The sequence below is a fragment of the Mobula birostris genome, chromosome 6 (genome assembly GCF_030028105.1).
Source record: "Mobula birostris isolate sMobBir1 chromosome 6, sMobBir1.hap1, whole genome shotgun sequence".
Lineage (NCBI taxonomy): Eukaryota > Metazoa > Chordata > Chondrichthyes > Myliobatiformes > Myliobatidae > Mobula > Mobula birostris.
The window spans coordinates 133,377,761-133,449,849 of NC_092375.1; the positions used below are offsets into that span (position 1 = coordinate 133,377,761).

Here is a 72,089-nt window from a genome sequence, read left to right on the forward strand (position 1 = left end):
GTAATTTCCTCTCAGACTACTGCCATGACGTTCTCCCACCTATAGCACCTGTACCCCAGAATATTAATTGACCAATCCTGGCCATTTGCCACTTTTCTGTAATAACTATAATGTTCCAGTCCCAATACAGTTATCTAAGTCTTAAGTTCATCCACCTTACCTGACAGGCCTCTTCCATTAAAGTAAATGTAAGGGTCTTTCCTCGCACTCCGCCAGGCTGCTGCATGTCCTATCTACTGACCCGATTGTCATTGAATTCTATCTCAACCTCCAGCTCCCTGTTAATTTCGCTTCAATCCGCTCTTGTTGCACCAGCAAATCTGCTTGCCAGGATATTGGTTCCTATTCAATTCAGGTGCAACCCACCCTCTTGTACATGTTACCCCTGTCCCAGAAGAGACCCCAATGGCCTACAAATCTGAATCCCTGCCCCTTGCCTCAAATCTTCAGGCACACATTCACCTGCCATATTCTTAGCCTCACTGGCTTGTGGCACAGAGAGCAATCCAGAGGTTATCCTCGAGCTTCTGCCTTTTAACCCATTTCATGACTCCCTATGTTCACTCCACAGGACCTCATCCCTTTTTCGACCCATGTCATTTGTGACAACATGTGACTTATGGTCTTAACCGTTGGGAAGTTTTCTTTCACTGCAATACTCAGTGTAGGTGTTCTTTGTAACACTGAAGGTGTTCAACACACGTCATAAATCTCAGTGTCTCAACCAAAAACCGCAATAACTTATTCGGGCAAGACCCACCCTCTCAACTGCCTACACTGTTTTGTGCTCTGAATTTCGGCATTGCCGCAAAATCTTTAGTAGTAACCTACATATCTACAACTTGTTATTTAGGGTAAAGCGATGTTGAAACAGTATGAATACAAGAGTCAGTCTTCTCGGTGGATTGTCACCTCGTCGTGGTGGAGAAGCTTGTGTGGTCCTGTGACCCCGAGAGCAATGCCGTCTGGAGCTAGGCTCCTGGTAGGGTCACCCATGGCGGTAAGGTCGAGAGTGAGGTCCCTGACAAAGAACAATCCAGCCAAGACCTCAACAGTGGAACTGGCAGATGAGGTTACTTCGAACTCAACAGCTGTGAAGGCAGATGAAGGCTGCAACAAATTCATCGGCTCCAATCGTCGTGGTTTCCATGCCATTGGAATCAGTTGGTTGATTTGTGAAGTATCGTGTGCTTCTTGGAATGCAACATCAAGTACACGTTAAACAAATACACGCACAGGCTTCTTCACTCTGTGGGCCACTTCTTCAGAACGAAGGCCATCATCCTCGACCTTGAGGGATAGCCACGACGACGACAACAGTCAGTACACCAAAACCCTCAAATTTCCTGTTGTGCAGTTATAAGCCTTGCCCACCCTCCAACCCAGCATCATCACTTGCATCTGTCTTGCCTGCTTTCCAACCTCTCTGCAACTTAAAACATTCATAGCACACAGAACAGTACAGCACAGGAACAGGCAATTTGGACCACAATGTTGTGCCGCACCAGCTAAAACACAAATTAAAAACACACAAACGCTAATCCCTCCTACCTACACAATGTCCATATCCCTCCATCTCCCTTACATACATGTGCCTATCCAGTCGTCCCTTAAAAGCCTCTGAAGTATTTTCCTCTACCACCATACCAGGCATCGACCACTAAGTAAAAACTTACTCCTCACATCCCCCTTGTACCTACCCCCCTCACCTTCAATGCATGCCCTCTGGTATTAGACATTTCAATCCTGGGAAACACTCTGTCCACTCTCATCTATGCCTCTCATAATCTTATAGATCTCTCCTCAGCCTTATTAACCTGTGCAGCCACTTTCAAGGAAACCTCCTACTATCTAATTTTGCCAGAGCAAAGCATTGATCTGAAACATTAACTATTTTTCTCCTTTGCTTATTTTGCTTGGCCTGCAGAGTATTTCCAGCTGTTTTTTTTAAAAAATCAGATTTCTACCACTTGTAGTCTTTTGTCTGCACATCACATTCCCTTTGAGAAAGATACAATAAAGAAACAGGCCCTTTTACACTAATTATAATCACTTTATCCTTCCCACTTTACCATCAACTCAAGCCCCCCTCCCCCAAATTCTACCATTCACCTACACATTAAGGGCAATTTACAGCAGTCAATTAATCGACCAACATGCATTTCCTTGGGAGGTGGGAGGGAACCCAAGCAGTCACAGAAAGAATAGGCGAACACTAGATTGCATTCAAGATCAGGACTGAACTCATGACTGGAAGTGTGAGGCATCAGCATTACTAGTTATACGTAAACACAAGAGATTCTGCAGATATTGGAAATCCGGTGCACCTCATACAATATGCTGGAGGAACTCAGCAAGGACAGGCAGTATCTATGTAGAGGAATAATTGGCTGATGTTTCAGGGTAAGACCCTTCATCAGGATCTTATGAACCCGAGTTCCTCCAGCATTTTTTGTGTGTAACATACTAATTGCACCATTGTGCTGTCCAAATTACTCCTAAATGATGGGGCCCTGTATTCAAAGATTTATCTTATTGTTAAGGTATGCAGGTACACTGATTTTCGTATTCTCCAGTAGCCATGAAATACAGAAAAAACAAGGGAGTTGTTGAAAAAAGATATCAACACCCAACCCACATGCAAAGAAACAAAACTTGCAATCCCCAAATTCCTCACACAAAAAAAACCCTATCAGATCACCCACACTGAAAATTGGAGTATCAAATCCCGAACCCCCTCCCTTGCACAAAAACTAACAGAACAAAATCAACTTCACTATCACCTGAACAAGATCTTTTCAGAAGAAGATTACACCTGCGCTCAGAAACAGCTGTTCACGAAACTGCCAAATCATGCTCATACTCTGAATTAACATTTGATTTTTAACTTCAATGAGCCTTGTTGAGAAAGCCTGGATACACAATGTCCAAATGCAGCAACATGATGACTGGGAGGCCCCAGACAAGGCTAGTGCTCTCCCCACTGCTCTCATACCAGTGTAGGTAGTCTATATACTTTGGCTGCTGCAAATTATGCTTTCACTCACCAACACAAGTAGTTTGGTAGGTTAACTGGCCACAATAAAAATGTCCCTAGTGTGTGTTTGTGTTTAGAATCTGGAAGGAGGTACATAGGGAGTATAGCACAGGAACAGGGCCTTGCACCAAACAATACACTGAATTAAACCAATTCTGTTCAGCCAGCTGATGATCCCTATCCTTCCCTATTCATGCGTCTAACAAACCACCATCATATCTGTTTCCAACACTCCCCTAACAGCTCACTTCAGGCACCTACCACTGTGTGAAAAAAAAAGTAAGTAAAATCTTTTCCCTCTCACCTTAAATGCATACCCTCAAGTACTTGACGTTGCTACTTTGGGAAAAAGATTCTGACCCGATATATGTCTCTCATAACTTTATAAACTTCTATCAGGTCTCCAAACTCTCATAGCTCATACTAATTGAAGCAACACCCTGGCAACCTCTCTGCACCCATTTCAGAACCTCCATGTCTTTCCTCTAATCAAGCAACCAAAATTGTATGCATACTCCAAGCGCAGCCTAACAAAATTTTATATGCCTGTAACAGTCTTTGATGTCCTGATTAATGAAGAAAACATGCCACATACACCATATAGACTTGAGCAGCCACTTTCAGTGAACTATGGACTCAGGCTCCAAGATCCCCTTGTACTTCAACCCCTCACTGCTACGGGCCCAAGTTCCCACTTGCTTCAAAAAGCCAACAATTATACCAGTGCCTAAGAAGAAAAATGTGAGCTACCTTAACGACTATCGCCCAGTAGCACTCACATCTACAGTGATGAAATGCTTTGAGAGGTTGGTAATGATTAGACTGAACTCCTGCCTCAGCAAGGACCTGGACCCATTGCAATTTGCCTATCGCCACAATAGGTCAACGGCAGATGCAATCTCAATGGCTCTCCACATGGCTTTAGACCACCTGGACAACACAAACACCTACGTCAGGATGCTATTCATCAACTATAGCTCAGCATTTAATACCATCATTCCCACAATCCTGATTGAGAAGCTGCAGAACCTGGGCCTCCATACCTCCCTCTGCAATTGGATCCTTGACTTTCTAACCGGAAGACCACAATCCGTGTGGATCAGTGATAACATATCCTCCTCAATAACGATCAACACTGGTGCACCTCAGAGGTGTGTGCTCTACTCTCTATATACACCACTGTGGATACACCATTCTACCAACAATACAACCATTGTTGGTAGAATCTCAGGTGGCTACAAGAGGGCATACAGGAGTGAGATATGCCAACTAGTGGAGTGGTGCCACAGCAACAACCTGGCACTCAATGTCAGTAAGATGAAAGAGCTGATTGTGGACTTCAGGAAGGGTAAGATGAGAGAACACATACCAAAAATCATAAAGGGACCAGAAGTGGAGAGAGTGAACAGTTTCAAGTTCCTGGGTGTCAAGATCTCTGATGATCTAACCTGGTCCCAACATATCGATGTAGTTATAACGAAGGCAAGACAGCAGTATACTTCATTAGGAGTTTGAAGAGATTTGGCATGTCAACAAATACACTCAAAAACTTCTATAAGTGTACCATGGAGAGCATTCTGACTGGCTGCATCACTATCTGGTATAGGGAGGGGGCTACTGCACAGGACTCTCAGAAGCTACAGAGGGTGGTAAATCTAGTCAGCTCCATCTTGGGTACTAGCCTACAAAGTACCCAGGTCATCTTCAGGGAGCGGTGTCTCAGAAAGGCAGCTTCCATTATTAAGGACCTCCAGCACCCAGGGCATGCCCTTTTCTCACTGTTACCATCAGGTAGGAGGTACAGAAGCCTGAAGGCACACACTCAGTGATTCAGGAACAGCTCCTTCCCCTCTGCCATCCGATTCCTAAATGGACTTTGAACTCTTGAACACTACCTCACTTCTTTTTTTAACTATACAGTATTTGTTTTTCTGCACATTTTTTAAACTATTCAATATATATATACTGTAAATTGATTTACTTATTATCTTTATTTTTTTCTATATTATGTATTGCATTGAACCGCTGCTGTTAAATTAACAAATTTCACATCACATGCCAGTGATAACAGACCTGATTCTGATTAGGGGTTCTGTCATTCACCATATACATTAGACCTTCTAAAGTGTAACAGCCCATACTTGTTTGGATTGTACTATCTCTGTATATGATGTACAGATGTTTGTATATTCTCCTGTATCCTTTGACAGCCCTCTACACTGTCTTCAACTTCACCAACTTTTGTTATCTGCAAACTTACTAACCCCACATTTATATTTTCATCTGTCATCTATGTTTGTTTGTTGTTGTTCGTCCATCGTCATCGTCGATGAGGACCTCGACACCATTATAATGGTGTCAAGACTAGCGCGTGATTTGGATTTAAGTGAGGGAGAGTTGCGCAGCGTCAGCCTCACTCTCTCTTCCCAATTCCCATCTGGATCCAGTGGCAAGACAGAGTCTAGACGGCTAGAGATGGGACTAGGTGCAGTGGATGACCAGGACGTCTTCTGTGTCTTGTTCTGCTCTACATGTTCCACGACGCTTGCAGAGACCGCCTTCTTGACTGTTGGACCCTCCATAGGTCTCCTCCGCTCAATCCGCCGAAGTCTGTCTTCACATGCTGGGATAGACAACTCCCTATCACACCGAGGGTTTGAGACCCGTCGGGTACCATCACCTGGTTTAGCCGGCTTGTCGAAGCCGTTGCCCAGGGTGTGGCCGCTGTCACATGCAAACAGCTACAGGGAGCCACAGGTGAGAGCTGAGTGCCAGGTGGGGACCAAAGGTGGACTAACCGCCCTGAAAAGGACGCGACATGTTCCCCCACCAGAGGTGCTACCCCTCCCTGACACCCCATACACCTCCTGTCATCTATATGTCATAAACAATAGAGCTCCCACAACACTGATCACAGTGAAACACCAGTGACCTCCAACCTGAATAACATTTCCACCATTACCCACTGTCTCTTATGAGCAAGCCAACTCTGAATCCAAACAGCCCAGTCACCCTGGGTCCCATGCATCTTAACTGTTGGATCAGCCTACCATGAGCAGCACTGTCAAACTCCTTAGTAAAAGCCACATGGACACAACTATGTACATTCATCACCTTCTCTTAAAACTCAATCATGTTAGTAAAACATGACCTGCCTGGATAAAGACACACTAAGTCCATATTGAGGCCATGGCTTTCCAAATACTCATATCTCTAAGAATCCTCTTTAATTGCTTCCTTATAATGATGAGAGTTTCATTGGCTCATTATATTCTCGATCATCTACTTCACCCTTCTTGAACATGTTGAAAACTACATGGAGAAATAAAGAAATGTAGGATAATGCAGGATTAATGTAAATGGGTGGTTGATGATCAGCAAGGCCCGAGTGGGCTAAGCTGCCTTTCGCCCTGCTGCACAACTCTACAAGTTTCTAACATTGGGTCATACAGATTTTCCCTACGTGCCACAATAGTTTAATTCAATTCAAAAATTCAACACTCAATGGTTTTGTTCTTTATTTTAATATTTTGGAATACAGTCCAGCAGTTAAAATTTTCTTTGCAGTTTTTTTCCACACTCAATAAGCAACGCGAGTGGACTTTGTGCTATTAATATGTAATTGATCGGTCTACAGCGTGCAAGGCAATAGTAAAGTTACAAACATGACCACAAAGAGCACAAGTGATTTTCTATTAAACTGAAAGGCTTCACTCCCCACTCTGTGCTGCATCCCTTTTCACAAAACCATTTGGGAACGTAGCATTTCCAACTTCTTCACTCTTTGGTTTGCAAGTGTTGGTATAAAAAGGGCTTCATTCAACCCATTATATAAATCAAGTGGAGACAAAATAAAAAAGAAAGTGTCTTTAATCCAGTCTCTGTAACAAAATGGAATAGAGGGAGAAGGCACAAGTTTGGCTCCAAAATTAAGTAGGTATTCTGCTGGAAATCTAAAGAATTTGTTTCTATTTATATTTTGAAATCATTCTAAATAGGCTAAATTGTATTAGTGAAGCCAGAAAACCAGCCACCAGTAGATTGGTCCATCTTCAAAACTCAATTCACTGTTGGTACCAGTAATTACCAGTGCAAAATACCAGTAACAGAATTAAGATTTCTGCTGACAGGATGAAACAATTTTGACAATTTTAAAAAATCTTCCCCTGGTGAATAAAAACTGTAAACTTAGATTGATTACACTTCCTCTAAACTTTCAGGAGAGGTTAGTAAGTACAGAATATAAAAGACACCGCGGTATTGAAACACTTTGTTTGGAATCTTTTGGAATAGATCTGTCTGCACTTTACTGCATTAGTTGTTTTCAAATCTGGTGTAAGAATTTGGTTCATTGAAGAGACCTGAAGGAAACAAAACACAGATGTTAAAATTCACAATTTTACACTTGCATATTTCACGCACCAAGCTTAATTTTTCTTACAAGCAAAAGCATTTGATAAATCAGCTTGAGTAAGAAGGCACTTACAAAAATTGCTCGAAAAAATATATTTTCTCTCCATTAATTGAAATGGATATTTAATTGCAAGTCCATGTTTAAAACAGTAAAGCCTCATGAGGGAATTAGCAGTGCAAAGACAGGCATTTTCTTTTCTGTATGACTACCAATCTATCTAGTCTTCTAAATGAAAGCACGATGTGCCTTAGACCAGGGGTCCCCAACCTCTTCTGCAACGCAGACTAGTTTAATATGAAAATATTCTTGTGGACCGGCCAACCGGGGGGTGGGGGTGTTCAAGTAGGGTTAAACTGACCTGAACATGTCTTTTACAGTTAGGGTTGCCAACTTACTCACTTCCAAAGAAGGGACAAAAGTAGCAGACAAATCCCGGGACACTTTACCCCTGGAAAGACTACCATGACCATGAAGCCTTGCGCGGGCACCTGTGTGCACATGCGTGATGTGCGTATGCGCGTACGTGCCGATTTTCCCCCCACAAATCGGTTTTGCCTTTATCTTCCCAACTACACTGTACATACATTATTTCTACTTTATATAGGCTGTGTATTTATCATATCATTCCTGCTTTTACTATATGTTAGTGTTATTTTCGGTTTTATGTGTTATTTGGTATGATTTGGTAGGTTTTTCTGGGTCTGGGAACGCTCAAAAATTTTTCCCATATAAATTAATGGTAATTGCTTCTTCACTTTACGCCATTTCGGCACAAAAGGTTTCATAGGAACGCTCTACCTTAGCGGGGCAAATACAGGACAAGGGCGGTCCCGTATGGGACAAACCAATTTATCCCAATATACGGGATGTCCCGGCTAATATGGGAAACCCTATGTTCAAGTTCAACAGTGCGTGACAGGGAATGAGGAAAGGTGCAGCTGACTAATATCGTTTCCTCGTGGCCCGGTAGCACATGCTCTGCGGCCCGGTGGTTGGGGACCGCTGCCTTAGACACCAGGCTGTGTACTTTCTTTTTCCCCCCAACAGCACACGGGCTCCTACTTGTACCTGAACCTCCTGCCCTTAGCACCTTGAAGTAATTTGCATTATCCAGGCCTATGTGCTTTTTTCTCTTTGAAGTACTATTATTTTGTCCAATAGATAATTGTGTGAACTATTCACACCAGCATGCAGGTATATAGAGCAAAACACATGCAACAAGGGTCCTTCCAAATCAAAACATTTAGAAGCTTTGAGAATCAACAGAAAACTGAGATGAACTCTGAAAAGAATGGTCAAGCATTAAAATAAACTATACGTAGAAAATCCATTGCACTATCAGAAATGGAAATGATATCGTTAGATAACACAATGGAGAAGGCTCGATTTTGATAAATGAAGATGGGTGGAGGCCTATGTGAAACATTAACTCTTCCAGATGGTAAAAATAGCTGCAATTTAACTGATCTGCCTTAAAATATGCAACAAGCATGACACTGTGACAAAAATTAATGGGGAATAACCTAATTCAGGCACAGTCGAATACTCTCAAAAGGCAAATTAAATTTTCAAAAAGCAGTTCCTCACCATATTTCTTCCTGATCTCATCATGCCGAATTTTCATTTCGCTTTTCCTGCAAGATAAAAATAAAGTTTGAAATAAGGTCAAGTGGAACTTCTCAAATAATGTACGGCAGTGACATCCCACAACCATATAGGATAGGTTTTATCATTGATTATCACAGTACCAGTCTCACTGACCACACAAAGACCACTGCTAGTGTGGACTACCCAAAATGGTAAAATTCAATATTCATATCATTGGGTTGAAATGTTTCCAAGCAGCAGATAAGAGCTTTTTCTTGTGTTTAGCATCAATGTAGCAACAGAGAAGGCCAAGGACAGATGGGTTGGTTGGCAGTGGAAAGAAGAGATAAAATTACAAGCAACAAGCAGGAGGAGATGGCCACTGCTGACAGAGGGCTGGTACACACTGGGTGCTCTCCACCACATACTGTAACTGTCCACCTGATTCGCCTCCCTTTGTTCTTCCCTCCCATCCCCTCCTCCAGCTTGGTTCCATCTGTAGCACAAGTAATATTTGAGTAATATTGTAAATGTGTTGTTTGATTAAGCATTCTTTGTTTACATAATTCATTATGGGTTAAATGCAAGTAGTATGTGCATACCATATGTCATTACGCCACTACATCATATGTATGCACCTCACTGAAGTAAAACAAAGTAGGCATGTTATCCCCAACTCTCATGTTTTTCTTTCAATTAGTTTCTGGAGCTACAAAATATAACAGTGGTGACGAGCAAGTTTTAAAATGAACCCAAGACGACTACCTCTTTATTGATGTGCAGTATGTTTTTACTTCACAAAGGCAGAAAGACGGCCCAGTTTAAAAAGGAAGGGAAGAAAACAGATGATATTCATGGGTTCACAAACAGTGAATACCAGGTGATTATAATAATAAATTTTTAAAAAGGTTGAAATGGCTGGCTACATCGTCAAGACAGACGTGTTCGATTACACAGCAGCTAATTGGGTGATGTATACTGAGTGAATTGTGCAGTATTTTGAAGCAAATGAAATAGGCAATGAAAAGTGATGCCAGCTTTGCACAGTGTCATCATCATCATCAGGTGCCATGCCCAGTTTGAGCTTTGACTGCCATGGCCCACACACTCCTGTTTCGGGTCAAGTGGATCAATTCATTGGTATTCATTTCCAATTCTCTGGCTGCTGTCTCCATCATCATTTGTCTTCTTCTTGCTTTCTTCCCTTCAATCTATCCCATAATTACTGTGCATTCTAACTCCTCTTTCCTAATCACGTCCAATGAAGTTACGTTGCCTTTTCATGATCTCATACATTATTTCTCTTTGTGTTTGTTCTGTTCATGACATCCTCATTAGATATTAGTTTCGTCCATCATATTCTTTGCACCCTCCTCAAAAACCACATCTCTGCTGCTTCAATTCGTTTCCTCATGTAATTAGGTATTGTCCAACATTCTGAGCCATATAGCATAACTGGATAAACGAAACATTTTAGTACTCTGAGGCGGGTTGTCATGCCTAGTTTAGTACACTATGGTCAGTATACTCTTCATTCTCATAAAGGTGTCTTTTGCCATCCCTATTCTTCTTTTGATGTCCATGTTGCACCTGCCATCTGATGTCACCCAGCTTCCTAAGTAGCAAAAGTTCTGTACTTGTTTTAATTCTTCCCCATTTATTCTCAGCCTGCAGATAGGATTCTCCTTCTTTTTGGATATCATCATACATTCTGCCTTTTTGCAATTGATAGACAGACCCATTTTTGCACTTTCTTCAACAACTATATCAATTAAGTTTTGTAGTTCTTCCTCCGTACTTACAATTAACACAGTGTCATCTGCATATCTGAAATTATTGATGTTTTCACCGCCAACTTTGATTCCCAAGATGTCTCTTACTTTTGTAATATTGTTTCACTGTACACATTAAATAAATCAGGGGAGAAAACACACCCTTGTCTAACGCCTCTCTTGATTTTTGTAAACTGACTCACTTCTCCATCTATTCTTACAGCGGCAGTTTGTTCCCAGTACAGATTTCTGATTAGGCGGGGGTCTTTCGAATCTAGATCTAGAGTTTTCTGTAATATTTCAGATAACTTATTGTGCTTCACTTTATCAAATGCTTTTGTGTAGTCAATAAAACAAATTTTTTTGCACTTGAATAGCTCGTTCTGATAGTATCCTTATCAGCAATATCATATTTCTTGTACCTTTGTCTTTCACAAAACCACATTGTTCTTTACCCATTTCAGCTTGTATCTTACTTTTAGCTCTTGTCATCAAAATTCTTAGAAGTATCTTGGTGATATGACTCATTAACCTTATGGTCCTATGTAATTCACATTCTATTGCACAGTGTAACAGGTGGAAATGCATAGTTTGCTTAGAAGTCTAACTGCTCCAACCAAACCAGCTGAAATGAGCTTTGTTGATATTGTGAATGTAATGCAGGAACATTTAGAACTGAAACTATTGTTGAAAGCAGAGTACTTTAGATTTCATAGGTGGAATCAAAACAAAGGAGAGCCAAATTCAGCTTACATGGTTGAATTGAAGAGATAGTCTGAGCATTGTCAGTTCAGTAACAGGCTTAATGATGCACTGAGAATTAGTTTCAGGAGATCCAAGTGCGAATGCAAGGGTCAACCCAGGGAACAGCACAGCTGGTGAATTGCTGGTTGTGGAGAGCGATACAAGATCGAATTCAAGACGACAACTAATCACAGAAATGTTGGATTGTCCTGTTTACCCTAGGAAAAGGGAATACCCAAAAAAATTTACAAAAGAGGACACTCCTCTTGATGTATTCTCACTAATGCAAATTGAAGGTCTCAAATATGGCAGAGATGATCAAAATAGAAACCAGAAAAGTCTACACACTGTCTTAGTTCTACATGGCCACCCAAAATGGCTGGAATGTGAGGATTGAGAGTTGTTGTACCATCCGAGTTCAGAAATGAAGTGTTCGAACAGCTACATGCTAGGTGTGGTGAAATGAAAATGTCGGCCTGAAGGTTTGTCTGCTGGCTTGGAACAGATCAGCAGATCGAGCAGCTTGCCATGCATTGTCTGGGATGCCAGCAAGTCCAGAAGATGCCAAGAACAGCATCTCTCCATCCCTGGGAATGACCTGCATTGCCCTGGTAGAAGGTCCATGTAGATTTTCTGGACCATTCATGGACACAAACTTCTTGGTAGTAGTGGATGCAGCTATACAGTGGCCAGAAGTGTTCCCAACAGCCTCCACTGTTGATGTGTTGAGAAGTCTCTTCACAAAGATTCATTAAGATTTATGCAAGAAGTATGTGAATGACATACCTCATTACGCCACCATGTCATATGTGCACGCCTCAGTAAAGCAAAACAAAATAGGCACATTATCCCTGGTTCCCATGTTTTATTTTCAATTAGGTTTTGGAGTTACAAACCATAACACCATTGGTCTTATCAATCCCTCCCCACCTTACTCAACCTATCACTTACAGCCTCTCTCCCATCTGATTCCATCTACTCATCACCCCCCTCCATCTGGTTCCACCATCACCTACCAGACTCTATCCCACCCCTTTCACATTACTATTATCTGGGAATCATTCTTTTTCCCCTCCTTGTCCTGATGCAACGTCTCAACCTTACATTAACCACATTCCAAAAATGTACGATTAGGATTAGTGTGCTTATGGGCAGGCCATGTTGACAGCGGAGACACGACACTTGCAGGCCGCCCAGCACAATCCTCGCTAATTTGATTTGATGGAAGGGACACACTTCACTATAGGGTTCGACATTTCGATGTACGTGTGACGAATAAAGCTAATCTTTAGGTAGACTATGATTCTGTAACTCAAACCTTTCCTTTGCTTCCATAAATGCTGCCTGACCCACCATATCCCAGCATATCCTGTTTGATATCCCAGCATCCACTGTCTCTTCCATCTATGTCAAAAAACAGTTTTCCATTTGAGCCAAAGACATTGAAGACTTGCAAAGTCATTTGTTTAAAAAAGAATAAGCAAGAAAAGCCTTTCTGACCAAGGTAGTAACTAATCTCATGCAGACCATAAATGAGAGGGGGTATAGGGCAGGGGAGTTGTGGGGCTGGTAGTGAACCTTAATTTCAATAGAATTATTACACTCCTGTTTTGGTTAGGCAAGACGCACAACAAAACACAGTCCCTGATCATAGACAGCAGCGAAACAGTGTGGCTTCCCAACATCTTCAAGAACAGATGTCTAAGCCAAAATGAACGTTATTCATGAAGACCACCTGGAAGGCAGGGAGTGGCTGGCAAAAACAGGAAAGATGCCCAAAGTGTCTGGTGTAGCAACTGAAAAGGTGTCAGTTAGTTTTCCTCACCTTTCTTCTTGCCGCATTCTCCTCTGTTCTCTTTCTCTTTCCAGTTTCTGGTCTGCAGCATCATTCCTGTTGGATCAAACAGATATGCCTTAAAACTGAAAGCAAACTACTTGATTGAGAGAACAAGTTAAAAGTGCAAGTATTTTTCAATATATTGTACCTATTACATTCTTAATATCTTCTGATGTGCTCCAGTGTATAGAAGAAATCTCCCAGAGGCAAGTGAGATATCATGGATCCAATTAATTCTCCTTTTGTTATAATGAGACCCAAGGTCACTCAAGAATGAGTCAATGTAAGCAATGCACTCTTCTATTCATAGAGATGCTCACTAGTTTTGTGTAGTGTTGTTAAAGAATTCCTTCCAATGCCTCATCTTCCATACTAAGCCATCAACTCCTGATCAATTTCTTTGGAAAACTTAAAGCCAGAAGATTTTTAGTTCCTTACACAACTGGTTTTCCTCTCCTCACCACCTCAACCCCTTCCCCCCTCAACCCCAGCCAATCCTTCCTCTTATCCTAACCCAGCAAGCCCAAAACATGGAGGTCGGTCACCAGTGGTGTGCCTCAGGGATCTGTTCCGAGACCCCTACTCTTTGTGATTTTTATAAATAACCTGGATGAAGAAGTGCAGGGATGGGTTAGTAAGTTTGCTGATGACACAAAGGTAGGAGGTATTGTGGATAGTGTGGAGGGCCGTCAGAGGTTACAGCAGGACATTGATAGGATGCAAAAATGGGCTGAGAAGTGGCAGATGGAGTACAACCCAGATAATTGTGAGGTGGTTCATTCTGGTAGGCCAAATGTGATGACAGAATATAGTATTAATGGTAAGACTTGGCAGTGTGGAGGATCAGAGGAATCTTGGGGTCCGAGTCCATAGGACACTCAAGGCTGCTGTGCAGGTTGACTCTGTGGTTAAGAAAGCATATGGTACATCGGCCTTCATCAATCTTGGGATTGAGCTTAAGAGCTGAGAGGTAATGTTGCAGCTATATAGGACCCTGGTCAGACCCCACTTGGAGTACTGTGCTCAGTTCTGGTCACCTCACTATAGGCAGGATGTGGAAACCATAGAAAGGGTGCAGAGGAGATTTACAAGGATTTTGCCTAGATTGGGGCGCATGCCTTATGAAAAAAGGTTGAGTGAACTCCGCCTTTTTTCCGTGGAGCGACGGAGGATGAGTGGTGACCTGATAGAGGTACATAAGATGATGAGAGGCATTGATCGTGAGGATAGTCAGAGACGTTTTCCCAGGGCCGAATTGGTTAGCACAAAAGGGCACAGTTTTAAGGTGTTTGGAAGTAGGTACAGAGGAGATATCAGGGGTAAGTTGTTGTTTTTTTTTTATACACAGAGAGTGGTGAGTGCGTGGAATGGGCTGCTGGCGACGGTGGTGGTGGTGGTTATGATAGGGTCTTTTAACTTCCTATAATTGGAGCAATCTAACGAAGAATCACAAACTTTGGTACAGAAATAGGCCATTCAGTTCAATATCCATTCTGCTCTACACAAATCCTTCACATCCTCTAATACACATACATACACACACACACACACACACACACTCACTCTTAATTAGGTGCCAAATGCTTCAGTGATTTGCAATCTCAATCAAATTTTTGTGATAACAAATTCCACATTCAGACTATGCTGGAAAAAGCAGTCATTCCAAACTTTAGAGGCTAGTTTATGGTTCAATTTATGCCTCCTACTCTTAATTGTTTCAGTTTATTTAAACACCCTAATTAGATAAACCTCATCCTCTTTCATAAGAGCCCCAGTTTATTCAGCCGTGACCTAAGCTTAACATTTTAAATTTAAATTATTTGACTATTTTCTTTTGTATTAGACCTGAGAGAACAAAATGCAATCTCCCCAACCTTCCTTCCTTCTTGAATGGAAACATTATGGAACATGAATTATAACTCATTGAGAAGCTGACTGGGGGACAAAGGAAAAGACTGTCAGCACTGTCCAACAGTTTTATGTAGAAGTCAAAAGACTTACCTGCTGCTCTTCCGCTTCCTGCAGCAGCAACAGCAACAACAGATACATATGGACAAGATTATAATTCCCCCGACTACTGACATGGCAATGATCAATGCTTCGAAGTTCACTGTAAAAGAGAGAAATTCAGTTTTATTTCTTCAATAGAATTAGCCACGTACACTTAGTGGCCACTTTACTAGGTACACCAGCTCATGGAAGCAAATATTGAATCAGCCAATCATGTAGCAGTAATGCATTAAAGCATGCAGATATGGTCAAGAGGTCCAGACCAAACATCAGAATGAAGAAGAAATGCAATGGAGGAAATGGAGAAGCATGCCTGATAAAATCTTGCCTGATAAATATATCGAAATTCTTGGAAGAAATAACAAGCAGGATAGACAAAGGAGAATCCGTTGATGTTATGTACTTAGATTTTTAGAAGGCCTTTGACAAGTTGCCACACGAGGCTACTTAACAAGCTTTGAATCTAGCATGGATAAAGCAGTGGCTGATTGGCAGGAGGCAAAGAGAGCCTTTTCTGGTTGGCTGACGGTGACTAATGGTGTTTCACAGGGTTCTGTGTTGGGACTTATACTTTTTATATTATATGTCAATGATTTGGATATTGGAATTGTTGGCTTTGTTGCAAAGTTTGCAGACTATATGAAGAATGGGTAGAGGGGCAGGTAGTTTTGAGGAAATAGGGTGGCTACATAAGGATGTAGACAGATTAGGAGAATGGACAATGAAGTGGCAGATGTAATACACTGTTGGGAAGTGTATGGTCATGCACTTTGGTAGAAAAAGAAATGAAAGAGTTGACAATTTTCTAAATGGAGAGAAAATACAAAAACCTGAGGCGCAAGGGGACTTGGGAGTCCTTGTGCAGGTTAATTTGCAGTTTGAGTCTGTGGTGAGAAAGGCAAAAACAATGTTAGCTTTCATTTCAAGACGACTAGAATATAAAAGCAAGGATGTAATGTTGAGATATTATAAAGCACTGGTGAGGCCTCACTTGGAACACTGTGAGCAGGTTTAGGCCCCTAATCTTATAAGGGATGTACTGAAACTGGAGAAAGTTCAAAGGAGGCTCACAGAAACGATTCCAAGATTAAACAGCTTGTCATATGAAGAGTGTTTGATGGTCTTCATGTAGTCTCCCTATTTCCTGAAAACTACTTGCCCCTCCACTGGAATTCAGAAGAATGAGGGGTGACCTCATTGAAACCTATTGAATGGTGAAAGGCCTTGATAGAGTGGATGTGGAGAGAATGTTTCCTGTGGTCAGAGAGTCTAAGACCAGAGGACACAGCCTCAAAATAGAGGGACGTCCTTTTAGAACGGAGATGAGGAGTAATTTCTTTAGCCAGAGAGTGATGAATCTCCGAATTCATTGCCACAGGCAGCTGTAGAGTCCAAGTCTTTATGTATATTTAAGGCAGAGGTCGATAAATTCTTGACCGGCCAGGGCATGAAGGGACACCGGTGGGGGGAGGAGGTAGAAGATTAGGGCTGAGGGGAAAAATGGATCAGCCATGATGAAATGGCAGAGCTGACTTGATGGGCCAAATGGCCTAATTCTGTTCCAATATCTTATGGTCCATGTGATTTTGACTGTGGAAGGACTGTTGGTGCCAGATGGGGGGGTTTGAGTATCTCCGAAACTGCTGACCTCCTGGGATTTTGACACAGTCTCTGGAGTTTACAGAGAATGGTGCAGTAAACAAAAAAAAAAACATCCAGTGAGCAGTAGTTCTGTAGCGGGAAAAAAAAACAGCTTGTTAATGAGAGAGTTCAGAGAAGAAAAGACAGACTGGTTCAAGCTGATAGGAAGGCATTAGGAAAAGCATCTCTGAACGCAGAACACTTCAAACCTTGAAGTGGATGGGCTATTGTAGCAGAAGACCATGAACAGATATTCTGTAGCCACCTTATTAGGTACAGGAGGTACATAATAAAGGGCCACTTTGTGTATACAGGATCAAGGATACACCATCTATTTCTTAAGACTGTTCTGTCACTCAACAAACAGTATCACGGTTGATTTGTAACTTAATACTTTTGGTCAAAATTTACAAATACCATTTGCAGAGAATTGTGTAGACTTTTATTCTAACTTTATTCTTGGGTTGGGCATGTGGCCAAGTAGTTAAGGCATTCATCTAGTTATCTCAAGGTCGCTAGTTCGAGCCTCAGCTGTGGCAGCGTGTTTGTGCCCTTGAGCAAGGCACTTAATCACACATTGCTCTAGTCTGTGCGAGGAGTGGTGTCCCACACAGACTTCCAATCTGCGCCTTGTAAGGCATGAAAATGCCCGATGCAGGCCTCTCACGGTCTGAGTCGACGTTCCCTCCCTTATTCTTGAAAGGCTTCCAATACAGCAGAAACAAGATGGATATAAATAAACTGTTCTATCAAACTAATCAGTTTCTAAATTCAGGGAACAAGTTTGAAGTAAATGATATTCAACCTTTAAACCCTGAAAAGATGACAGCAGCAAACAAACTCACTATGCTTGCCCCACAATGTAGATCCCAATCTACACTGTGTATCAAAAGCTCATGTACACGTCAGCAATGAAAGGAGTGGTGCTTCTGATAGAGACAATGACTCAGAGCAGCTACCTACATGTCAATCAAACAACTTTTGGCACCAGGGTTCCGCTTCAATACATTTGGCAATACTCTGATCAACAATTCTCAGGAATGGAGCAGCAAATGGCAGGGTTGAACGAGTAGTCATAGGACCCGTCATTCCGTGTCATATAAGATTAGCTTCATGCCCCTGATTTTCAGCAGGTTAGAGAAAATGGATTTGCATTATTGCTGGATTCCAAGTCAAGTCCAACTGGGATGGGCAAGATAAGGCCTCTCCTCAACTTCTACCAACCTTGTTGATATCACTGGTCTGTGTTTTCGAATTTTCACAAGCCACATTCTTGCCTTCAGCTAGAAACTCCCCTTAACTAATGTTCCCTCCTACAAAACCGGTTTAATGCTGACACATAATTCAGATATCCCACAATCAAAACCTTATTCCTAATAGACAAATATTCTATGTAGTTCTCTAAAGAACACAAGAACATAAGGAATAGGAGAAGGAGTAGGCCATCTGGCCTGTCGAGCCTGCTCCGCCATTCAGTAAGATCATGGCTGATCTGCCATGGACTCATCTCCACCTACTTGCCTTTTCCCCATAACCCTTAAAACCCCTACTATGCAAAAAAAAAATGCTTCCTTTTTGATGTTTATCAGAATCCTTATTTTAGCTACACTTTCTAGGTGCATGCCTACCAATGCATTTAAAAACTATTTCAATGTATTGTTCTCTTTCATTTCCTGCTGTATCAGGTTGCAAACTGTTTGCAGTCACTTTCATCAGGTGACCAGTTAGCCTCCAGTATTAAATCCCAAAACATTACACATTTACCTTTTGTAGTATCCATCACAAATGAAACACATTAGCTAGAGCAAAAAATGAGTTTGAATTAATTGTGAATAGTCAATCTCCAACACTGCCTTAACATAGAGAGGGTGACCACATTCCAATAGAATCTCAGTTGGTCATGAAAATATAGACAAAGGTCAATTCAGAGACATTTTATACATATACTACGGACAATTGCTGCCAAACAGGATTAGTATACAAAGAAAATTGGTGGTCAGCATAGTTAAGACAGGCAACACACATCAAAGTTGCTGGTGAATGTAGCAGGCCAGGCCGCATCTCTAGGAAGAGGTACAGTCGACGTTTCGGGCCGAGACCCTTCGTCAGGACTAACGTTAGTCCTGACGAAGGGTCTCGGCCCGAAACGTCGACTGTACCTCTTCCTAGAGATGCTGCCTGGCCTGCTGCGTTCACCAGCAACTTTGATGTGTGTTGCTTGAATTTCCAGCATCTGCAGAATTCTTTGTGTTTACGTAGTTAAGACAGGCCTGTTTTTGTACCCTATGACACAGAGCCAGGTAAGCTCTTTGTGACATGAAAGAACCATCTTGTCTCAATCAAATATTAATTAACAATGCACTACAAATTGAGTTACCAGGCAATTTAAAAACCTTGATTTGTTTTCTGCATTAATGTGTACAAAGCTGCAATAATGAGCATGACATTATAGATTACCTCGAGGCTACAATCCAATATTGGAGTACTGCTCCGGAGGCTAAAGTTCAATTTGAAATAAGCAGATGATACAAATAACAGGTGCCACAAAACAGCAAGGCTGCCGTAAATGCTCCTTAATTCATCATCATTTGTCCACATTCTCCCTTGCCAAATCATTAACTCCACTCTTCTGTCTTGGAAAATCTGCACACCAGCTCATAATCCTGCTGGTTTATATTTAAACCTGAATCAAATAACTTGTAGACATGTCATCGCTAAAACAGAGAACTGCCACCTCCCAGGCATTATTCAATTCTATCCTTGCAGCATCCCTTCTGCTGTTTAAACCATGCTCTTATGGCAATGGTTTTAACAATTCCAGTCAACTCCTATGTGCCTCTTCATATGCTTTATGAATTCTGTTGCTCAGTTGCTGAAACACACCAGTCAGCTGTTAGTGTACTTGCTGATCTACAGTACGCTATAAAACCCCGCAGCTTTCAAAGCAAAGTCCCTTTCAAATCATTTTTCTCTTTATCCTTGCCTTCTTCTGCCTTTAGCATCCGGAATTTAATTGCTCCATAATAGGCAGCTGCATCTTCGACTAAGTCCCCAAAGTCCAAGAACTCTCACTGCGTCCCCTTTTTCATAAAGCCCAACTCCCTGACCAAGATTTGATCAACTTCTTGCCTTCCAATGTGGCCTCCCTGTTGTGGGGCATTGTAAAAATGAAAGCTGTTATTTAGGGAAGGAACCCTGTCTCTAATTGCTCCAACTCATGGGTAATAATGCTCCCCTAAGCACAAGATTATCAAGTAAAATAAAGCAATTTAAGGCCACTTACCCCAGCAGACTCCCCATCGTGCATCAGACAATGGACATACATCTTTCGGTGGCAGGATCTTCTTCACTGGGTAGTCAATACATTTCTTGTTGGAATTGCACCATAAACACTGCGGAACAGAAGCAAACTAGTGAAATGGACCACATCTACACATACGCATATTGATCTAATCGTTACTTGCAGGAAACCAGTAAATTTCTTTTGCAAATCCACAAATTCAGAACTGAAAGGGCTGCCAACAGACTGAAAAAAAATGAGCAGTGTGTTAATGTCCACCTCATTCACCTTGGCTATTATGCATTCAATATAAAATACAGAGACTATTTCAAGCTTATAATGGAATTGCTGGAGTTCAGTTTTGTATTTTTCTAGAAAAGTTAGAGTGATAAGATTGTCAGATTGATCTTAGAGTAGGTTAAAAGTCTGGAACAACATCGTGGGTGAAAAGGGCCTGTACTATGTTTTTAAGCTGACTAAACAAATGGAACCAAAAATGTGATAGGTAATTTTATTAAATAGAAATCAGATCTGCGTTATTCAACATTTTTGCTGATTATTTTGCAAGGCTATGCTTAGAGTACTGCAAATAGCTCTGGCCTCCACTAGACAAAAATGATAAAAAGACTGAAGGTACAGCAAAGGCCTAAGAGCTTTACAGATGGAATAAGACATGACTTTTTTTTCTCTAGTAAAGGCTATACAGTGATGAAATAAAGCCCCTTGTAATAATATGTAGCATTATCAAACAGTGAAGGAGCTTCCACTTGCGGGATTGTCTGAAATCGGAGACTGGATTAAACGAGGCACTTTTTATTGTTATTACTGAGATACAGTGCGATATAGGCCTTTCCAGCCCTTCGAGCCACACCAGCCAGCAATCCCCCAATTTAATCCTAACCTAATCATTGGGCAATTTAAAATGACCAATTCACCTACCAACTGGTACATCTTTGGACTGTGGGAGGAAAGCGGAGTACCGGGAGGAAACCTGGGGAGAACGTACAAACTCCTTACAGACAGCAGTGGAACGCAGTGTTCACTAATAAACCCAGGAGAAAACTTCCCTATCCAGAGAATGACAAGAATGTAAAATTTGCTAAAGTAGAGAGTGCTGGGACAATAAGCTTCGTTGCAGATACCAAGGAGGAAAAGATGTGGACATCAAACATCAAACTTCTGGAGCAGTGGTTCCCAAATTTTTTTGGGTTACTACCCCTTGGCTTCCAGACAATCTCCCTTCTCCCTTTCTGACCATTACATAAAAACTATTTAAAAAATTTGATTTACAATGCACAGTGAAAGAAATTAGGAACTGCAAATTCAAATCAGTGACAAACAATAACAAAAATTATTCAAATCTATTTAAAGCTACAAATAAAATTTCAGAATCAGATTTATTATCACCGGCATGGGTCATGAAATTTGTTAACTTAGCAGCAGCAGTTCAATGCAATACATAATATTGAAGAAAAAAAAAGTAAATCAATTACAGTATATGTATATTGAATAGATTAAAAATCGTGCAAAAACAAATAATATACGTTAAAAAAAAATGAGGTAGTGTTCATGGGTTCAAAGTCCATTTATGAACCGGATGGCAGAGGGGAAGAAGCTGTTCCTGAATCGCTGAGCGTGTGCCTTCAGGCTTCTGTACCTCCTACCTGATGGTAACAGTGAGAAAAGGGCATGGCCTGGGTGCTTGGGTCCTTAATAATGGTCGCTGCCTTTCTGAGACACTGCTCCTTGAAGATGTCCTGGGTACTTTGTAGGCTGGTACCCAAGATGCAGCCGACTAAATTTATGACCCTCTGCAGCTTCTTTAGGTCCTGTGCAGTAGCCCCCCTCTCCATTCCCCCCACCACACCAGACAATGATGCAGCCTGTCAGAATGCTCTCCATGGTACACCCATGGAGGTTTTTGAGTGTTTCTGTTGACATACCAAATCTCTTCAAACTCCTGAAGTACAGTCGCTGTCTTGCCTTCCTTATAACTACATCCATATGTTGGGACTAGTTTAGGTCCTCAAAGACCTTGACACGCAGGAACTTGAAACTGCTCACTCTCTCCACTTCTGATCCGACTACGAGGATTGGTATGTGTTCCTTAGTCTTACCTTTCCTGAAATCCACAATCAGCTCTTTCATCTTACTGACATTGAGTGCAAGGCTGTTGCTGTGACACCACTCCACTAGTTAGTATATCTCGCTCCTCTACGTCCTCTTGTCTCCATCTGAGATTCTACGAACAACAGTTGTGTCACCAGCAAATTTATAGATGGCACTTGAGGTATGCCTAGCCACACAGTCATAGGTATAGAGAGAGTAGAACAGTGAGCTAAGCACACACTCAGCTCAGGTGCATCAGTGTTGATAGTCAGTGAGGAGGAGATATTATCAGTTCTTCCTCCATTCTTCCTGTAAATTCCTCATTATAAATGTTCAGAAATGGATTCATTTCTCAATTTGGATCAAAAGAAGATCCTCATATCTTCCTATCGTGTCTTTATATAGCTCACCCAGGTGGGCACAGTATACTTCAGGATCATCATCTGGTATTCTTTCTTTCTCTTCCAACTCAAGAGAGGCTCAAAAATTGGAAAAGGTTAACCTGGACAGAAAGACAACTGATCTAACTTTAACAAGATACACATCATTTCCCTGCAATTGAAGAGTGACTTCATTGACCTTTGCGAATAATTTTGAAAAATAAGCAATGTCATGGCTGATATTCTTGAGTTGATTACTGAATGAAGCATTCGAATCTTCAACAAATTTTAATCAGTTTCAAAAAGTGCATGAAAGCATCTCAGGTGTTTCCTTTTGAGGGCCATCTGACTGCTGTGTGCAACAGCAAGAGTTCAAACTGCTTATCATTAACCAAGCGCAAAGACTCACTACCTTAGAGTAGATTAGAGTAGAGTATGGGAATTATACTAGTTAACAGTGCACTACAGTAGTGAACAGCAATAATGTGCGCAATAGGCCTGGAAGTAATACGATTTCTTCTGTCCAGATTTCTCATGATATGCCAAATCCAGAGTGTCACATTGCTTTTCAACAACTATAATGCACTTTGAGTAAAGAGAACAGAGAGTCAGCAAGAGATGAGGTTATTACCTGATCATTGTAATCAGGTATGAGGCACTGACAATCTTGGTACAAATACCAATATAATAAGCAATTCATTTCTTAAAGTAAGCCTGTAATCTTTCAGCTGTCCCTTTGCTACCGAGAGCCCCCCATTACCCTCTTTATCGCCGCCTTAAAAATTGCTAATGCCCCCAGAGGGGTATTATTGTCCACTTTAGGAACCGCAGCCTCTTCTGCCATTCAATAAGACAGTGGTTAAGCTACAAACCAACTTTATAAACTCAACTTTCCCCCCACATCCATTACAAGCTACGGTTATTAAACAGAGACTATAGAACAGTACAATGCAAGGAACAACAATGGCCCACAATGTCTGTGCCCACCTTGATGCAATTTTGAACTACACAGTTCCCTGTACCTGGTCTACATACAGTACCTCTTCCTGTTCATTGTCTCAGTGCCTCTTAAACACAGCTACAGTAACTGGTTCAACCATTCCCATGGCAGTACAAATCAGGCACCTTATCTAAAATCTCCTCCAAACATTCTACCTCTCCTCGAAGCTTAGCCCTACAGCATTATTAAATATTTAAAACTATTTCATCTCAGATTTAAAATTAACTATTGACCTTGTTGCTTGGTATTTATTGGAAAGCTTGTTATAACACAAGCCCTTTATGCAGAATTGTTTCCTAACTTCACTTCTGAAAAGAGCTGCTTCTTTGTCATGAATTTCACCACCTGTGGAACTAGGGCAATTTGGAAAAACTTAAAATCAATCCTTCACCTTCTAATTTCTTTAGCCAGAGGGCTGTACACTGCCACAGATGGCTGTGGGTATATTTCAAGTGGAGGTTGATAGGTTCCTGATTAGTTAGGGTATCAAGGTTACAGAAAAAGGCAGGAGAATGGGGTTAAAAGGGGTAATAAATCAGCCATGTGGAATGGCAGATCAGACAGGATAGTCTATTTTTGCTCCTGTGTCTAATAGCCATATGGTCTGGTTCCAGCGATCATTAACTTAGCTTGCGTAATCTCAATTTCATGGAACCTATATATCACTCCATGGGTGGTGGGGTGGAGATACATCTCTATCAAAGGAGATGCAAGGAGCTCCTTCCCTCTGCCAGTCTTCAGGTCACCCTTGGATAAGGTGTGGCACCTGATTAGCCCCCACCCCATCCCCTCCGGGTCAGGGTCAGGTGAAGCCATGGTGGTGGATGGTCATATGAGCAGCTGGTGCATGTCACAAGCCCTGGTTATGCAACAACTGACACCAAGCAGACAATCTCTGAGAAGTATTGCTAATGGCTGGAGTCACCTATTTTGTAAAGGCACTGCCCATAAGTTAATGGCAAACCAGTTCTGTAGGAAAGTTGCCAAGAACAATCACGATCAAGACCATGATTGCCCATATCTTACGACACGGCACATAATGAATGAATGAATATATCACTCCAATCAGCTTAAAGGAGATTTATATGGCAAGTGGTGGAAACATATGATATCAGTGTTTAAGAAATATTTATGGAGAGACAAAAACAAGTTGAGCATGGAGGGATACAGATCAACTGCAAGCTGATGTGCAGTTTTAACTGGCATATTATTTGGAATATACATCCTAGATTATTCATGTTCTATCTACATTGTATTCTTCAAGCCAATCAAGCCTGGCAGGAGGAGAAGATGGCGGCACGACGCAATGTGCGCGGCCTCTCCAGTGAATGATATCTGTTATCTGTCAAGTAGGGTGCCGTGCACAATTCTGATTTGATGGAGGCAGACGTGAGAGCACAGAGGAACATCTGGTGAAACTTCTGAAATGCCTGTTTCGCTGCCGCCGATACTGTATGATCCGAAATCTCCCGAGGAGAAAGCCCCGAATCCTCGGCTTTGCCTGTTGCTTGGCGGCTGGGACCAAGGTCGAAGCGCTCGGCAGAGATGGCACTCGGTGTCGGAGGCTCGAAGTTTTCGGACGACTTAAGAGTCGTACTGTGGTCAGGTGCTTCCAGGATGCTGCATCGGCAAGTTTGCGGCGCTGGAAGTTCATGGCAGGGAGAGTTTTCTCCCTTCTACCGTCTGCGTGAGATGATGGGCTATCTGGACTTTGAAACTTTTTTTTACAGTGCCCATGGTCTGCTCGTTATCAAATTACGGTATTGCTTTGCACTGTTGTAACTATATGTTATAATTACGTGGTTTTTGTCACTGTTAGTCTTGGTCTGTCTTGTGTTTCTGTGATATCATACTGGAGGAACATTGTATCATTTTTTAATGCATGCATTTCTAAATGACAATAAAATGAGGACTGAGTGTCCTCATAATCTAATGTAATTATTGTATCATTCCTAAAATCAGGTGCCCAGAATTAGTATCCAGGTGTGGCCTAACCATGGCATTTGTTTAGCTAAAACTTGTAGGACCTTGGTAGTCACATTCTAACAATACGAGTACGGTAGTTACTTTTATACCTTCTCCACCCACCAGTGTTCAGCTATTTTCCTAATCCCATTAACAAACTGCCTTATTATCTGAATTTTGTGGTGAACTTTATCAAATGCCTTCATTTCTCAAATGCAGCCACCATTTCAAAGAAAATATCAATCAACTTCAGCAGGTACAACTCAGTCCTTATAAATTTATAAAGGTTTGCTCCCATCAACTGAAAAATTTTAATAGAAAATAAAATGAAATACTAGAGTTTATATTATTCTTAACGGATATGCCAAAATTGATGATTTGAACTCCAAACACTGCATTTCGAAGATCTTATTCTTCGTGTGTTGTAATGCCAGGATGGTGAAACTATCTTCAGGGTAACTTAAGAATTGAATCATTTTTCATAGACTTAATTACAAAAAGAATCTTGTCAAACATTTAAGCATAGCAAGATTATTTTAATGCAACTGAATAAATGAGTTGAGTTAATACTTTGGCAGGGACTATTAGAACGTGAAGAATTCTTATAGATTGATTAACCCAAAAACTGTTGCAAAGATCAGTGAAATATGAGTACAAGGTCCTACGTAGATAAAATGAGCAAAATAGCCCCATCTTGGAGTTCACACTATAATGGATACTTTATCCAAATAGTCAATATTGCAAACATCATTCCACTAAACTTCACTCATCCAATTTAAACATGCTATTTTTTCACAATACCATTCACCAGATAGTGTGCTAGGAGAACCCGAACACAGTGTTACTCACCGAAACATTCCTCAGACATTCTGCACAATTTACGTTAGAACTGGCATTGCAATCTGAAAGAAGAATACATATTTTATAAATAACTTCAGAATGTGGTAAATAGGGAAAACATACTTACTATTTTGTCACAGCCCCACCCCCTTCTCTCCTACCAATGCACCATCTATAGTTCAATGATGTGCAGATATTAACTTTTCTCGGAATATTAAGAAAGAGTTCCTTTCAGATCCCCTTTTTATCTCTATCCTCTCATCTTGAATCTTTGCCCTCTTATTTTTGATGCCTTTATCAATGGAAAAGTAGCTGGTTTATGACCCTATCTCTGCCTCTTATGATTTTGTATACTTTAGTCAGTTCATCACCTTGGCCGTCTTCACTCCAGGGAGGACAAACCCCGTCTATCCACTCTCCCTCATAACTGAGTGGTGTCACAGGTAGACAAACTAGTGAAGGAAGCATACTGTTTGCTTGCCTTTATTAAAAGGGGCATTGAGAATGGGATGTGGGATGTAACAACAGCTGTAACATAACACTGGGTTCAACTGTAACATTCAAGAGAAGTTTGGACAGGTGGCTAAATGAATGAGAGAGGTATGGGTGCAGGTTGATGGGCCTAAATAGAAAAGTCTCAAAGGATCGGTTTCTGTACTGTAGTGCTCTATGACTAAATTTGCAATAATGTCTTTTCCCCTCACATATGGATTCTATGTTAAGCTAGGCAAACAAAAAGATCCATTCATTAGCAATCATTCCATTATTGATACCTTGTGATACACAAGATGGCATTTCATCCATAACTAATAAACAATTTGATATTATTTTCTACTTCAAACCAGAATGTAGAGATTGCATAAATTGTACATACGAACCTAGACATACAACCTATTGAATCCATTTAACAGTCATAAATACTGAAACTACCAATTTCCTTCAAGTATAGGCTTTAACCAATAAACAGTATATTTAATATTAGTAAAATAAATGGCAATTTCAATTAGAGGCCGACAAATTAGAGGTAAATTCCCCAAATCTTAAAATATACAGGTGGAAAAAGGGATTGTCCCATTTTTCAAAAAATTAAGGAGCATCGCTCTGTGACAATGACAAAACTAAGAATCTCTTTGACATAAGTCCTGATATAATCCGGATGTCAGTAGCCGGAAAACAGCAACGAACCTGACAGGAAATCAGTCACTGACACTTTAACCTTTTGTAAGTACCAGTTCAGTAAGTTGTACTCTAACTCAAAATCAGAATCAGGTTTAAAATCACCAGCCTATGTTGTGAAATTTGTTGTTTTTGCAGCAGCTGTACAGAGTAATACATAATAATAAAACTGAGAGTGTGTGTGTAGCTTGTTCTGGGTGGTGGGAATCCTTAATTGATGGATGCTCTTTGAAGATGTCTTGGATGCTGCTGAGGCTAGTGCCCATGATAGAGCTAAGTTCACAACTTTCTGCAGCTTCTTTCGACCCTGTGCAGTAGACTTCACCCCCCACACACACACACACACACCAAATGGGGACATAACGAACCTCCTCAAACTCCTAATAAAATATAGCTGCTGTTCTGCCTTCTTTATAACTGCGATAGGTTGGAACCAGGGTAGATCCTCAGTGATATTGACATCCAGGAACTTGAAATTGCTTACTCTTTCCACTTCTGATCCTTCTGTGAGGACTGTTGTGTGTTGCCTTGTCTTACCCTTTCTCAAGTTCACAATCAGTGCTTTGGTTTTACTGATGCTGACACCACTGAACTAGCTGATGTATCTTGTTCCTGTGCACCTTCTCGTCATCATCTGAAATACTGCCAACAATAGTTTGTATCATCAGCGAATTCAGATGGCATTTGAGGTGTGCCTAGCCACGCAGTCATGGGTCTAGACAGAATAGAGCAGTGGGCTAAGCACACATCATTGTGGTGCAACACTGTTGATTATCAGACAGGTGGATCCACACAGACTGTGGTCTTCTGCTGAGGAAGTCAAGGATCCAGTTGCAGAGGGAGGTACAAAGGCCCAGGTTTTGGAGTTTTTCCAATCAGAATGGCAGGAAGGATAATGTTAACTGTTGTGTTGTAGTCAATAAACTGCACCCTGACGCAAGTCCTAAAATTGTCCAGGTGATCTAAGGCTGCATGATGAGCCAATGGGATCCCATTCGCTGTTGACCTATTGTGCCAATAGACAAATTGCAGTGGGTCCAGGTCCTTGCTGAGTCAGGAGTTGATTCTAGCCATAACCAAATTCTCAAAGCATTTCATCAGAGTAGATGTGAGTGCTACTGGACAATTGTCATCAAGCAGCTCTCCCTGCTCTTCTTGGGCACTGGCATGATTGTTGCCCTTTTGAAGCAGGTGGGAACTTCCAATGTGGCAGTGAGAGATTGAAAATGTCTTTGATCACAACACACCTGTCGGTTGCTTGACCCAGGGTTTCAGAGCCCTATCAGGTACTCCATCAAGAGCCTATTACCTTGTGAGAGCTCACTCTCTTGAAAGACAATCTGACGCCAGCCTCCGAGACATAAATCACTGGGTGCTACAGGGATCCTCATAGCTGTAGTTCTATTCTCCCTTTCAAAGCCTGCATAAAAGGCGTTGAGCTCATCTGGGGGTGAAGCATCACTCCCATTCATTATGTTAGGTTTCACTTTGTAGGAAGTAATGGCCTGCAAACCCTGCCAACGCTGACGTGCATCCAATTCTGCCTCCAACCTCATTCAGAATTGTTCCTTTGCTCTTCAGGTAGCCCTCCATAAGTTGTACCTGCTCTTCTTGTATAGTCCTGGGTCATCAGACATGAATGCCACAGATCTACCCCTTAGGAGACTACAAAACTCCTGGTTCATCCACAGCTTTTGATTCAAGTATGTATAGTATTTTCTCCTCGGCACGCATTCATCCACAAAGTTTTAATGAGGTCAGCGACAACTGTGGTGTACTCATTCAGACTCAAAGGTGAATCCCTGAATATAGTCCAGTCCACCGATTCAAAGCACTCCTGCATCTCCCTTGTCCGTACCTTCTTGGTCACACTACTGGTGCTGCAGTCTTCAGTCTCTGCCTATACTCAGGGAGTTGAAGTACAGCCAGGTGACCAGTCACTCCAAGTGTGGGTCTGGGATGGCATGACAAGTTCTCTTGATGGTAGTATAATAGTGCTCTGGAGTATTGGCTCCTCTGACTCTACAGATGACATTCTGGTAATTAGTTGGAGACTTTTTCAAGCTCGTTAAAATCCCCCACAGTGATGGGGGCAGACATCAGGGAGCTGTTTAATACATTGCCCAGATTGTATAGAACCTGTATGACACTGGCCTAAGGTAGGTTGTACACTGCTACCAAGCTAATGGCTGAACATTCCCGCTGCAGCACAGGTACACCGCAAGGCTGTGTGCCTGGTCCCCTGCTCTACTCGTTTTACGCTTATGACTGTGCGGCTGAGCCCAGCTCCAAAGCCATATTCAAGTTTGCTGACAACGCAAGATGTTTCAGGTTGGATGAGCGTTTTTGGGACAGCATCGCCACGTTTGTACACCACAAGGAGTTGATCATAAAGCATATTTCACCTCCTCTGCCATTGAAAGACTCAGTAGTCCTATCTTGGCAGTGAATTGTGAAGCCAGCGAGCTACATCACTGCATCCAGGATGGCAGGGGACATCCAAATCTCCGTAAAACAAAAAAAACACAATAGCTTTTAATGTCCCTCTGGTACAGCAATTTTGCTCTGAGATCTTCAATTTTACTCACCAGACACCGTACATTTGCCAGCAGGATAATCAGCATTGGGAAACAAAAGCTACACTTCCTTAAACGAACTCTCAAACAACCACGGCATCCTCTCTTCTTTTGTCTTAAAGGGGAACCAGGTCCATGACCGGAGTCCATTTGAGATTTGTCGACTTTGAGTAGCAATAGTTTTTCGTCACCTTAAAACAATGTTCCTTCCTGTACAGTCCATAGATGTTACTGTAATTTTCAGCTGTAGCTGTCTAAAATGTAAACATTTAATGATTTCCATTCAAAGAAGTCGTCTTCTTAATGGCACCCTGGAAGTGGAAGTTACTAGGTTGCAAATTTAAAGTCCCATTCAAGATATTCAAGTGCAAAATCAAGGTCAAGGTGATACTGCACTGAAACTGGTTTCTTTCAGCTGATATTTTATCAGCATACCTTACCCACTCCCTGGATATGCACAAACAATTTAATGGGCAGGTCATTCCTTGTCAGTATTCCAGCCAATAAATACTTAGCTAACAATAAAATAGATTACCTGGGCAGTATCACAGTGCACAAATTGGCAGAAGATACTAAAATACAGTGGTGGCTTTAAAGCATGTTGACAAAACCCAAATTCAACAATTTTACTTCACTCACAACCAAGAAACAACAGTTGTTTCAAAAAATACCAATTCTGTTCTAATAATCCAGAATCACAAATGTCCTGAAACATTTTGAGTGCGATACAAAATCATTCAGCGTCTTCTCCAACCAAAACCTGGATGGACCATGAGATCTGAAATTTGCTGAGAGCCACATCAGAAGCATTCAAGTCTGGTGACCAAGAAAGTTACAAAAGGTCCATGTATAATTGCTGGAAAGCGATTTCACAGACGAAGTGAAAATTCTGGACTAAACTTGAATCAACGAGAATGCTCAACAGATGTGGCAGAGCGTTCCTATGAAATGGTTCGTAAGCCGGAATGTCATAAAGCGAAGAAGCAATTACCATTAATGTATATGGGAAAATTTTGTGAGCATTTGCAGACCCAAAAATAACCTACCAAATCATGCCAAATAACACATAAAACCTAAAATAACAGTAACATATAATAAAAGCAGGAATATGATAAATACACAGCCTATATAAAGTAGAAATACTTTTCTACAATCATTGCCTGAACTGTCCTCCGTAGTGAAAATCTCACGCAAGCGCTCTCAGCAAAAACACGGCGCAAGCGCTCTCCAGTAACCTTTAAGCTATGAAGCTACCAAATAACACGTAAAAATACACAGCCTATATAAAGTAGAAATAATGTATGTACAGTGTAGTATCACTTAGGGGAATTGGGAGGACAGCGCCGAGCACACTGATGATGGTGTGTTAGGCTGAGTCGTTGCAGGTTGGGGTGGTGCAGTGGCCCCCACCCTCCGAGCAGCGACTGAAACCGATCTGCGAAGGATGCAAGGGTACAGCGGTAGCCGGGAGGCACACAGCGCATCTTTAAGAAAAAAGCCGAAGTAAACATGCTAATTAATTAGGTGCTGCCCGGCACCTAATTAATTAGCATGTTTATTTGGGCTTTTTTCTTAAAGATGTGCCGTGTGCCTCCCAGCTACCGCTACATTCTCCGCAAATTGGTATCTCTCCGCGGCCTGGGAGTTGGGGTGTCATCTCGTCATCTGTTTCCATTAGGGCAGGGAGGTCATCTTCTTCTATGTCTGCCCGCCTCGATGTCGAAGGTCGAGGTTCGTCATCTGCTGTGGCTGATGTGGAAGGCCTCCTTGACTGCGGAGCCTCGCAGATTTTTAGATCATACAGTTCTTTGTAAGGACTCAAACCATCTTGCAAATATGCCCTAAACTGAAGTACCCTTTCAAAATTAAAGTCGTACTTTATCATTACTCATTCGGTTTCGATTGTTATCCTTTCCTCTTCCAAATGCATCAGCTCCTTCATCTATCAGTTCTTAGTCATGGGATGCCAAAACCTCTTCAACATCATCTTCGTCAACTTCCACAAGCCAAACTCACTTTGTCCTTACTTCGTTCACCACGATCGAAACGCTTAATTATGTCTAGTTTTAAGCTAAGTGTAACACCCTTACTAGCTCTTTCAGGCTTCTCCAATATCTTGCAAATGGCTGCTCACAGGCACGTGTTTAAGCAATGCCAACGAGAATGCCGCTCCGAATCCAGAGGAGAGCTGCTGCTTGGGGCGCGCACTGCCTTTTATCGCGCGCTGATCTTTTTTCGCGCGCTGATTTTTTCGCAACAGTGAAAACACCTTCTGTTAGCGAAAATAGGGAACTAATGTAGGTCTTTCGTAACAGTGAGGTTTCGTAAAGCCAATGTTCGAAAAGCGGGGGACACCTGTACAATTTCCCAACTGCTACCCACAGATGATAACTCAGAAAAGTATCAACTGTTCAGAAAACTAAGCACATACAATCAACTTGTTCAAAAGTTCAGAGTACACTTATTATGAAAGTAGGCATACAATATAACCTTGAGATTTGTCTTCTTACAGGCAGCCACTAAACAAAGAAACCCAAAAGAACTCACTTCAAAAAATTCCATCAAACACACAATGAGCAGAGAGAAAAAAAGCAAATCACGCAAACATTAAACACAAGCAATAGTGTTCTGAACTGAAGTCCACAAAGAAAGTCTATCCACAGACCCTTAGTTCAGTGCAGAGCCAAGTTTACCTCGCGGAGCAGTGAGCTGAATCAGCCTGTCTCTCATCTCAGGCCGTCACCCTGATCTTTTCAGTCTGGCCCGGCGCTTAAACCAGTGTTCAACATTGGATTCTGTTGCTTTGATATACTCTGGGGCCTGAACCCCACCAGTGTTCAACATCGGGTTCTGTTGCTTTGATATGCTCTGGGGTCTGACCCTCGCCGCCTTGGCTCGGCCTGTTCCCAATCTTTCCGATTCAACCCAGCACTTAAACCATCGTCCAAACATCGGGTTCAGTCACTTCGATTCAGCCTGGCACTTGAATCGAGTGAACCTCTGGTATTTTTCCTCACTTTCGGGAATGGGTCCACTGCCTCCCCTCAGTTCTGCCACATCAAATTGCATCCACGCCCAAAGGGAAGCTGTATGCTATCGTTTGTGGTGATCACTGACCAAAAAGAGAGTGATTAACAGAGTACTTCATTGTTTTATCTGTTTCATTGGCCACCAGCCGGAAGTCACTAAGATTCACCAGCGCCATCTTAAAGTGGAAGAATCACCACAGTACACGACATAAGCAATGAAAGGAAATGAGGCAGAAATGAGATGGTACATAAATTCACCTGAGTGGGTTAAACTTCGACTTGATGAACACACTTCCTCCAACTGTTTGACAAATGATCACAGGCGATTCCTCCAATTAACCTCTGAACAATGAGCACACTATGAAAATCATATGGAGCCTTCAGCACTGGAATCCATCTTCTCAAAAATCAAAGCATCATGAATAGTTTCACATGCTACTGCACCAGACTCACAGCTACAATCACTTATGGCATATACTTCTAGAAAACCAATCTCACATATAACCACGTACCGATTAGTCCTTTCCTGACAGTTTTTTTGCCAGTTACCTGTAGGTATCAGTGGATGGAGATTACAGACTGGTTAACAGTCTATGCAAATAGAAATGTCACACAAAACACAATGCATTCAGTAATATTACACAAACATAAATACATTTGTTTGCATAAAGTGCAAATATTTATATTTATAATACATTAGAGATTTTAATCCAAAATGTAAACTGAGAAATATAAAAGATTGAGAAATGTAAGAGTATAGTGCTCAATTTAAGCATGTGTATAATTGTAACACTTGTAAAATTCAAAAGACAACAGAAGCTCTCATGACGATTTGAATTAAGAGTAGTAACTAGTAATCACTCTATGTTTAAACAGTATTTACTGGTTCACGGTTCTCCCAAATGAGGAATCAATCTCTTCACATTCACCCCATCAAGATTGTTCTGGATCTTATGTTTCAATCAAGCTATCTTCCGCTTTTACAAATTTTGACAAATACAAGCACACTGCCTAACATCTCCTCAAACAACAACCTTTGCTTTCCAGATATTAGTTTAGAATACCTTCTCTGAACTGTTTGCAGCTTATCAACAAACGAGAAAATCTGCTGATGCTGGAAATCCGAGCAACCTACACAAAATACTGGAGGAACTCAGCAGTCCAGGCAGCATCTATGGAGAAGAATGCAATTGATGTTTTGGGTTGAGACCCTTCATCAGGACTGGGGAGAAAAGGACGAGGACTCAGAGTAAGAAAGTGTGTGGGGGTGGGGAGGGAAGGAAGACCCACAAGGTGATAGGTGAAACCAGAAAGAGGTGGGGAGGGGGAGGAGTGAAGTAAAGAGCTAGGAAGTTGATTGGAGAGAGACAGATACAGGGACGGAGAAGGAGGAATCTGATAGGAGAGGAGAGAAGACCATGGAAGAAAGAAAAGGGAGAGGAGCATCTGTGGCAGATGATAGGCAGCTAAGGAAATATGGTGAGAGGGGGAGATGAGAATGGGGAATGTGGGGCGGGGGGGGTCGCTACTCGTAGTTCGAGAAATCGATGTTCATGTCATCAGGCTAAAGGCTACGCAGACAAGAATATAAGGTGTTGCTCCTCCAACCTACCAACATATCAACAGTGCATCAGCATAGCTTTTCCTATATTTAAACACTATACTCCAGATGTGGTCTCACCAAAACCCAATAAAACTGAAACACAACATTCCCACTTGTACATTAAATTTATTTAGCAATTAACAATAACACTGTGTTACCCTTCTTATTTACTTGTATGACCTACATACTAATAATTTGTGAATCATGACGACATTCAAATCTCTCTCATCTGCAAGCTCTCTCCATTTAATCAGTCAATCCAGATTCTCACTGTTAATGAGCGTTAATTTTGCAGCCAAGCTTTACCAACTCCAGCATCCAATCAGAAGTCAAAGTGACATCTTAGATTGTATCTATCTTAGTCCTTGAAGGGTACGTTATTGAATTGATTCTCTTTATTTAACCAGGTGCGCCAAGTTGACTTGTAACCAAGCCTAGTAAACACCCAATGATAATTATCTCAGATGCATTGAGGAAGATTTGATGCTTCTTATGTGTGGAATGGGCTTTTGGGTTTCTAACATTTTTCTGTCGTTCATTCTTTGGGGTTTTACTGCTATTTTGCGGATGCCTGTGAAGAGTAAGAATTTCAGGGTGTGTACTACCTACATTCTCTGATATCAAATGGAACCACTGAAAATCCAGGATCTTATCAGTTAGCAAAATAAAATGCAGTTGAACGAGATTCACTTTGACAAACCTTTCGGGTGTGATATGGAGTGATGCGAGATTACTACCTGATATAATGTAGAACTGGGATAAAGCAAAGATACTGAGCACTGAGAAGTCACTTTTAGCTGATTATTCCCACAGGCATTTTCCAGGAAAGAGTTTCCAGACTTGGAGGGTAAGATTAATAACTCTTACTTGGAACAGGGTCTGAAGTAGCTCCCCCAACGCCAAGGCTCAATCCACAAATAATTCCTATAATTCCCAGTAACCAAATCTGCGGTGTCATCTTGCTCCTCGTCGAATCTCAACAGTTCAATGGTGCAAAATTCAAGTCCTGAAAATTGAAAGACACCATCAGAATCACCAGGAATGAACTACTGATCTAGTTAAAACATCACAACCACAAGCAGCAATTTAAAATTTCTGGCTGCAAATCAGTTTGGTAGAACTCTTCTTCAAATCGAGAATCACAATTCAGAATTTGATCCTATCTAACCAATGTTAGAAATACAATTTCTATGTTAGGAATATAGGATACAAGACAGACCCTCAACACTGAGATGGAATTTTGGATATAACCCTATCTTACGAACATAAAGTGTCCATACTGATATTAAATAAAATGGGGGAAAGCGGGTCACTCTGCTTAACCCCCCTCAATAAAGAATGGGCCCTGTCTTGCTTGACCTTACCATCTGCACAAGTGGAGTGGTTTGCTCAAGGTCCACGAAGCCCCACATACATAACAATAAACTTTCCAATCTGTCCTCTGATATTCTCCCACACTTTCTCGTCCCCACCCTCCAACCTTTACATGCTCCCCCAACTGAGCCCTTCTGTCCCTGCACCACCTTTCCTGGCTTCTATTTCTAGGAGTGTTGTTCTCAGCCGTTTACTGAATGGATGGGTTAATTCAGAAGCAACTGAGCATGACTAATGGTGATGATCCTGGATCCCCCTTGGAAAATGATAATGCACAGATGGCAGAATCAGCAGACAGAAAATTTAAAAGCAGAGAAGTGAAAATCGATACAGTAATTATGGGCAGTATAAACAAAAAAGTACAATCTAAAATTAGGTTCAGGAATAAAAAGATCTAGATACAGGTGAACATATCTTTGAAAGTAGCAGGGCCGGTTGAGAAAATGATCATTAACGAATTTAGAATCCCAAGTCTTATAGAGGCACAAAGTACTACAACAATGGGGTTGTGTTAAACGTGATTATAGAGCAAGGAAAAGGCCTTAGGCCCACTGAGTCCAACAACCACCCACTCACACATCCTACATTGACTATTTAAAAAAAAATACTGGATTCACATTCTCATCCGCTCCTTCCAGATTCCACTATTGAGCAACGTACAAAGTACAATTTTATAGTCGAACATTCAAGAGATGGTTGGATACTGTAGGTACATGACGAGAGGGATATAGAGGGCTATGGTCTGGGCGTGGTTAAATGGGACTAGGCAGAAAAACAGGTCAGCACAGACATTGCGGGCCCAAGTAACAAACACAAAATGCTGGAGGAACTCAGCAGGCCAGACAGCATCTAGGAAATGAATATGTAGTTGACGCTTTGGCCCGAGACCCTTCTTCAGAACTGGAAAGAAAGGGAGAAAATGCCAGAATAAAAAGGTGGGGGGGGGGGGGAGGGGAAGGAGGTTAGCTGGAAGGTGATAGATGAAGCCAGGTGCATAGGAAAGGTGAGGAGCTGGAGAAGAAGGAATCTGATAGGAAGGGAGAGTGGACCACAGGAGAAAGGGAATCCAGGGGAAGTAATAGGCAGATGGAGAAGAGGTAAAAGGTCAGAATAGGGAATGGGGTGGGGGGGGGGGGGTGAGTGAGAATTTTTTTTACCAGAAGGAGAAATCGATATTCATGCCATCAAGTTGGAGGCTACTCAACAATAAATAAAGTGTTGCTCCTCCACCCTGAGGGTGGCCTTTTGACTGAAATGTTGGACCAGGAATGGGAACTAAAACGTTTGGACACCAGAAAGTCCCGTGGGTTAGAAGGTGCGGTGGTACTCAACAAAGCAGTCCTACAATTTACAACAGATCTCACTAATGTACAAGAGGCCACGTTGGAAGCAACGGACACGATAGATGAGCCCAGCAGATTTGCAGGTGAAGGGGTGCCTCTCTTGAAAGGACTGTTTGGGACCCTGAATGGACTGAGGGAGGAGATGTATGGGCAGGTGTAGCACCTTGGCCAACTTGCAGGGATAAGTGCCGGGGGTTAGATCAGTGGAGAGGGACCGAACGGACAAGCAACCCATGGAGGGAGCAATCCCTGTGAAAGGTGGTGGGGGAGGAGCAGGTAAAGATATATTTAGTGGTAGGATCCCTTTGGAGATCCCTTCCAAGTGGAAGTTGCAGAGGGTAATATGCTGGCTGTGGAGGCTGATGGGGTGGTAGCTAAGGACAAAAGGAGCTATCACTATTAAGGTGGCAGGAAGATGGAGTGAGCATGGATGTACGGGAAATGGAGGAGCTGCTGGTGAGGGCAGCATCAATAGAGGAGGGAAGGAAATCCCATTCTTTAAAGGAGGACATCTCTGATGTCTTAGAATGGAAAGCTGCATCCTGGAAACAGATGAGGTGGAGGTGAAGAAACTAACAGGAGGGAATAGCATTTTTTCAGGATAGGGCAGTAAGAGATATAGTCAAGAAAACCGTATGAATCAGTAGGTTACAAAAGATTTCGGTTGACAGTTTGTCTCCAGAGGTGGGAGTCAGAGAGATCAAGAGAAGGGAGGGAGGTTTCAGAGATAGACCAAGTTAATTTAAGGGCAGAGTGGAAGTTAGAGGCAAAGTTGATAAAATTGACAAACTCAGCATGGGGGTATGAAGCAGTGTCAATGCAGTTGTCATTGTAGCAGAGGAAGAACTGGGAAACATAACCAGGGAAGGCATCAAACATGAACTGTTCTACATAGCCAGTGAAGAGGCAGGCATAGCTGGGCCCCATGCGAGTGCCCATGGCTACCCTGAGTCTGGAGAAAGTGGGAGGAACCAAAAGAAAAATTGTTCAGGGTGAGGACCAGTACTGCCAGAAGCAGATTAGTTGGTTCTTTTGTCATAAAGAAGTGGAGAGCTTTGAGACCTTCTTGATGGGGAAAGAAGTGTATAGATTCTGAACTTCCATGGTGACGATGAGGTGATCAGGGCCAGGGAATTGAAAGTTACCGAGGAGATCGAGAGCATGAGAAGTGTCACAGGATGTAGGTGGGAAAGGACTGAACCAATTGGGGAGAAAATAGACTTGAGATACCAGTACATGAGTTCAGTGGGGCAGGAACAGGCAAAGACAATAGGCTACCCAGACAGTCTGGTTTGTGGATCTTGATAGGACTTGGAAGGAAGCAGTGCAGGGGTAAGGGAACTATGAGTTACAAACTGGCCTGGGGGGGGTTTCACCACCTTGGCCGGCTAAATCAAAATACAGTATACAACTGGTCTATTGACAAGAAAGTTGTACAGACAGCATTGTAATTTAGAAAATGCAAAACCACATGACAGGCATAATAAGAAAGGACTTGTTTCTGTGCTGTGGCGTTCTACCACTAATTAACCTTCTGACCCTGTTTTGGATTGACAGGGGAAACCAGAGCATGGCAAAGAAACGCACATGGTCACAGGGAGAAGGTGCAAGCTCCGAACAGTTAGCACGCACAGTCAGCATTGAACCTGGCTCTTTGGTGCTGTGAGGCAGCAGCTCTGCTATATCTTTGCTATTTAATAAAAGTAAAATCGCTTTTAATTGCTTTTTAAATAAAGGAAATTATACCCTCACTAAACATGAGTTTCCAGTTTATATGTAGCAGGAAGACACAAATGTGCTTATATTGTTTTTACTGCTCAAATTAGATTAGATGATTCACCTTGCATTTCACCTACAATTGCCCAGAAAGGAACTAAACTACAGGCACTAGATTATTCCAGTTGAATGTCACTGATCGCCACTGATATGCTCCAAATTAACAGCACAGAACATTGAATAGAACAGCAACAAGCACTATGCTACAGCCAAAATTACAATGCCAATCCAAACTAATCCCATCTGCCTGCACATAGTGCGTATCCTTCCATTCTTAAACATCAATCCATTCAATCGGATTCAACCATTTATTTTTGAAAATATTCTGTACAATCTTCTAATCTGACACTTCTTATTTTTCGACTATATAACTTTACTTTCGGTTTCACACTACCTAAAAATACTTTGAGTCGAACGATATACCGCTGACTCTAGCAGAAACAGCTAAAGGAAAAGCTACACACACAAAATGCTGGTGGAACGCAGCAGGCCAGGCAGAGGTACAGTCGACGTTTTGGGCCGAGACTCTTCGTCAGGACTAACTGAAAGAAGAGATAGGAAGAGATAGGAAGAGATTTGAAAGTGGGAGGGGGAGGAGGAGATCCGAAATGATAGAAGACAGAAGGGGAAGGGGTGAAACGAAGAGCTGGAAAGTTGATTGGCAAAAGGGATACAGAGCTGGAGAAGGGGGAGGATCATGGGACGGGAGGCCAAGGGAGAAAGAAAGGGGGAGCACCAGAGGAAGATGGATAGAAGGCAAGGAGTTATTGTGAGAGGGACAGAGAGAGAAAAAAAGAGAAGGAAAAAAAAAGGAAATAATTAATAAATAAATACGGGATGGGGTTAGAAAGGGCGGAGGAGCATTAACGGAAGTTAGAGAAGTCAATGTTCATGCCATCAGGTTGGAGGCTACCCAGACGGAATATAAGGTGTTGTTCCTCCAACCTGAGTGTGGCTTCATCTTTACAGTAGAGGAGGTCATGGATAGACATATCAGAATGGGAATGGGATGTGGAATTAAAATGTGTGGCCACTGGGAGATCCTGCTTTCTTTGGCGGACAGAGCGTAGGTGTTCAGTGAAATGGTCTCCCAGCCTGTGTCGGGTCTCGCCAATATATACAAGGCCACATCGGGAGCACCGGACGCAGTATATCACCCCAGCCGACTCACAGGTGAAGTGTTGCCTCACCTGGAAGTACTATCTGGGGCCCTGAATGGTGGTGAGGGAGGAAGTATAAGGGCATGTGTAGCACTTGTTCTGCTTACAAGGATAAGTGCCGGGAGGGAGATCGGTGGGGAGGGATTGGGGGAGGGGGAACGAATGGACAAGGGAGTTGCATAGGGAGCAATCCCTGTGGAAAGCAGAAGGGGCGGGGAGGGAAAGATGTGCTTGGTGGTGGGATCCCGTTGGAGGTGGCGGAAGTTACAGAGAATTATACGTTGGACCTGGAGGCTGGTGGGGTGGTAGGTGAGGACAAGGGGAACCCTATCCCTAGTGGGGTGGCAGGAGGATGGGGTGAGAGCAGATGTGCGTGAAATGGGAGAGGTGTGTTTGAGAGCAGAGTTGATGGTGGAGGAAGGGAAGCCCCTTTCTTTAAAAAAGTAAGACATCTCCCTCGTCCTGGAATGAAAAGCCTCATCCTGAGAGCAGATGCGGCGGAGACGGAGGAATTGCGAGAAGGCGATGGCATTTTTGCAAGAGACAGGGTGGGAAGAGGAATAGTCCAGGTAGCTGTGAGAGTCCGTAGGCTTATAATAGACATCAGCAGGTAAGCTGTCTCCACAGATAGAGACAGAAAGGTCTAGAAAGGGGAGGGAGGTGTCGGAAATGGACCAGGTAAATTTGAGGGCAGGGTGAATGTTGGAGGTAAAGTTAATGAAGTCAATGAGCTCGGCATGCGTGCAGGAAGCAGCACCAAAGCATTTTAAACTAACCCACAAGTAAATATCCCTTCCCTCACAAGGGTGAAAGGGAGATAAACCATCAATCCTGACATTGAATTACCTGGGCCAGGAGATCTGAGCTTTCTTCCCCAAAACCTGAAGATATTGCTGTTACAAGTTAGCCGGGAAAATCAAGACTCCATTTCATTTAAACAGCACAACTGGTTTATTGACAAGGAAGTTGTTATAGATAATATATTGTCATTTAGAAAATGCAAAACCAGATTACCGACATAATGAGAAAATAATCTACCACAGACTAGCAGAGGGGAGAACTCTTCTCCAGAACCGTACCCCGACACCTTTCACATTCATTCAACACAGGCTAACACTTCCTCCAAAAGACAAACTTCACCTAGGAACAACAGCCCAGATTTTCCCAGTCCAATCGCTGAGGTGGGGTTTGACTGTACAATCTTCTGGCCCAAAAGCAAGAGCAATGCCCACTGACAATAGACGGATATTGATTATTCGACTGGTGTCTATACCTATAACACATAGCTGTGCAAATCACCTTAAAATAACCAGGGAAAAAAACTACACAAAATAACTTGCTTCTGTCACTAGGTACAGTTGTGTCTTTCTACAGTATATAAACTGGAAACTCATGTTTAGAATTTGATTTGCAACAAATTTTCTCAATAGTAGATCTCAACGTATATTCGATATACAACAAAAATCCTATCTTATACTTTCGTGTACAATCCATCTGAAAACTTCTTTCCATCCTCAGCCTTGAAATCAAACTTAGGTTTAATCACTGAAAGAAAAGTCCACCTAAAGTGAACACTAAAAATACTGCGGCATCTTCTACTTGACAGAATAGCAAGAGTTCAGTAGTGAACCCTAACACTCTGCATTCCACCGGAATTTGAGAATCACATGCTAAACACTAACAGTTTTTTTGCCTTTCTACCCACCTTTGCCCACTATGACACAACTTTAGTTCGTTAAAGTAACTTTCTTTTGCAAGGCCCAATTGCTCAAACTAGCACATTGCGCTTTCTTAATTTGGACTAGATTATCAGTCTTTCGCGTGAGCATTGATTTTTACTCAAAGACAAAAGGATGTCTCCTACCGTACTGCTAAACTCGTGCCCTATGACTAAGTATTTTGTAACCTCCAAGTAGTTCTACACCCGCTTTGATTTTTCTACCCTTTCCTCCCCGCATCCACTTCCCACCGCGATCCTCTCTCACACCAACGATAACAATAACCGAACCCATCCGCTGTCCTCTCCTCTCCCTCTTACCGCTCTCCCTTCGCCACAACTCCGACTCACGGCCTCGCCGGAATCTCAACAACAGCCTCACTGTTGACGTCACTATAGGATGTCATTGCGCTCTGGGTGCGGCTCCGAGCTGCCTACGTGCGCGCACTCCGCAGCCAGCGAGGACGCGGAGACGATGTGTGAGCTGTGCCGCGGACGGCGGGGTCAAGCGCATGCGCGCTCGGGACGACCAGCTTGTTATAGATGCGAGATGCGAGTGCACATTGGGATTCTGTCTATCTGGACAGCGCTGAAGGGAAGTTCCATGATACTATCTTCAGAAAAGAAACAACAGACTCAGTGGCAATAGAAGTACACATCTATTTACAAAGTTTCAGATTATCCTGTCCTTGACCTTCACAAATTTGCAGATACAGCAGCACAACTTTCTTGGAGAATACTTTGGGTTTGAGACAAACTTTCTCCCATACCACTATGTTGAGAAGACGCCAGTGTGTGAATCTTTTAACAGGTGGTCACTGCACACCAGCTATGATAGAGACTTGACAGAACAATATCAGGGTTTGATATCGAGGAAGTTCAAAACAATTAACCCATATGGTTAGCACATACATAGTCATACAGCACAGTACCAGGCCCTTGGGCCTACTATCTCCATACTGCCCATGTGCACAGTTCCTTTTTTGCCCACATTGGCACTGTGTCCTTTTTATAACTTATCGGTTTACATTGCCTTGTAAAAGTATTCAGCTCCCAACCCTTTGTTCACATAAATAAGTAATACAACCAGTGATTGTGATTAATTTATCTGAAATTTTTTATTTGTTAATCACATGTACCTTTAACAGTAGAGCCCAAAAAGCAGGGAAAATTGTAAAGCATGAAAAACTAAAAATTCAAAATCTGAAATGTCAGCTGTTCAAAAGTATTCATCCCCTTTTCTCAGAACTTAAACTATCTCTCGCAGCTATTACAGCCAGTAACACACATCAAATTTGCTGGTGAACGCAGCAGGCCAGGCAGCATCTGTAGAAAGAGGCACAGTCGACGTTTCGGGCCGAGACCCTTCATCAGGGCTAACTGAAGGAAGAGCTAGTAAGAGGTTTGAAAGTGGGAGGGTGAGGGGGAGATCCAAAATGATAGGAGAAGACAGGAGGGGGACGGATGGAGCCAAGAGCTGAACAGGTGATTGGCAAAAGGGATATGAGAGGATCATGGGACAGGAGGCCCAGGGAGAAGGAAAAGGTAGAGGGGGAAAAAACCCAGAGGATGGGCAAGGGGTATAGTCAGAGGGACAGAAGGAGAAAAAGGAGAGAGAGAGAAAGAATGTGTGTATATAAATAAACAATGGATGATTACAGCCAGTAGTCTTTTTGGATAAGTCTCCGTTAGCTTTACACAATGTGATGAAGCAAGACTTTCCCTTTCCTCCTTGCAAAATTGCTCAAGCTGTGCCAGGTTAGTTGGAGAGCAGCAGTGGACAGCAGTCTTGAGGTCTTGCCAGAGATGTTCGATTGAGTTAAGGTCAGGACTCTGGGCCACTCAAGGACATTAACTTTCTTCATTTGAAGCCACTCTTTTGTTGCTCTGGCAGTGTGCTTTAGGGTGTTGTCCTGCTGAAAGATTAACTTTCTCCCTAGTTTAAGCTTTCTGGTGGAGCCTAGAAGATTTTTTAGCCAGGAACTTGCTGTATTTAGCAGCATTCATCATCCTATCAATCCTGACCAGATTTCCACTCCTTCTGCTGAAAAGCATCCCCATAACATGATGCTATCTCCACCATACTTTACAGTCAGCATGTTGTTACCTACCTGATGCACAGTATCAGATTTATGCCACATGTACTGCTAAAAACATATCCTTGCTTGTAAAAGTTCTGCAAAATAAAACTTAGAAAATACTATAAGGATGTAGAAGAATGTCTTGTGGTTGGATGAGATCAAAGTGGTACTTTTTGGCCTCAACACTAAGCGATACATGTGGCACAAATCTAATACCGCGCATCAGCCAAGTACTATAAAGTATGGTGGAGGTAACATCATACTATGGAAACGTTTCTCAGCAACAGGGACTGGAAATCAGGTGAGGATTGTTGGGAAGTCGGATGCTGCTAAATTCAGAGAGATCCTGGATAAAAACCTGCTAGCCTCTGCCAGAAAGCTTAAACTGGGGAGGAGTTTGTATTTCAGCAGGACAACACCACTAATACCAGAGCAACCATGGAGTGGCTTCAAATGAAGAAAATTGATGTCCTTGAGTGGCCCAGTTTAACCAATTGAACATCTTTGGAAAGACCTCAAGACTGATGTCCACCAATAAACCTGACACAGCTTGAGCAGTTTTGCAAGGAAGAACGGGCATAATTTGCTTCATCACATTATGAAAAGCTAACAGAGACTTATCCAAAAAGACTACTGGCTGTAATAGCTGTGAGAGGTGATTCAACTAAATACTTCACAAAGGGGGATGAATATTTTTGAACTGCTCACATCTCAGTTTTTGAATTTTTTAGTTTTTCATACTTTACAATTTTCCCTTCCTTTTAGGCCTCTACCGTGATTAAAAAAAAGGAGCATGTGATTCACTAACAAAATTTCTCAGTTAAGTTGATCAAAACCCCTGGTTGTAATACCCATTTACGTGAACAAAGGGTTGAGGGGCTGAATACTTTTACAAGACAATGTTAGTGTCTGTCTAGATGCCTCTTCAACATATTGTAAATGTATCTAAGATTGTTTTCCAGATATCAACCATGTTCTGTGTTAAGGAAAAAAAAATCACCCCTCAGATCCCCTTTAAAACTCCTTCCTCCCACCTTAATCCCATACCCTCAAGGTTTGCTAATGCTACCATGTCAGAAAAAATTTCTGACCATCTGTCCTATCTATGCCTCTCATAATCTGAAATATTTCTGTCATGTCACTCCTCAGCCTCCTTCACAGCAGAGAAAAGAAGTCGGCCTAAGCAATCTCTCCCCATTGTTAAAGTACTCCAATCCAGATAATGAATCTCCTCAGCACTCTCTCCAATGCAACCACATTCTTCCTATAGTGTGGCTACCAGAACTGTATTGAGTACTCCAAATGTGGTCTCAATCTACAACTTCACTCAAAGACACTTCCTCTCACCACAACACCCCACTATCATTTTCCCCTTCAGTAACTCCCTCTTCCTTTCCCTGAGACCCTCTTGTCCCCAAAGCTCGAGCCAGTAGCCACGTCAAGTAATAAGAAAAATGACCAACCTTTTAGGCACAAGAGGGATCTCAGATTTACCAATTCATTTGAACCGCACCGCCAACCTTGAGGCGCACTGACGTGACGCTGTAGATAATGTGTTTGAATCGGGTTGAGAACCCTACAGTCTGGACTGCTACCACGGCTGGTGCTATAACAAAGAAGGAGGCCTTCATGAAAGTCTCTCCTAATTGACTATATAAATCTCTTAAGAGTTTAAAATTTACCATTCGAAGCACTGTGTTTGAATTAATAGCTTTAAGAACTGGTTTCGCATTATCGCTTTAAGAACTAGTACTGAGTAGCGGTTTACTGAATGGCCGCATAGCCGTTTACTTCTGGTTAGGGTTTTCGTTTTTTTTTTCATTGTTTATCAGGGTTTAATAAATGTTTGTTTGTTTCTAAATTCGGACTGGATATATTAATTGTTGCCGATCATATGACGTTAATTGGGGGGTCTTCGGGATTTGTTCCAATTTTGAGTGTAAGTGTTTGTTTAATTTTCAAACCTGATTTGGAAAAGGGAATATACCTGATTCTTTTGTTTGATTGGGGTGTGAGTGGTATTCGGCAGCAATGGGTATTGACGAGTTTATGGAAATGCCAAACCCGGAGGTTTTATGAATGCGAGAAAACCTGAGGTGTCGGAGATTGCTAAAAGGTTGAACCTTAAAGGTATTACGAAGGGTACAACTAAGCCCATAATATAGAGAAAAATCGCGGAGCATTATGTGATTTTGGGAGAGTTTGATGAGGGGGTGTTAGAGAGGTTTCCAGTGAGTACACTGGAAATGCAGTTGCATCTTCAACAGATAAAGTTTGAGAAATTTAAAGCGGGAATGGCTGAAAGAGAGGCAATTAAAATAAGAGAATTTCAAGAAAGAGAAGCTGAAAACCTGAGGAAATTTGAGCTAGAGATGGAGAAATTAAAGATGGAAAATCGATCTTCTGGTTCTAGGAAACAGTTTGTAGCAAGCCGTGAGGTTGCTTTGGCTCCTCCATTTAATGAGACAGAAGTGGATAAATATTTCCAGCATTTTGAAATTGTTGCTCTGAGCTTAGAGTGGCTGAAAGAGAAATGGCCAGTGATGTTACAAAGTATAATTAGGGGAAAGGCACAAGTTTATACTGCTTTAAATGCTGAGCAAGCACTTGATTATGATACTGTGAAGCAGCATATATTAAAGGTGTGTGAGCTAGTTCCAGAAGAGTATAGAGAAAGATTCAGAAATTTGAAGAAACCAGTGGAAAAAACTTACGTGGAATTTGCCTACGAGAAATGTGTGTCTTTTGAGAGATAGGTTTCCTCTAAAAATGTGAATGGGGAGTATAATAAATTAAAATAGTTGATTTTGCAGGAGGAATCTAAAAGAAGCATTCCTGTTGAAGTGAGGACATATGTAAATGAAAGGGACACTGCTACATTGCAGGAGATTGCTAAATTGGCTGATGAGTATACTTTAATTCATAAGAGTAAATTTTCTCCAGGTAGAACCTTTAAAAGGAAAAAAAGCACAGAGAGTCAAAGTAAACCAGAAATTAAATCTGAAATTAGTGAGAAAGGTAAGGATGAAGGGAGACATGAAGGAAAGACATTTTGGTATTATTTGTAATTATTGTAAGAAACCTGGTCACGTAATAGCTAACTGTTTTCGACTGAAGAAGAAAAAGAAGGAAGCTGTCCCAGATGCTTGCGTGCAACATAGTCATAGTCATAGTCATACTTTATTGATCCTGGGTGAAATTGGTTTTTGTTACAGTTGCACCATAAATAATAAATAGTAATAAAAACCATAAATAGTTAAATAGAATTATGTAAATTGTGCCAGGAAATAAGTCCAGGACCAGTCTATTGGCTTAGGGTGTCTGACCCTCCAAGGGAAGAGTTGTAAAGTTTGATGGCCACAAGCAGGAATGACTTCCTATGACTGCTCTGTGTTGAAAAACATATTGAAAAACTTGTAAAGCCACAGGGTTCAGAAAATACAAATGAGGTCTTGTTAGAGTCTGACCGAGTTAAGAGGGGATATGAACATTTTATAACTGAAGGATTTGTATCCTTGAAAGAGGGATCCACTCCTGTACCAATAAAAATACTTAGAGATACTGGAGCTTCTCAATCACTAATATTAGATAATGTTCTAAAGTTTAGTGATGTGTCTGACATTGGTGAGGTAAACCATATAAGAGGAGTTGGGAATGCCCTTATGCCTGTACATTTACATAGAGTAAATTTAAGGTCAGGGTTAGTTACAGGACCTGTTAAAGTAGGACTACAACCCAGTTTACCTGTGAATGATGTTGCTCTGTTGTTAGGGAATGACTTAGCTAATGGACAAGTTTTTCCTGATGTACATTTGACAATAAAGCCTATTTCTGAGGATTCTGGGGATTCTAACACAGATACTTCCTGTGTTGTAACTCGAGCTATGGCTAAAAAGACTGATGTACAGGATGAGGTTGTTACCCATGACAGTTCAACTCGGGATGCAAATTTTGAGGATGTGTCAGAAACTTTCTTACCTTCATTATTTGATCAAGGTTCTTATGATAAGTCTGACCATGACGATTTGTCTTTATCTCGGAAGGAGATGATAGCAGAGCAGGGTACAGATCCTGAGATAGTTAAATTAAAGGAACAAGCTCTTCCAGATAGTGAAATTAAGAAGGTGGCAGTAGGATATTATTTTGAAAAGGGAGTACTAATGAGGAAGTGGAGATCACCTACAATTCCTGCAAGTGAAGAATGGAAAGTTAATCACCAGGTAGTAGTTCCTAAAGTTTATCGAAATGAGATTTTAACTATGGCTCATAGTATTCCTTTGAGTGGCCATTTAGGGGTAAAGAAAACTATGAACAAGGTTTCTAAACATTTTTACCGGCCTAGTTTAAGAGAAGATGTAGCGACATTTTGTAGAACGTGTCCTACATGTCAAATTGTGGGTAAACCTAATCAGGTTACTCCAGTGGCCCCACTGCAAACAATTCCAGCATTTGGTGAGCCATTCTCAAAAATTATTGTAGATTGTGTAGGTCCTTTGCCAAAAACTAAAACTGGACATCAATATTTGTTAACTATTATGTGCACAGCGTCTAGGTTTCTAGAGGCAGTACCTCTTAGGAACATAACAGCCAAAACTGTGACAAAGGCTCTTAAAAAATTCTTTACTTATTTTGGGTTGCCTAAGGAAATACAATCAGATCAAGGTAGCAATTTTATGTCTGGATTGTTTCAGCAGATAGTTTATAAACTGGGAGCAAAACAGATTATCTTATCTGCATATCATCCGGAATCACAAGGAGCCTTGAAGAGATTTCATTCTACCCTTAAAAATATGATTAGGACGTATTGTGTGGAAAATGGAAAGGATTAGGATGAAGGCGTACATTTACTACTTTTTGCAGTACGAGAGGCAATGCAGGAATCATTAGGTTTTAGTCCTTTTGAGCTTGTGTTTGGGCATAGAGTTCGAGGACCTTTGGCCTTGTTGAAGGAACAGTGGATTAATAAAGAGATACACACTAATTTGTTGGATTATGTTTTAAAATTTAAAGAAAGATTACATAAAGCTTGTAGCTTGGAAAAGAAAACTTAAAATCAGCTCAAGAAAAGATGAAGACTTGGTATGATAAGGAAGCTAGGATGAGGTCATTTAAGCCTGGAGATAAAGTGTTGGTTCTTTTCCTGGTGCAAACAAACACAATACAAGCTAAATTTCATGGTCCTTATGAAATTAAATCCAAAGTAAATGATGTGAATTATGTGATAGAAACTCCAGATCAAAGAAAGCCAACACAGCTGTGTCATATAAATATGATAAAACAGTATTATGAGAAACAAAATGCTACTATGACTGTTGTGGTCAATAATAATGAATTTGATCCCTCTGAAAACTTAATGGATGATTCATCTGAAACTCATTTTAAACCCAACATTATTTCAGCTAGATTACCAAACTTAAAAATTCTGGAAAATATTGATGAAAAATTAGCTCATTTATAGTCAGAGCAGAGAGAGCAGATGAAACAATTCGTGTTTAAATATAGGGATTTATTTCCAGATGTTCCTAGAAGAAGCACCGTAGCTACACATGATGCAGATGTGGGAGATACGAAGCCTATAAAACACATCCATATTGAATTGAACAGGGAAAAATGTGAATTTGCTGAACAAGAAATTAAGTATATGTTAGAGAATAATATTATTAGATCTTCAAATTTGAATTGGAGTTCATCATGTGTTATGGTGCCTAAGCCAGACAATAGTATTAGGTTTTGTACAGATTACAGGAAGGTGAATGCTGTGACAAAGACTGATGCATATCTAATCACTAGGGTAGATGATTGTGTGGATAAAGTTGGACAAGCCAAGTTCCTTACAAAGATTGATTTGTTAAAAGATTATTGGTGTGTTCCACTGACGGATAGAGGTAGAGGGATTTCTGCATTTGTAACCCCATCCGGGTTATATGAATATAATGTTCTTCAATTTGGGATGAAGAATGCACCAGTTACTTTCCAGAGGATGATTAATAAGGTGCTTCATGGGTTGAAAGATACAGATGCCTATATTGATGATTTAGTTACAGGAAATAATACTTGGAAAGCACATATTACTGCAGTGGAGAAATTATTTGAAAGACTTTCAAAAGCTAACTTAACTATTAATTTAGCTAAAAGTGAATTTGGCCATGCCACTGTGACTGTCAAGGAAAAGGGTTAAGGAAATCAAACTCCGATTTAGTAACACAGTTTAATATTACAGGAGTACAATATCTTGATCACTCATAATAAATGTAAAGATAATGTGATTGCTGATTGTCTATCTAGATGTTAAATGTACAACGAAAATTTTTTACGCACTGGTATTTTAACATTTGTAACACATTTGTAACATTAGTTTGTAAAGTGCTGAAATATAACACTGTGTATATTGTGTACGTTGTAAATTTTATACCTTTGTATTTTTTGTGTAAATTGTTAATTGTTAAAATTTTGTTCCTTAAGAGACCAAAATTTTTTTTTGGAGGGAGGCGTTATATACCTCAAGGAGATCTTGTGACTTTCTTGTGAGAATGACGTAATGGTCTTTTGGAGGTCACCTGATGTAGTTTTCCCGCCGGTGTGGTCACGTGACGACATGTTCACCATGGGTATAAAACGGAAGACCCCTCGTGACGCAATTAGTTTTCCAGTTAGAACGTCAATGAGATACTCCGCCCCGCTGCTTATTTGCATTATGACGCAGTTTTGATTTTAAATGGAGTTTTATGTTCTAATGTAAGGTACAGAAATCTGAGCCAGCAGTTTGACCAATCGCTGCCAGGTCTGTTAATGTATCTTTTCAATAACATTGAAGAGTGAAGACGGGACCCTGAAGGAGACATTCGACGGGTTTGGAAAGGATTGACCATTATTGAATTCATTCAAGAAAGTGATCTGCATGAGATAGCCTCTGCTAAAAGTGGCAGAAAGGCTGTGCAGTATCTATTCTACGGAGGAAGGTCAGTGCCTTTAAAACTGTTTTATTTCGATCGTCGTGAATTCTGTGGATGAGGCAGGATCCGACTGGGAGTGGCAGTGACGTCGTGTCTTCGAGGAATTCGTTACTTCATGAAAGTCTCTCCTAATTGACTATATAAATCTCTTGGAGTTTAAAATTTACCATTCGAAGAACTGTGTTTGAATTGATCGCTTTAAGAACTGGTTTCGCATTATCGCTTTAGGAACTAGTACTGAGTAGCGGTTTACTGAATGGCCGCATAGCCGTTTACTTCCGGTTAGGGTTTTTGTTTTTTTTTCATTGTTTATCAGTGTTTAATAAATGTTTGTTTGTTTATAAGTCCTGACTCGATATATTCATTGTTGCCGATCACGTGACACAGACCAATCCAAATTCCCTACTTATTTTCCTTATAACCTATTCTCCCCAGTTCTCCCCCACCCCCGCAAAGATCATACCACCCACAACTAGGGGCAATTTGCTATGGTTGTGTCTTTTAAACATGGGAGGAAACTGGATCACCCAATGGTTAACCCACTTGGCTACTGTGACAACCTACAAACGTCTCAGGTCAGGATCAGGCCTGGGTCTCTGAGGCAGTAGTGCCACCCCCAACATGGTGTCCACTGGTTTTTGTACACTCTGTGGCAGATCTTGTCTGAAATGCACAGAAGTGCAGCTAGTAAAGCTGCTGCTTCACAGTGCCAGGTTCAATCCTGACCTCAGGCACTGTCCCTGTGGAGCTTGCGTATTCTCCGTGACCAGACAAGTTTCTTCCCATGTCCCAGAGACGTGCAAGTCGGTCGGTTTATTGGCTACTGTAAGTTACTCCTGGTGTGCAGAATCTAGGGGGAGGGCTGGAGGAGATGATAAGAATCACAAGAGTATTTAGCAGTTCCCTACCACAATTTTAACTCATTCCCATAGGATTGGTATTTGATGGTTAGCACAGCATTTGTGGGCCAAAGAGCCTGTTTCCTTGCTGTACCTCACTCTAGTTCTGACTTTATAAAGTAAAGAACATGCCACATTAACAAAATTACCCAGAAAGCAAAGGATCACAGTGCCCGCCTTTTCAATATATTGAAGGTGCACCACAGTATTCCAAATTATCCGAGTTATACACACACATCTTTTAGAAAGAACTGTGGAGGGCCTTCATCTAGGGAGTGGTGAGTACATGAAGCACACTGTCCAGGGGAGTGGTGGAAGCATAGTTGCTGGCAACATAGTTGCCTGGATGCACACCTGAATCACCTAGGCATAGAAAGCTGCAACCCAAGTGCTAGAAGATGGGATTAACATTAACGTCAAAGTACATTTTTTATCAAAGTATGTATATGTTACCACATTCGACCTTGAGATTCTTAATTTTGCAAGCATGTACAGGAAAATACAGAAATAAAATAAAATTTATTCAAAAATCTACACTATACCTAAAGACAGACAATCAATGTGCAAAAGACAATATTTTTCATTATGCAAATAAAAGAATAAACAATACTGAAGATTTGAGCTGCAGAGCCCTTGAAAGTCAGTCTGTAATTTATGGAATCAGCTCGCATTGTGGTGAGTGAAGCTGTCCATGCCAGTTCAGGAGCCTGATGGTTGTAGAAAATGGAAAGATGCCCACTGGTCAGTATGGATATGGTGGGCTGAATGGTTCGTCACCATGTTGTTGAACTCTATATACAAAGGCACACAAAGTACATGGATTTGTATACAGAACAGATAGGATCCCATGGATCAAGCACTGTCAACCAGTGAGTTAAAAAATGAAGTCTCTGTAAGGGGTTGAGACAGCAGCTCCTGGTCTCTGGGCCACATCTGCAGACAGACCCATTCACGTTGAACACACACAGATGATGTGCATGCCTTAAACTGGCACAGCTGCACACCACAACTAGACGTTCAAGGTCACTCTCCAAGTGCCTAAAAGCTGGCTGACATTGCTTGCAAGCCCCCTTCCATCAATCACGTTGTTAAATCAATTTTCAAAGCAGGTCAGTAAAACTCTGCTATTGGTTACATAAAATAATAAGTACTTAAATTAAAACTGGTGGGGAAACAGCTCAATCATCTTGCAAAACAGACACAAGCAACTCTGGTGATTAACCACAGATACTCAGCCTATTGTGGCAATCACAGCAGTGTTTTCTTTGCATGATCGGTGGCCACTTTATTAGGTACAACCTGTGCCTAATGAAATGTCTACTGAGTGTATGTTGGTGGTCCTCTGCTGCTGTAGCTCACCCACCTCAAGACTTGACATGTTGGGCATACAGTGATACTCTTCTGCACACCGCTGTTACAACACATGGTTATTTGAGTTACTGTCACCTTCCTGTCAACTTGAACCAGTCTGGACATTCTTCTCTGACCTCTTCCATTAACAAGCTATTTTCACCCACAAAACTGCTGCTGACTGGATACATGTGGGTTTTTGCACCATTCCACAGTCAAAGCCATTTAGAACACATTTCCTTCCCCATTCTTCAACTACTGCACAGAGTCTTGTCATCTTCAGAAGTTTTTTGATGACTCTGCCATAGTCTCAGCAAAGGAGATGAGGCTGAGTACAGGGCTACGTTAGGAAACTTTGTCACATGGTGTGAGCAGAATTATCTGCAGCTTAATATGAAGGAGACTAAGGAGCTGGTGGTAGACCTAAGGAACCGGTGACCCCTGTTTCCATCCAGGGGGTCAGTGTGGATATGGTGGAGGATTACAAATACGTGGGCATACGAATTGACAATAAACTGGACTGGTCAAAGAACACTGAGGCTGTCTACAAGAAGCGTCAGAGCCATCTCTATTTCCTGAGGAGACTGAGGTCCTTTAACATCTCCCGGACGATGCTGAGGATGTTCTACGAGTCTGTGGTGGCCAGTGCGATCATGTTTGCTGTTGTGTGCTGGGGCAGCAGGCTGAGAGTAGCAGACACCAACAGAATCAACAAACTCATTCTTAAGGCCAGTGATGTTGTGGGGATGGAACTGGACTCTCTGACGGTAGTGTCTGAAAAGAGCATGCTGTCCAAGTTGCATGCCATCTTGGACAATGTCTCCCATCCACTACATAATGTACTGGTTGGGCACAGGAGTACATTCAGCCAGAGACTCATTCCACCGAGATGCAACACAGAGCGTCATAGGAAGTCATTCCTGCCTGTGGCCATCAAACTTTACAACTCCTCCCTTGGAGGGTCAGACACCCTGAGCCAATAGACTGGTCCTGGACTTATTTCCTGGCATAATTTACATATTACTATTTAACTATTTATGGTTTTATTACTATTTAATTATTTATGGTGCAACTGTAACGAAAACCAATTTCCCCCAGGATCAATAAAGTATGACTATGACTAAGACTATGACTATGACTATTCTGCTGTTTGGTATGAACAACAACTGAAACTGCTTTTTCTCTCATGTGGTAATGCACCATTAAGCTGGGTGCCAAAATTGAAACTGCTTGACCACCTCTGTATGCTTTTATGCATTGGGTTGCTGCCACATGATTGACTGATTAGATATTTGCATTAACAAGCAGGTGTACTTAATAAAGTGGCCCCTGAGCGTATGTGGCTTGTACTTTGCATGGAACTCCTCCACACATATGCAAAGAACCTTCAGTAAGATACTGGAGTATGCACACCCACATTGAGATGGAGGCTGGAAAGATATGTATAGCAGGTAGTTGATATATTTCTGAACTTTTCAAGCCAAAAGAATGTCAGCTTGTGGAATGCAATTCCAATTTAGAGTAACGCAACATTAGATTATTATGTTACAATCTTGAGAAGTAATCACTTGCATGGAGATAATAATATTGATTTCACTTTAGGGGACCCTTCCCACTTGCATTCCATAACTAAAGAGAACTAAATATCTGAAGAGGTCACATGAACTCCTATCCTTGTTAATTGGCACACAGTCTTAACATAATTTTCATTATTAGGTAATTTAATACCCCAGGACGATACTTGGCTGATGTGTATACTGGGAGCTGACATGATTGAGACACAATAAAGAGATTATTCATTCTAAGAAATAACACTGGACAACAAAGATTTTGCTTCCTGAATATCTTTAGGTGTATCTTATGAATTTTGGGCTACTGATCATGAAAATCACCATGAAATTTCCCTATCACGCACCATTTTTTGAAATCACTTATATTTATAATGCAAGTCAATTAAAATGTTGCCTACAATGCAAGCTGGAAAGTTTCCTATCTTGTCCAGGCATGCTTGGGCATGCTTAGGTGGCGCGGCTGCTGCAGGACAGGACAGGTTTTGGTAATAATTATTGGGTTCAGGACTGTAAGGATGGAATTTGCTATCACCAGGCACAAAAATTTCTATGAAGGATTTTGACATTTGAGACAGATGCTTCCCAGAATAACTGATGCCAAGATTAAGGAAAGCAATTTTGTTGATTCACAAATCAAACAGGTCATCAATGACAGGCAATTTGAAGAATTTCTCATGGGACTGGAGAAAATCACATGGAAGGCATTCAAGGAAGTTGTTGAAATTTTTCTCGGCATCTACAGAGCACCAAACTACATGCAGCTGGCCGAAAGCATGCTTCAAGCATATAAAACCATGAAATGCAACATGTTACTAAGGATTCATTTTCTGCATTCCCATTTAGACTTCTTCCCTGCAAATCTTGGTGCTGTTAGTGACGAGCATGTTGAAAGGTTTCACCAGGACATTGCAGTCATGGAGAAAAGATACCAGGGCAACTGGAATCCATCAATGCTGGCAAGTTATTGTTGGACACTTAAGCGAGAAGCCTCAGACACTGAGTACAAATGAAAATCATTAACAAAATATTTTTAGCTTAGTTGAACTATTGCAAAGCATCAGCACCATTATGCAATTAAACACATTACATTCAATAAAAGTTAATTTGTTGTTTCTCGAAATTCCTACGTGATACAAGTAGTCTGAAATTATATTTGTGTTCATCTTCAAGCAGGCTATCATAAACAAAAAAAATTCTGAGGACGCAATTCTTTTGAAAAAATTTGTTGTCCAGTGTAACAAGGAGAAACACAAAGGATTTGGGATATTTATTTTGTTCTAGTTTAATGTGTGTAGCTGTGGCCCTTTCTAGATTGAACAAGAAAGGATAGTCATGCCTGCCTGGTGTTTTGAATGTTTGGGTAATACCGCATCAACTGATCTTCCCCACCCTCATCTCTAAAATAAAAGCTTCAGAACGAAGTACCATTCACAGCACTTGCCTGCTTAAGAAAGGACAGGACAGTTGAGAAAAGAAGTCTAAGCAAGACTAAGCATTAACTCAATAAACCAGGAGTCGAAGAATGATTGAATGACTAAATACCTGTGATGTCAGATGGAAGACAATTGATTGGCTAACCAACAAGAGACCTGTGGTGCATTTAAAGCCCTAACCAATAAGGAAGAGGAGAAGAAAAACCTGAAAAAGCAATATTGTTTTTTTTTTGATGCAGGCAAAATGGGCCCAAATATGCATTTTCCTACTACTGATGTCATTGAGAGTTTTTTGCCACATCAGGAGCACCTTCAGTGACACCGATCTGGACTCCATCAGAATACCCTAATGTAGCTTTCAGGGAATTCTTCAAGATTCATGATTGTTTAATGACATTTCCTGTACACCAGTGTAAAGGAGAATGAAATAATTGTTACTCTGAATATGATGCAGCACAAAAAAAACAAAGCTGTTGCATCCTCCAAATCTTTGTTTTCACTGAAATATTTATGATGATTGTCGATCCCTTCAAATTATTTGTAGTTCCCAACTTGCTGAAGTAGTGAAATCATTTCATTTTCACTCCAATTTCTCGCGTCTCTAAGTCTGAATGCTTGTAATTGCAGTGAGCAAAATAGATCTGAATTGTCTTGTCTTTCTCACCAACTACCAGTGACAAAAATGATTGTTTTTTGAACACATGCACCTGACGCTATTTTAAAAATGGTTTGCTCCAAGCCCGGTGTAGTGTCCAATGGCCGCAGTTCGGCAACAATCCCCTGTCCCAATTAAGCAGCATAGTATCCCAAATAAACAAACGAAATTCTGACTATTTTCTCAATTAGTATTAATTCTTTAAGGTTTGTCTCAAATAAGTGGCTGCTCCAATTAACTGATGGCCCAATTAACTGGAATCCACTATAATTAATAGGTCAGATGAAGGGTCTTTGACCTGAAACATTAACCTTGTTTCTTTCTCCATAAATGCTGCCTCGATCACTGAGTGTTTCTGACATTAAAACAGAAAGTGCTGGGAATTCTCAGCAGGTAGTGTTTCAGCTTTTTTTAATGCTAGGGTGAATGTCTTTGTATCAAATAGATGGTAAGTCATTACAAACCTTTATAAATTATTATTTAGACCTCAACAGGAACATTGTGTTGTACAGGGTCACAGAAAGATACAGCATAAAAGTAGAACCTACAAATCATGGAGCTCCAAGTATTAAACATCCACTTACACCAAAGGTTCATTTATTATCAAAGCACGTATCCATATACAACTTTGAAATTTGTCTTCTCCAGATAGCCATGAAACAAAGAAAAAAATTAAAGTCATTTAGAGAGAAACATCTAACTCACCCACCCACCCCCACCATGTACAAAAAAGAATGGCATACCCATCATCACCCCCCCTCCAACATTGATCCCATTTTATTTTCCCCACACTCTCATCAACTTCTCTCTCCCTCCCCCCACCCACCAAGGTTCTACCATTCACCAACACAGTATGGGCAACTCACAGCAGTTTATTAACCTACTGCCTCACACCTCTTTGGAATCCAAAGAAAATCCGAGTGGTCACAGAGAAATCTGCACAGAGCCCAAAGTTGGGCTTGAGTGTAGCTCTCTGGAGCTGAGAATCAGCCACCCTACCGCCATCCTGCCACTGGGTTTCACAGTCAGTTACGAGAGATGTCAAGGCCTTAGAGAGAGTGCAGATATTTACAAAAAGAATGAGTAAGTGAAGAAACTGGGATAAAGATAAAGGGGAGATTCTAAATGAGTCAATGAAGAATTTTAATACAACAAATTCACATGTTGAAGGTTGCATTTAAGGTCATTGGTAAAGGAAATAAGGAAGCCGAGAGGAGGTAAAGCAGGTCTTTTCCTGGAGTGAGCTCTTTTGCACTGTGTGAAAAATGGGTGAAAAGGGATTTAATGGTATCCATAAAAGTGAACTAGATGTATTTGAAAAAGAAAAATGTAGAAATACAGAGAAAGTGCTGAGAAGCGGATTTAATAGGATAAATGTCTCAAAAAACACATTTAAAAAAAAACTTGCACCAACTTGATGGGCCAAAATTTCTCCTTTATCACTGTGCTAAACAAAATGCTGTGGGTAAGCAGAAAACAGGCCTCAACATGAACTTACCATGTTAAGAACTAGACATGACCGCAGTTCCTTCTTCGCCTTGCATCTTGTGATGAATGAACCATATCTTTATCCTCAGGATTAGAACCTAACATTCCACTTTGAGATGGGAAAAGGCCATTCCAGTCTCTGTCTGTGCCAGCCTCTAGTACGGCTGTGGAAGGTGTGTGGAGCGAGAAAGTGGTCAGCGAAGTCTCTATGGAGAGCAGATCAAAAGATAATGATGTATAGGGATAGTTTTCTGGTCTATTGTCATTTCCCACCATCAATGGCTCTACATTTCCAGTATTCCATGTGCCATAATCTCCTTGCTATCTCTACCTGTTTGTATCGGGATTCCGGGGTGTTCGTCAGAAAGCTCATTCCAAATGTAACCTCGGTGTGGATGATGCACATCTATTCCTGTTTAAAGCAATGTTTCTATGTCCATTTCTCACAATCTTATTTTGAATAATCCTTTGCCATAATACTTATCACTTGAAACACACACAAAATGCTGGAGGAACTCAGCAGGTCAGGCAGCATCTCTGAAAACCTATGAAAAGTCGACAATTCAGGCCGAGGCCCTCCTTCAGTATTGGAATGGAAGGAGGGGGTCACACTAGAATAAAAAGATGGGGAGTGGGGAAGGAGGATAGCTAGAAGGTGATAGGTGAAGCCAGGTCAGTAGGAAAGATAAAGAGCTGGAGAGGAAGGAATCTAGTAGGAGAGGACCATAGGAGAAACAGAAGGAGGAGGGGCACCAGGGAGAGGTGATAAGCAGTTGAGAAGAGGTAAGAGTGGGGAATAGAAGTAGAGGGGAGGGGAGCGAATTTTTTTTACAGGAAGGTGAAATCGATATTCATGCCATCAGGTTGAAGGCTACCCAGATGGAATATAAGGTATTGTTCTGCCACCCTGAGGGTGGTCTCATTGTAGAAAAAGAGGAGCCCATGGACTGACATATCAGAATGGGAATGAAAATTAAAATGTTTGGCCACCAGGAAGTTGTGCTTTTGGCGGATAGAGTGGAGTAGGCTACATTGGAAGCACCGGACACAATAGGCGACCCCAGCAGATTCGCGGGTGAAGTGTTGCCTCACTTTGAAGGACTATTTGGGGCCCTGAATGCAGACGAGGGATGAGATGAATTGGCAGGCATAGCACTATGTTCGTTTGCAGAGATAAGTGCCAGGAGAGAAATTAATGGGGAGGGACAAATGGACAAGTGAATCACAGAAGGAATGGTCCCTGTGGAAAGCGGAGGGAGATAAAGCTATTTTTGGTGGTAGGATCTCTTTGGGGATGGTGAAAGTTGTGGAGTATGATGTATTGGATGTGGAAGCTCATGGTGTGGTAGGTAGGGACAAGAGGAACTCTATCACTGTTAAGGCAGCAGGAAAATGGGGTGAGCGTGGATGTTTGGGAAATGGAAGAGAAGTGGCCTCAATAGTGGAGGAAGGGAAACCTCATTCTTTGAAGGAGGAGGACATCTCTGATGGCCTGGAAAGGAAAGCTGCATCCTGGTAACAGACACAGTGGAGATGAAGGAACTGAGAAAAAGGAATAGCATTTTTACAGGAGACGGTGGGAAGAGGTATTGTCAGGATAACCATGGGAATCAGTGGGTTTATAAAAGATATCGGTCGACAGTTTGTCTTCAGAAATGGAGACAGAGAAAGGGATGGAAGATGTCAGAAATGAGAGGTGAAAACACTTACCACCTTAAAAGACCATTTCCAGGTGGAACTGCTCAGTGAACACTCGTGCTCTCAGAAGCCAAAACCCATGTTACCTCCATACATTGTTCTGTATCTGCATTAACTCTTAATCAGCAGGCCAGAAACCTGAACACAAGGTGAAATGGATACACAAGATTCTGCAAGTGCTGGAAGTCTGGATGAACACACCAAGCAGCTGGAGGAACTCAGTGGGTTAGGCAGCACCTGAGGAAGATGGGCATTGCTTTCACCAGTTCCCTTCCTCACCTCCTCCTCTTTATTCCATGGGCCACTGTCCTCTCTTATCAGGGTCCTTCTTCTGCCAATTATCACTTACCACCTTCTTGCACCATTCCCACTCTCCACCATTCCTCACCTACCTATCAAGCCCCTTTCTCACTTGGATCCAACCCTACTCCCCACCACAATTTTATATTTTTAATTCCACTTTTTCTTTCTAGTTCTGATGAAGGGACTTGTCCTGAAACATTGCAGCACAATTGACATGATACCTGTGTGATTTGCTTACGTTACTGACAACTCCTTTTCTGCAATCCTATCTAATTAAATCCTGTTTTCCTTTGTCTAGACTACCAAGGTATTTTGTTTGTTGTGCAATTTGAGAGCTTTCTCCTTTCATTATACTAGTCCTTAGAGTTTGGATCATCAAAAATAGAGGGCTATGGGTAACCCAAGGTAATTTCTAAAGTAAGTACATGTCTGGCACAGCATTGTGGGCCAAAGGGCCTGAATTGTGCTGTAGGTTTTCTATGTTTCAATAAATTTGCCTATTTCCCATCAAGTTTTCGATTCTATAAACAAGCTTCGGGGTCACCCCTATTTCCCTCATTCTGACATTACCCCTGTAACAAGACTCAGTTGTTTACTCTCCTGCTGAGGTCCTTAAGAATATTTGACTGTGCAGGATAGGATAGAAAACATGTCCCATCAAAACATTCCCTTCAGATACTAAAGAACATTATCATCCAATACCTTAATCAGAGGGAGCTAAATTAATAATGCCAATAAATGGTAACCACTTGTACAATTACCCTGAAACTCATTGCAATATAAATTTCATATTAAGTACAGTTATCGAAAGGTTCAGCAAGAACATAAATATGTTATAAATGAGACATGACTGCAAGTCAGATCAAAAGTGAAGTTGCAACTCAGCAACTCAAGCAGCATCTGCAGGGGGAGCAGAGGTGAACTCATTCCAGTCCTGATGTAGGGTTTTCACTCAACACATCAACAATTTCTATCCAACACACACACACACACACACACACACACACACGTTGCCTGACTCGTTGAGTTTCTCCAGCAGTTTGTTTTTGCACACCAGATTCCAGCATTTGTGGACTCTTGTGTCTCCAAGAGGGAAGCCAACGTCTTTTCTCTTAAAAATAAGCAAATGAAGCAGATGGATAGTACAAACCACCCTACAGTATATTTTAGGTGCTATGAGGTTCCAATATAATTGCAAATATTAAAGAAAGAGAGATTCCTTGCTACCTTTTAGATAGCTTTGAAGTGTTCATTAGCCTGAATGACTTTTCTTGCTGAAATGGGAAGATTCTTATTTAATGCAAATGTTAGCACAAAGATCACTGAATGACTTGTTTGTCAAAAATCATTGTGCATCTTGTAATGAAGTTACTGAAACCTAGCAGTATCCGAGTTATTGTGCACTGACAATGGATGATGTGTGACCTATAGTCACATACCTTACCGCAGCTCTGGGTTCTTTTCCTGAATTATTCACACCATCAATGTTTGTTCATAAGTTGCTGTGAAGCCTCATCCAATAAAGGACAATAAAAGCATATGACCCATAGGTTTGAAGAGGAGCATTAGAAATAGAATCATAGAGATGTACGATAGATACAGGCACTTCAGTCCACTGCGTCCATGTTGAACATCAACACCCATTTATACCAATCCGACATTAATTTTTAAAAATTATTCTCTCCGCATCCTCCTCCCATTTTCTACTGCACACCAGGTGAGCAATTACACTACCACACACACATCCTTGGGATGTGGGAAGACACTGGAGCACCCAGGGGAAACCCACACAGTCACCTGGAGCAACACACACAAAATGCTGGAGGAACTCAGCAGACCAGGCAGCATCTGTGGGAAAAAACTACAGTCGACATTTCGGGCCGAGAAATCGATTACTCGAACTTCCAGTATTGCCTTCCCCCTCTCCTTCACCATTCCCTATTCCCTTTTCGCTCTCTTGCCTTATCTCCTTACCTGCCTATCACCTCCACTGGTGCTCCTCCCTCTTTTCACTCTTCCATAGCCTTCTGTCCTCTCCTGTCAGATTCTCCCTTCCCCAGCCCTGTATCTCTTTCAGCAAATCAACTTCCCAGCTCTTTATTTCAACACCCCCGCCCGTTTCACCAATCACCTTGTGTTTCTCCCTCCCCTCCCCCACCTTCTAACTCTGACCTCATCTTTTTTTCTCCAGTCCTGACGAAGGGTCTGGGCCAGAAATGTCAACTATACTCTTTTCCATAGATACTGCCTGGCCTGCTGAGTTCCTCCAGCATTTTGTGTGTGTTGCTTAGATTTCCAGCATCTGCAGATCTTCTCTTGTGTGTGTTCAGTCACGGGGAGAATAAGTAAAATCCACAGACAGCACTTGGGTTGGGATTGAATACGTGTCTCCGGTGCTGTGAGGTAGTGGCTCTACCAGCAGCACCACTGTGCTTGGAAATAGCCCGTAGCATGTGTAGACTTAATGAGGTATTTTGTATTAATTCACCCTCTGCCAATTAGAAGCCATTGTCTGTGGCTGAATATAGTTCCCTGGACACAGGTACCTTGTATCTTGACAAACTGCCTGCCATTTATGTGCAAATCATGGCAATGGTTGTTGCTCTATTTTTTTTTACCATTTTTTTAATTAAATAAACTCTTTCCAAATAGGGCTAACAAAATAACAAAACTGAATTTAACAGCCCCAACTGTTAAACATTGGTTAATCTCAGCTGGTTCACGATAAACGGGTAGGGCTCAAACATGAAACTTTTCTTGCATATATAGGTGACTAATAAGGTTAGTTATTAGAGGTCTGTAAAAAGCTAAGGTGGAACGCATATGCCAAGCCACAGCGCTCTACAATCCATTCCTCTCATTTCTCTACTGCCTCATTTGCTAACTACACCACGTGTTATATCCATGTTTTGAAGAAACGTTACCAAAATTCCAAAACTGCAGGTGCAATTCACTGTCCCGTTTCCTGAAATGCCAAGGCCAGGAGTTCCTCAACTTCCCATCTGCTTCGCGTGAGAACTCTAACCCACAGGACTGATTGCATCTTTGGGTGAAGGGACGGGGTGGAGGCTAAATTTTCCATTTTGATGGAGTTGATTTTTTTTTGTCGAATAGTTTCCCCAATAGCGGGGACAGGAGGTGTCAGTGGCTGACATCTCGTCCGGCTGCGGCTGGAATTGGATGAAGCTTCGCTCTTGTTCGATACCGCCACGTCCCCGGCTCCTCTTATTCCGGGGAAGATTTGCGCTTTTAACTGCAGTGCGTTCCCGAGTGCGAGAAGCTAACCTGTGGGCGCTCTCCAGTTGTCTCTGACGATTGCTGGTTGATTTCTGTCGGCTGGTTTCAGCCTGCGTTTAATGTTCACTTACATGCGATGACATTAAACTCAAAAGTCCCGGCGTCATAATAGGACAATGTCCGGCCCATCACACGCCGCTCAAACGCTGACCGAACTCCAAGTTCCCATGGGGACGCGTTTTCTCCGGGCTAACTTTCCCTCAACTGAGACTCCCCTGCTATCCAAGAGAAGCCACTCGTTCTCCCATTCGGCCCTAGAACAGAATGCAGCGGCTGCCGCACTTGGGAGCGGGCCACACCCATCGCATCATCATTGTGAACTCAAGCGGTCTGTCCCACCTCCCCGGTACCCAGGCGCCTGGTACAGCTGGCATACACCAGCAACAACCTTCAGTACTTGGGGCGTCCAGCTTACACCAGCATCCAGACCTGACAATAAGGACGGACTTTCTGCATTACGACCCGTTGCAACAAGTGAGGCGATCTCTCCCGATTCGCCAGTCAACTCGACCAATGGTCACGTCTGCCCTACACCACCGCACTCTCCCTGCAACCGCTCAAGGTCAGCAGTTTAGTGTAACTCTTCCTACCAATACCCCCCACCTCCTCTCCACCTTCACTCCGGTGTGGGGGGGGGGGACACTCATCCCTGGGGCCAGTGGGATTTGATCATGCTAGGAATCATTCAAAGACGAAGGAACTCCCGTTTGAGGACAACTGGGAGGAAGCAAAAGCAATGAAGGACAATCCAAACGTGCAAACTGTTTAACATACAATAAGAACACTAAATACCAAAGGCATTTTTAAAAATTAGCCTTAGTCACCAGAGGATTGGAATTCAATAGTGAGGAAGTTGCTTATAACCACAAGAGATTCCACAGATGCTGGAAATCCAGAGCAATACACAAAATGTTGGAGGACCTCAGTATGTCAGTCAGCACCTGTGGAGGGGTATAAACAGTTAATATTTCAGTCCAAGATGACTGGTAGGGAAGCGGGAGAAGCCAGAATAAGAAAGGAGAGGGGAGGGTAAGGAGTCAAGCTGGCGGGTGATAGGCGAAGCCAGGTGAGGGAGAAGGAGGGTGTTGGCAGGCTTGAGCAGTTACAGGGGAGAGTGGTGGTGCAGAAGACGTAAGGAAGTAATTCCCTTGCCATGCTGGTAACATGGGCTTCAGCTCTCGGGATACAGATGTGCGGGGTACTAGGTGCACCAGAACCATCACAGGGGGCGAAGAGATATATAATGGGGCACCTGCTTGAACTGTTCTGGCAGTTAGAAAGCCAAGGAAATGATTTGGAGCTACTATGGGTTGGATACACAAAATACGTGGAGAAGAGCTCAATGAGTGTATATTCATAAAATCAGAAGGAGGCAAGTTGGAAGGAAAGCAAAAAAAACTCTAGAGTGGATGTTTCCAATAGTGGGGAAGTCGAGGACCAGAGGGCACAGATAGAGTGGATGTTTCCTATAGTGGGGAAGTCGAGGACCAGAGGGCATAGATAGAGTGGATGTTTCCAATAGTGGGGAAGTCGAGGACCAGAGGGCACAGATAGAGTGGATGTTTCCAATAGTGGGGAAGGCAAGGACCAGAGGGCACAGATAGAGTGGATGTTTCCTATAGTGGGGTAGTCGAGGACCAGAGGGCACAGCCTCAGAGTGCAAGAACACCCCTTCAGAACAGAGATAACAAGGAATTTCTTTAACCACAGGATGATGAATCTGTGAAAGTCACTGCCACAGATAGCTGTGGGGGCCAAGTCAGTGGGTGTATTTAAAGCAGAAGTTGATAGGTTCCTGATTAGTAAGGGCATCAATGTTTACGGGGAAAAGTCAGGAGAATGGTGTTGACAGGGTAATAAATCAGCCATGATTGAATGGTGGACCAGACTCGATGGTTTGAATGGCTTAATTCTGTTTCTATGTCTTATGGTCTTATAGTCTTAGTGGCAGATCTGTCACTCAAAATGCTGTAAATGCTGGAGTTAAGTTAAAATTACTGGAATTATAGGGCACTGCTGAGACCTGAAAGGTTGTGCATAAGTCTGCTGTCCAGTCTTAGAGGGGGTGCAGCAAAGGTTCACCAGATTGGTTCTTGGCATGGGGAAGTAGTTTGTCATCTGAGAGATGAAGCAGGCTGGGCCTCGAGTTCAGAATAACAGAGTCTCATTAAGATATAGGATTAGTCCGGAGAAGTGATGCTGAGTTAGAAGTTCAGCACATTCTTACATGGTGGAAGAGCTCTGAAGATCTGAATAGTTGACTCCTCCGTCCATTTCTTATTTTCCTATGAAATGTTTAAAGTTGGGTCAATGGTTTATGCTGAAGTACCAACAGCAGGTCAGTGAAGCTAAGCTGCAGATCAGCCACAATGTGACTAATTGGAAGGACCGATCTAAGGGGTTAGAAACATAGTCGCTGTGAGTTGGTTTTACTCAGTTGAACCTACAAAACTTCGGTCATGGTAATCGCTTCTGATTTATTGCAGTATGCTTTCTCAAGTTATAGAAAGGCATTAACGTTTTAAAACTGGAAGATGAGATTTACCATATGTTACATCCAAAGATGATGCTAATGTCATTGGGTTTGTAGAATGCTTCACAAGCATACATGATTGTGGATAAATCTGACTGATCATTGGTACATGCAGGAAATAGTATTTCTCCCTATGAATTCCTTCATGGAATATTGAGCATCAATTGTAAGGCCAGAATTGTGTGCACAAAACTATTGGCATTTGAGAAGATGATGGTGAGCTGTCTCTAAAACAACTGTTATCTGAACGGGAAAATTACCCCACTCTGCTCTACAAAAGGGAGTTCCCTGAAGGGTATTTCAATGAGCCAAAATTAGAGAGATGGTTTAATGAGCCTTTGTTGTGGGTTTAGTTTACCCATGAGCTATCTTTCCTCAAGTTATTTTGAGTCCATAATCTTATTCATTTATTTGATCTATTTCACAACTAGTACTTATCCTTCATTTAACACACATCAAAGTTGCTGGTGAACGCAGCAGGCCAGGCAGCATCTCTAGGAAGAGGTACAGTCGACGTTTCAGGCCGAGACCCTTCGTCAGGACGAAGTGGATGCCCTGACGAAGGGTCTCGGCCTGAAACGTCAACTGTACCTCTTCCTAGAGATGCTGCCTGGCCTGCTGCGTTCACCAGCAACTTTGATGTGTGTTGCTTGAATTTCCAGCATCTGCAGAATTCCCGTTGTTTATCCTTCATTTAGTATCTTTGTTTTCCAACTATCTTGTATCATTTTGACTGATTTTTTTCAGCACCATAAATTGTTTTCAACATCACTAAAGCTGCCACCATCCCAAATTTGTTCTATTATGCTACAAAACTCATTTGTGGTCAATCACCATCAAAATGTAACATTATGCTCAAAATTATGAAACTTCTGCTAATTTGATAGAATTTGTGCAATCAAATGTTTACACATGCCAGTGTTCACTTTATCTTTCTAATTCAGACCATAACCCTGAACTTGATACATCAAAGCTAGCTGTTCCTGCAATGGCACAAATCCACTGTTGCCCTACAATTCCTGGCATAAAATCATTGCCTACTTCTGTACCTTGAGAAGCATTATTTAAATTGTATCTTTGCCACCTTTTTGAAAGAGTGAACCATTTAGTCCCTCTCTTCACTGGTTGCTCCCCCCGAGTCGTAAACATTTTTTTTTCCAAATAGTAAAGCATTTCCTTTTTTAACAGACTGATTCCACAACGTGTTGCAGCATTACATTCCACATCACAACTTGTTGCATAAAAAATAATAGTTCATTTATTCTTTTGTTAATTTCTTGACTTTCCTTCCTGGGTATTTATCCTCCTGACGATATCTCCCTAACTGCAATCAAAATAACTTCACTCACCACAATGCTAAACCGACTCCACAATCTTTACAACTCAATTTCACGGACTCTACAACTCAGTATTCTTTATTTACTTTTTTATTATTTGCACAATTTATCTTCTTTTGCACTGTGGTTGTTTGTCAGTCTATTATTTATAATTTTCATAAATTCTCTCATATTTCTATATATTCCTGTGAATGCCTGCAAGAAAATTAATCTGAAGATATTATATGGTGACGTATACATACTTTGATGATAAATTTAATTTGATCTTTGAAATTTTGAAAATAGCTTGGGGAAAAGCTTTCACAATTTTGAACACACCCTAGCAAATCTGTCCTTAACCTTTACTTCCCCATAAAGGACAATGGCAGTTTTTGTTATCGTCTCCACATAACAGAAATACCTTACCCAGAATCACACTAATGAACCTCTGCTGGAATTTCTTCAATGAACTTGATATCATTCTCAGAATTAGACTCAAAATCCCCATTCATGGGTTAAAATCTGGGAAGTTGGGGGAGTGGGGTTGGTAGGAGACTCAGTTCCCTGCAGAGTTACTAATGGGGTGAAGATATGATATGAGGCTCTTTCTCCTATCTGTCCATTTTTAAGATTATTTATCTGCACACTGGAATGGTAAAGTTCCTGCTTCTTTAACTTCACAGGGTCACTTTTGCAGCCAGTTGGTTATTTATATGATCTGGAAGAAATGAACAGAGTGGATCAGCCCAGTTCTAGAGTGGAAGTGCCCCTGTATTCCAATCCAGTGCCCTTCACCCTTCAGAACATCTCAGCACAGAATCCTCAGACACCTGATGTACATTTTTCCCTCTATGTCCTGCTTCTACCACAGGAGCAGAGCATTCACTTCCAGCAGCCCCATGTCACTCCCTATGAAGGCAGTCAAACACTCTACACCACTCTGCCAATTCAAGTACAGAATGTAGTTTACACTCCGAGGCCCAGCACATCCTCCAGCAGCCAACCTAACCAACCACAGACGTCCATGCCACGCCAGGGCAGTGCAAATACACATTGTGCACCCTTGCAAAATGTGCAACAGTATGATTGTAAGCAGAAACAACAGTGGGAGTCTCAAGAAGTTCAGATCGTACAGGGGTTTCGACCTGAGGTCAGCGAACAGCAGCATCACAATGTTGTTTCAATGCGATATGACTCTAATACTGCCCCTGAGACAAAGGCACTTGCTTCCGATACTACTACAGACCCAGTTCTGAACTCCACGCCATGCAGCGGCGATCAGTTACAAGAAGGCAAACCACATCGAGTTGGTCTTAACCCGGCTCAAAGCTCCAGCCAAGAAATTAAGACAAGCTGTGAGAAAAGCGATGGCATTCAGCCAGTTGACCGAAAGAAGGAGTTTAAGAAGTTAATGATGCTGACATTTGAAGATGCAGTGATGATGTTTGATTTTGAACTCTTTGACAGTCCGAAGTTGAATGGTCAGATTACAGAGCAGGATCAAGGTTTTCTCATGCAAAACAAGGTGAGGAAAGAGAACAATAAGAAAATTGTAAGCAAAAGGATGCATGAGGACCAATTGTCAAAGGAAGGAAAGTCTGGCTTCTCAGATGTAGAAGCAGAACATGGCCGAGGTGTTAAGCTGACACTGTCTTCACTCGGTGCTGAAACACCCAGTATTCCTCACAGATTCACCAGCGACCACTCTTTTTACGATCTGAAGCCTGAGCAGGTTAACTTGCAGACGCTGTTGGAACTGGAGGACATCTCAGCTGATGAGAGCTGTTGGGAATCACTGAGTCACAAAGATCAAACACAGGAGCAGCACAGTTCACCAGGCACCGTCACACTTCCAGTGCCTGGCAGTACCACAAACAGGAAAAGGAAAAATCAGTTCCAAGATCTTGAATCCCAAGGGACTGAGACAAAGCTGGCTTGATGCAGTGATGGTAAACTGGCATTTAAAGCCATGAATTTCACAAGCCGTGTGCTATGGAAACTGAATGTAGTCCAATATGATCTTGTATGTGTTTAATTCCATAGTACTTATCTGCTATGTAGAGAGCAATTTAACTCAGCTGTGTTAGATGGAAGGTTTGCACTATCCAAAAGATATGTCATTTTAACATTGCCAACTCGACCAGTTGTATCAACTCCAAACACTGCCGATCCCCAGCTCCAATCTTTAAATAATTGCTAAACAAATGAAGCACATTTTTAAAAAAAATGCCTTCTATGTTTTGTTTCTTCGGCTGCAGGAGGAATAGTGCTAAAAGATCAATCTGCAATTCCCAGAAAATCCAGGGGAATGCCCGAGACAATGCTGCATGATCTTCTTTGTACATTATGATAGATAGGTGAACAACTGAAGCAATAATTTCACAGGGAAGTTGTAGTTGGCTGGATTGTACACCACACATGGAAGGTGTAGCGACTGAGCAGATTAATGCACAAAATCATTTTACTGTGCAAATGCTCCTCTAGGAACTGAAAATAGCCAGTGATAAGAACACTGCAGATCATATTCCACAGGGGAATGCTGGTCAGTATAATATGTAATGAGGACACTGCAGATCATATTCCACAGGGGCCCTGGTCAGTATAATATGTAATGAGGACATTCCAGACCATATTCCACAAGGGAACTCTGTTGCCAGTGCAATATGTTTGGAACACATACTCCAGACTTCCAAGAGGACCACAACTTTGTTGTTGGGTTTGGAGGCTTGTGTATCTCAATGACCCAAAGAGCTATGTTGGCTGGAGTCAGAACTTCATGCTTTGGCTCTTGCTAGGGTCACCTATCCCAAATAGGTCAAAGGGTAGAGGCCAGACTAAGAGTGGCTCACCGGTTCTCTGGGTGTGGGGAATTCAGTTCAGGGCTAACAACCCGGACTGGAAAAACAAAATTGTCAAGGAACCAGCAATGAAGGATCCTACATCTGTGTGATGGTATTCCTGAGTCTCTCTCCGGGACTTGCCGATGAAGGAAGCTATGAACATCGCCAGAGATGGAGGGCTTTCATTGCTGCCCTAAACACCAGCGGCTTTAAGGGCAGTTAGTACATGCAACATTGAAGGCAGTGTTCATTTCCTGGAGTTTTCCATGTGTAGCCTGCCTGCTGTGTTTGTGTCTACATCCTCTGTCCCCTGTGCCACATAAGTTCCTTTTGGGTGGAATTGTTGTTTGTTTGGTAGGCAAACAGCTGTGAATTTTTACACATTTCATGAATAAGAAAAATGAACAGTTAGTGACTGGATGGTTATGGCTACGGTAGAAATTAGAAAATTGGGAGAACTATGTGCTCTTCTATGAAAGTTGTCGTAAGATTTTTAATGTTAGGTTGGGTGTGGGTGTGAGAGCTCGGTCCCATTCAGATAGAAGTGTCCCTGACAATGCGGTACGGCTATGAGACTGTGTGGAAGAATCCATGGTCAAGGACATGCACCAGATTCAGGTCTGAGAATTCAAAGTCAGAACTTCCACTAACATGAGTGTCTGTGGCCAAGGCCCCTTCCTGGGAGCAGGAGATTTATATACATAAATATATCCCCTATCCTAACTTTTAACGGTTTTAAGGCACCAACCGCAGGTGGCTTAGAAGGGAAGGTGGGACCTGATGAACTGGGCTTGCGGTCCTGAAAATCCATTGTTGCAATGCCCAAGAATCTGGTGCTGGTGATGAGTTTGGTTATCCTGCTTTCAATTAGATGGTAGGTTGCCAGCTTTCTGGCATTACAATATCCTCCCTTGCTCTTACCAATGCCATAAACCAAGAGAGAGTATGCATTCCTTAGCCGTGAGTGATGGGAATATCTTCGCAGTGAGGCTTTCATTACAATGCACACCCGATATCAATTCTCATAGGAACTACCATGGTGATGGGAGGATATGTTGACAAAGGGAGAAATGGAATGGAACAATGATTGTGGGGTCTGGTGAATGGATAGGAGGCAGAGGTTGAACTGAAGGGAGTGATTCAGTATCCGGTGGGCATATTTGGGTGGGAGGAATGATACAGGCACTATCATTCGGTTGAGAAGTATTTCTGCCCCAAGGCTGCTGCCCCCACCCCATCTTCCCCAAACCCATGAAACAGCCTCACCCCGGTGACTACCGCAACCCCGCCATCAGCTGCTGA

The 72,089-nt window shown here is 41.9% G+C and overlaps 1 protein-coding gene across 1 annotated transcript; it reads right to left on the reverse strand.

Moving 5' to 3' along the window:
* Positions 1 to 6,538: 6,538 nt before the first annotated feature.
* Positions 6,539 to 42,796, reverse strand: pttg1ipb (PTTG1 interacting protein b). The gene is made up of 8 exons (XM_072261368.1): positions 42,692 to 42,796; positions 35,868 to 36,006; positions 26,626 to 26,678; positions 20,326 to 20,434; positions 15,393 to 15,501; positions 13,380 to 13,445; positions 9,039 to 9,085; positions 6,539 to 7,398 (listed from the first exon to the last, which is right to left on the reverse strand). Exons 2-8 carry the CDS (start codon positions 35,956 to 35,958, stop codon positions 7,352 to 7,354), a joined length of 522 nt encoding a protein of 173 aa, XP_072117469.1. The 5' UTR covers positions 35,959 to 36,006; positions 42,692 to 42,796; the 3' UTR covers positions 6,539 to 7,351.
* Positions 42,797 to 72,089: the final 29,293 nt, after the last annotated feature.

Coding starts and splice junctions, on each gene's coding strand:
- pttg1ipb (XM_072261368.1), bottom strand. CDS start 35,958: ATGACACCGCAGATTTGGTTACTGGGAATTATAGGAATTATTTGTGGA. Junction 20,435..26,625: donor AATGTCTGAGGAATGTTTCG/GTGAGTAACACT, acceptor TCTGTTCCGCAG/TGTTTATGGTGCAATTCCAA. Junction 15,502..20,325: donor ACGATGGGGAGTCTGCTGGG/GTAAGTGGCCTT, acceptor TCTCTTTTACAG/TGAACTTCGAAGCATTGATC.